Source organism: Phocoena phocoena, chromosome 7, assembly GCF_963924675.1.
Source record: "Phocoena phocoena chromosome 7, mPhoPho1.1, whole genome shotgun sequence".
In the NCBI taxonomy this organism is placed as follows: domain Eukaryota; kingdom Metazoa; phylum Chordata; class Mammalia; order Artiodactyla; family Phocoenidae; genus Phocoena; species Phocoena phocoena.
Genome location: NC_089225.1, coordinates 64930899 through 65002987, shown reverse-complemented (window position 1 = coordinate 65002987; position 72089 = coordinate 64930899). Strand labels below are relative to the sequence as shown.

The window sequence follows — 72089 nt, the reverse complement described above, 5'->3', positions numbered from 1 at the left end:
CCACCATCACCCTGATACCAAAACCAGACAAGGATGTCACAAGGAAAGAAAACTACAGGCCAATATCACTGATGAACATAGATGCAAAAATCCTCAACAAAATACTAGCAAACAGAATCCAACAGCACATAAAAAGGATCATACACCATGATCAAGTGGGGTTTACTCCAGGAATGGAAGGATTCTTCAATATACGCAAATCAATCAACGTGATACACCAGATTAACAAATTGAAGGAGAAAAACCATATGATCATCTCAATAGATACAGAGAAAGCTTTCAACAAAATTCAACACCCATTTATGATAAAAACCCTACAGAAAGTAGGCATAGAGGGAACTTACCTCAACATAATAAAGGCCATATATGACAAACCCACAGCCAACATCATCCTCAATGGTGAATAACTGAAAGCATTTCCACTCAGATCAGGAACAAGACAAGGTTGCCCACTCTCACCACTCTTATTCAACATAGTTTGGGAAGTTTTAGCCACAGCAATCAGAGAAGAAAAGGAAATAAAAGGAATCCAAATCGGAAAAGAAGAAGTAAAACTGTCACTGTTTGCAGATGACATGATACTATACATAGAGAATCCTAAAGATGCTACCAGAAAACTACTAGAGCTAATCAATGAATCTGGTAAAGTAGCAGGATACAAAATTAATGCATAGAAATCTCTGGCATTCCTATACACTAATGATGAAAAATCTGAAAGAGAAATTAAGGAAACACTCCCATTTACCAATGTAACAAAAAGAATAAAATATCTAGGAATAAACCTACCTAAGGAGACAAAAGACCTGTATGCAGAAAATTATAAGACACTGATGAAAGAAATTAAAGATGATACAAATAGATGGAGAGATATACCATGTTCTTGGATGGGAAGAATCAATATTGTGAAAATGACTCTACTACCCAAAGCAATCTACAGATTCAATGCAATCCCTATCACACTACCGCTGGCATTTTTCACAGAACTAGAACAAAAATTTTCACAATTTGTATGGAAACACAAAAGACCCCGGATAGCCAAAGCAATCTTGAGAACGAAAAATGGAGCTGGAGGAATCAGGCTCCCTGACTTCAGACTATACTACAAAGCTACAGTAATCAAGGCAGCATGGTACTGGAACAAAAACATAAAGATAGATCAATGGAACAGGATAGAAAGCCCAGAGATAAACCCATGCACATATGGTCACCTTATCTTTGATAAAGGAGGCAGGAATGTACCGTGGAGAAAGGACAGCCTCTTCAATAAGTGGTGCTGGGAAAACTGGACAGGTACATATAAAAGTATGAGATTAGATCACTCCCTAACACCATACACAAAAATAAGCTCAAAATGGATTAAAGGCCTAAATGTAAGGCCAGAAACTGTCAAATTCTTAGAGGAAAACATAGGCAGAACACTCTATGACATAAATCACAGCAAGATCCTTTCTGACACAACTCCTAGAAAAATGAAAACAAAAATAAACAAATGGGACCTAATGAAACTTCAAACCTTTTGCACAACAAAGGAAACCATAAATAAGACCAAAAGACGACCCCCAGAATGGGAGAAAATATTTGCGAACGAAGCAACTGACAAAGGATTAATCTCCAAAATTTATAAGCAGCTCATGCAGCTCAATAACAAAAAAACAAACAACCCAATCCAAAAACGGGCAGAAGACCTAAATAGACATTTCTCCAAAGAAGATATACAGACTGCCAACAAACACATGAAAGAATGCTCAACATCATTAATCATTAGAGAAATGCAAATCAAAACTACAATGAGATATCATCTCACACCATTCAGAATGGCCATCATCAAAAAATCTAGAAACAATAAATGCTGGAGAGGGTGTGGAGAAAAGGGAACCCTCTTGCACTGTTGGTGGGAATGTAAATTGATACAGCCACTGTGGAGAACAGTATGGAGGTTCCTTAAAAAACTACAAATAGAACTACCATATGACCCAGCAATCCCACTACTGGGCATATACCCTGAGAAAACCATAATTCAAAAAGAGTCATGTACCACAATGTTCATTGCAGCTCTATTTACAATAGCCCAGAGATGGAAACAACCTAAGTGTCCATCATTGGACGAATGGATAAAGAAGATGTGGCACATATATACAATGGAATATTACTCAGCCTTAAAAAGAAACAGAATTGAGCTATTTGTAATGAGGTGGATAGACCTAGAGTCTGTCATACAGAGTGAAGTAAGTCAGAAAGAGAAAGACAAATACTGTATGCTGACACATATATATGGAATTTAAGGGAAAAAAATGTCATGAAGAACCTAGGGATAAGACAGGAATAAAGACACAGACCTACTAGAGAATGGATCTGAGGATATGGGGAGGGGGAAGGGTAAGCTGTGACAAAGTGAGAGAGTGGCATGTATATATATACACTACCAAACGTAAAATAGATAGCTAGTGGGAAGCAGCCGCTTAGCACAGGGAGATCAGCTCGGTGCTCTGTGACTGCCTGGAGGGGTGGGATAGGGAGGGTGGGAGGGAGGGAGACGCAAGAGGGAAGAGATATGGGAACATATGTATAACTGATTGACTTTGTTATAAAGCAGAAACTAACACACCATTGTAAAGCAATTATACTCCAGTACAGATGTAAAAAAAAAAAATCAACCACAAAGAGGAAATATTTGTAGCCCTAAGAATGGGTCATTTCTTCAAGGAGAAAAGGGAAAATGGAGAAAAGCAGAGGCTCAAAGGAAAAGAAAAATCAGATAAGGAGACCTACCAGCCAATTAAAGACTGTAAGTAAAACATATTGTTCAAATTGATTGGTTTTATATATAATCTCTCTAAAACCTAGAGAAGAATATTAAATAATTTCAGAGAAATAAGTTTGTGATGTGCTGAGATACTAGAAGGCAGATACTTCCCTGATGAAGTATAAATAACACCCATTCATTCATTCATTCATCCATTCAAAACCTGCTCTATGCTATGTACTCTGTGAGGGAATGAGGATACAGAGTTAAATAAAACAGTCCCTTACCCAATGAAGCTAATTTGAATGCTGTTAATAAAGTCTATCTATAAAGAAAACTATGTTACTTCGTAATAAAGTCTGTCTATAAAGAAAACTATGTTACCTCATTTGAATTATGCTTGAATGTTTCCTAATGGCTATTATAAGAGACAAGAGCAGCGCATATTTCTCATTCTGAGATATACCTGCTTTGGAAAAGAAAAGCATAACTACCATTATATTTGGCTTGCCTGTTCAGTTTGGAATTGGTGCTGAATCCCAACAAACAGGGAAAGTCCAATTAAAGTAAACTATACTCGGCGACTAAAGACAGTTGTGGGTATGGATGCAGCTGTTTGACTTTAAGGTTAAGGTGGAATCAGTGAGTATATGACTTAAAGAGACACGAAATTATTATCTTACAATTCCAGAGGTCAGAAGTCCAAAATGGGTCTTACTGGGCTAAAATCAAGGTGTCAGCAGGACTGCATTTATTCTGGAATTTCCAAGGGAGAATTAGCTTCCTTGCCTGTTCCAGCTGTTAGAGGGTACCTTGCATTACTTGGTTTATGGCCCCTCCTTCAAGTCTTCAAAGCCAGCAGAGCAACATCTTCAAATCTCCCTCTGACTCTGATCCTTTATATTCTGGCCTCACCCTTTCACTTATTACCATCTTTGTGATCACATTGGGACCAATCAGATAATCTAGAATAATCGAAATCCCTATTTCTATCATACCTGCAAAGTCCCTTTTGCCAAGTAAGTAGCATATTCATAGGTTCTGGGGATTAGAACATGGACATTTTAGGGGGCCATTATTCTGCCTACCACACTGAGGTTTTATTTTATGATTAGTTATCTATGAAACCTTTTCACAAACACTTCCAGGAGACGGGGTTTTATCAGAAGTTTTCAGAAACTGGCTGCATTTGGAGGATGCAATATCTAAAGACCTAAAGATAGTCAGTTCCTAGTATATGAAAAAGTCAAAAAGAGAAAATTAGCCCTGTTAAAACCATCAAGAGGAGCCTATTGTTTGTGGGAGTCATACACATACAAGCAATTGATATATTCATACTTTTCCTACCAACAATGTTTTCAACAAAGACAGGACTGCTTTTTTAGTAATTACTGGGTAGTTGGTGAGTATGTTAGTTAGTTTGTTAGTTAATTAGTAGTTAGTGGGTGGTTAGTGGGAATGTTTTTGGTTGTCAAAATGATTGGAAGGGACACAAGTGACATTTAATGGGTGGGAGTCAGACATGCCAGATACACCACAATATGAGGACAAGGACGACACAAATTAAGTAAGAAATGACAACCCACATGATTTGTGTAGGTAAAAACCTGTTTATAATTACTTAGGCCTAGAAACTATTTCCATTTTACATGTAAATACAAAGTATTTTTTCTCCTTTTTTAATACAAAATATTTTTTCGCATTCTTTTATGCAATGGTCATATACATGGTACTACATAATCAAGCAAAACATGTGTATTTTTTATTCAGAACTTAACCAAGAACTGCTCATCATTTTGGAAAATTATACCTTCATCAATCATGCTTCCTCAATGTATCAGTACAATACAACCTGCATTGTTAGCTATTGCATTCAGTGTGCCCCTCGGTATACATGCAAGTCCTTCATGACATCATCATGTCTTCCAGTGTAATTGTGCTTATGGATTTACATACTGGAATACATGTTTATTACATATTATCTTGTTTCTATTCCTTTTGCTATTACAATTAGGGCATTATATTTATTTTCCTAAATTTGTGTGTGTAAATTTTTTAATTATCTATGAATTCCATGTTAAGTAAGGAAGGGAGGCATATTAAAATATTTGTTATAGAAAGGGAGCCATAGGACTGTGCTGCATTTTCAGGGCTACGACTAGCATTGATCTTCACTTTAGCATTGATTTTAGGTAGCCTTTGAAAATTACAGATGCTCCTTACTGCAATCACCGAATAATGATGAAGATTTTGCTTGCACTTTCATACTTCAACTAATTTAGTTGGCTGCTTAGAACTTTCTTATATACAGTGGCTAACAGTCTACAACATGTCCCTCTACTAGACCTCAGGGACTTTTTCTCCAACACTACTCAATCTACAGTTGTGGACTGGGGGGATATGAGAACATTAAATGAAAGTATTTCATTACACTAGTAATATAGGGTGATGAAATAGATCCCAATTTTTTTAAATAGAGAGGGGTTATGATACCAGTTATCTAGAAAACTACAAGAAGAATTTGGTTTGTATAAAGTGTGTTTTATTTCATTGATACAAACAGCATGCCCATAAAAAGGAGTTAGATGTAGAGTGTTAGGCAGTAGGTGTCTGTAGAAGAGATAATGATTTATTCTTTTTTTAAAAAAATGAATTTTGTATTCCTACTCCTAAATTTTGAGAAATAATTTTTTATCTCCTAGAGAATTCTTGGTGTACATGTCAAGTTTTTAGAGGGAAGAACAATTTCTTTAAAAGGAAATATACTAGATAACCGTAGGTAAGAGGAGATATACTCATAATCTAAGTATAATGGAGCTTCCATGAAGCCATGCTTATCAACCAAAACACAAAAAATAAGTATTGCACGAGCCTTTAAAAATAATATATTTACCAGAGTTTTCCTGAAAGGGGCAGTACAGGGTAAGTTTTACCTAGCACATCACACAGAATGTTGCCTAAAATTCTTCTTAACATTTCTCTCTCCTCCTAAAGTGCCACATACGTGGCCATTATTAAACTTTCTTCACAGTGTCCGTATGTTTTCAAATTATGACCCTTCTTACCAGCCTCACAGGATAAGGGGTTCATTCCCCAGGATAACTCCTTTTTTTAAAAGACAAGTCCCCAAGAATTCTGCCGAACAAAATTCTTCTCAAATTTCCAAATTAATGTTTATTACTCATACATCCCAATTGGTTTATAAGGCTTCTGCTCTCCCTCTTAGGCTCTGTCTTAGGGACCATCTCAGATGTTCTGGGCCCTTCTGTACCTCATCAGATTATAATATTTCTTGCATCCTCCCAAATCTGGAGCCAGACCAGAAGTTCCTAAATCTGAGATACTCTATGGTATCTGCACCATTAAAACTGTCACTAGAGTCTACCTCATATGTTTTCCTGTGTTTGTTTTCTCCATCTTCAAGTGCTTTCTGTCTATGAACTTCAAAATCCTTCCAAGATGGACTTTCACTTCTTCAGGAACTAACCACATTAAACAGATTAGGAAGCTAGCATTCCAACATTCTCCTTTCCTATGAATTTGTCACTTGCTTTTGATTTCTTAACTGTGAGACCATTTAAATATTCATTTTTAAATTCTCTAAAGTATTATTTACCATGAAACCATTTATACAGTCTACTGAAAGATAAAAATTAAAACCTTTTAGTGACTCAACTCTAATTAAATAAATACCCTTTTTTGCCTGTTTCTCAGCATATGAGATTAATTATAGTTTCTATCCAGCATTGCCCAAAGGAGACTTTGTATTTGGAAAACATGACTGAGTGTTGTAACTAGAAATATGTGCCCTGTAGAGAAGAGTTCTATACAATCTACATTAAAGCGACTCCAGGATTCCCCAACCCTTTTGCTCCAATGAAATTTCATCCCAAAGAGTAGTCAGTGGATTGGAGTTAACTGCATATTAGATAGATAGATTAGATAGATATTAATATAATATAATTTATTATATCTATTGAGGACTTTTTGGTCCTGAAAATTCTGCTTTGCTTAGGTAGTTCAACCTCCAGATGGGTCAGCCATTTCTCAGAACTAATATAGTCTCCTCATTATTAATTTGTTGATATCAGCTTTCCTATAACATCTGATTTTGTAATCTACACAAAAAATTCTGAAACAGAAAAACAAGGAAAAAGGGAGGGAAGAGATGAAAGGAAGAAACAATTTCCTATTTATGTTCTTCAGTTGATGTTCCTTTTAAATAATTTTTATCCTGTAATATTTTGTGTGTGTGTGTGTATATATACATATATATATATATATATATATATATATATATATATATGTATATACACACACACAAATATATTCAAATGCTGTTTTGGAAAGGACCAAAGTACAAATGTAAACATATATACTTACATAACACAGTTATATTTTCTTCTGACCCTTCACATTCTAATCACTATAAAAATATTTTTCCCCACTCTGGAATAATCTCTTTTACACAGACTGTGTGTTTTTTTTTTAAAAAAAACAAACGTTAAAGCCGCATCTATTAAGCTTAATATAAATGTAAATAACTATTTTAGGAGCCTCAAATATCACTATTCTTAGCAGGATGCAAAGGGCCTTATAGTTAAATGGTAATATAATTAGCATTATGCCCAGCAAAAAACCAAAGCGAAAACTTTAAGGGTGTTTTTAAAGCTACAAGGGTTCGGTTTTTTTCGTACAGTCACAAAATTGCTGACCTCAAACTTCTATGGTTCTAAAATCACTCAGGGAAGGCTGCTTTAGAACATTTAACAGAATGCATACTTGTTCTGTGAACTGATCTGTAAGTGCTATTACTGTTCTACTGCCTGCTCCCCCACTCTCTACCAGCAAGTAAGTCTCAGTAGCATTTTGAGTGCTGTGACTGGAAATGGAATAAAGTATTTCAAGCACATTAAGATTTATCAAACTTACTAAAAAATAATTATTTCTTGAAGACTAACCTCTTTATGAAGTAATGTTTTAAGTGCATAAACTTTGTAATTTCCCACTAATAGGAAGTCTGCACTTTATAAAACTAAGAATAGCTTGCTTAACATTTACTTATATAATATAGTTGACCCTTGAACTACTCTAGGGTTAAGGGCACCAACCTGCCACGTAGTAGACCTGGGTGTAACTTTTCAGTGGGCCCTCAGTATCCGCAGTTCCACATCCACGAATTTGACCAACCTCAGATGGTGTCCTGCTGTAGTATGTGTTGTATTTAACGGAAGAAAGTCCATGTATAAGTGGACCCGTGAAGTACAAGCCCTTCTTGTTCAAGGGTCAACTGTAGTTACTACTTGCCATGCACTATTCTAAGCACTTTATATACATTAATTCATTTTTTTCAACAGCCCCATGTGGTAGACACTAGTACCATCCCCCAAGATCATATAGCTAGTGGGTGGAAGGATCTGTCTCCAGAGTGCACACTCTGAATCATTACACTAAACGGTCTTTCATTTGTCTCTGTTTGGGAAATAGGTATTATTTCTAAAAGCATAATTGAACAGGATATTTTTTTTATGGATGCAGGTAATCAAAGGTGGAATGAGGGAGAGATGTGCCTTTGGGAGGAATCGTGAACTTCTGTCACCACAAAATTTGTGATACTTTGTATTTCATTACCTGATTCCGTAACTCTTTTTTTTTTAACGTCTATATATGTGTTTCCATGTAAACATGCTGAGCAAATAAGTTTAGGCTTAGACCATGTATCAATTATCAGTTAGCACAATAATGCTGCACTTTAATAAACTATCCCCAAACATAGAATGTTAAATAACAACCATTTATTGTTTCTCCTCTTTGTCGGTAAGCTGGGCAGTCCTGGTTTCAGCTAGCCTCACTCATACCTCTGTCATCAGCTGTGGGTCAGGCAGGCAGTTCTGCTGATCTGGGCCAGGCTTGGGTTGATTCAAAATACCTGGGATGACCCAACTTTGTTCTACCTACTCTCTCGTCCTCCACTAGGCTAACCTAGGCTTGCTTTTACGGTGATGGCAGGGTTGTTGCAAGAGAAACAAGACTGCAAGAGTTCTTGATGCCTAGACTTGGGACTTTTACACCATCATTTCCATTGACTCCATTAACCAAAGCAACTGACTACACCATCCCAGACTCAAGGAGCAGAGAAATGGACCCCACTCTGCAATGCAAGAAACTGCAAAGTCACATTGTGGGGAGGTGGGGGGATAAGGTGAATAACTGGGCTCTTTTGTGATCTATCTACCATTGCATACGCCATTTCTTTTGTATTATTCTGAAACATTCTAATATATGGTCTATTCCCAATTATTTCCAAGTGTATACAGAACATACAACAATACAGATCACCTTCAAGGCCATAAAACAAATAGTATCAAATTTTAAAAGATAGAAATCATAAAATTACATTTTCAAACCATAACAGAACTAACTAGAAATCAATAACAGAAAGGAGTCTGAAAAATCCTCAAATATGTGGAAAATAAGCAATGCATTTATAAATAAATAAGTCAAAGAGGAAGTCTCAAGGGAAATTTTTAACTACATGATAATTAAAATCCAACATTTTAAACTGTGTAGAATACAGCTAAAGCAATACTTAAAGAAAAATGTATGGCATTAAATGCCTATATTAGAAAAGAAGAAAGATCTAAAAACAATAACTTAAGCTCTACTTTAAGAAGCCAGGAAAAAAAACCTAAAGCAAATGGAATAAAAAACTAAATATTATGGCAGAAGCCAGTACAATTAAAAATACAACTGAGAAAAACCTATGAAATCAAAGGCAGCTCACACTAAATAAAGGTGAAATGAGAACTTCCTTGAAATATTATAGTGCATTGGTTCTCACACTTAGTCCCAGGACCCCGTTACACTCTTAGAAATTATTGAGAATACCCCTGTCCCCAAATTTAAAACACAAGCATACACACTCACACATTCCATTAGCCTTCATAGAGATATTACCGCCACATATCATGTAGCCTCTGAAAAACTCCACTGCGTACTCATGTAAGAATGGAAAAGGCAAATAATGTCTTATTATTACGAAAAAGTTTTGAGTTCACGGATACTAAGCAAGACTCTCAGCAACCCCCAGGGGTCCCCAGACAACACTTTGGAGAACCTGAAGAGGAAGAATCTCCAAAGGCTTAGGTAGATTGGAATGTTAAGAGTGAATTTATCATATGAGACTTGCTCATCTACCCACTAAATATATATCCCCTGGAAGGGTCCAGAGGACACTCCTTTCATTAAGACTGTGCAATACACATTCACGAGGGGAATCCCACCATCCTCAAAGCTCTGTGGTGGCTGTTCTTTGCAAGCCAGGAAAGACAGAGGAAACTGCTGCCACTGAACCACGCTCCTTGAACTCAATAGGGGTAGTGGCAGAGTGACAGGGACCGAGTTGCAACACTGAATTGCCAAAAACAGGTTGATGTGGTTGCCATAAAGGGTTGTAAAGTCAAAGCATTAATCAGAATAATTTGGCATAAATATATATCTTTGGCATAGGTAATTGATCATGGTGTCCCTAGGACTGAGTTAGAAGGGCAACCTACTAAAGTCTTAATTTGTAGATTTAACTTAAATCTGACAATGTTACATTGGAGTTAGGGTTTCAGTAGGAATAGGAACTTGGTGCTATTAAGAAATTGTATTATGCAAAAGATTCAGTGTGACCAGGCTTTATGGACCCTTAGAGAACCAAGTGCCTTAATGTTTGGTGCAATTTACAATGCATAAGCAACTCCTAGGTAAAGCAACTTCACCTTTTTTAGTTTAGAAAGCTGTGGAGGGCTTCCCTGGTGGCATAGTGGTTAAGAATCTGCCTGCCAATGCAGGGGACACAGGTTCGAGCACTGGTCTGGGAAGACCCCACGTGCCGCGGAGCAACTAAGCCCATGAGCCAGAACTACTGAGCCTGCACTCTACAGCCTACGAGCCACAACTACCGAGCCCACATGCCACAACTACTGAAGCCCGTGCACCTAGAGCCCATGCTCCACCGCAATGAGAAGCCCGCTCACGGCAGCTAGAGAAAGCCCGCGTGCAACAACGAAGACCCAAAGCAGCCAAAAATAAAATAATTTTTTTTAAAAAAGAAAGCTGTGGAAGCAGCACATCTATTTTGCCCAGCACTCTACCACAAAAAAAAAAAGGATTAAATTCGCTCCTCTCCAGAGAGATGGGAGTTTCTCCCTAAGAGTGCTTATGCATTATAGTTCTATCACTTTAAAATATTTTTTTAAAGCTAGTGCTCTTCTCGTGCACAGAGTTGGTCAATTTATTTTGAAGCACAATAGAGGATTAGCTTCCGTCAATGTGTATACTATATTGAATACAGATGATTTTGAGGAAACCTCTTTTGAAGAACATTCTATTAGTTTCTGCTAAGTCCCATTTTAGGCCTTCCTGCACGTTGGTCTAGAGGTTTTCCTTTGTCATATTCTCTTAGTACTACAACTTCTTAAAAAAAACAAACTACAACTTCTTATCCATAGCCTATGGAGAAGCTCTGTGGTCCCAACCTGAAATGTGATGCCTCAAATGAAGTTAGGTTTTACTGAGCTATTATTCTATACAACTGTAGAAAACAAACAGTTACTTACTTAAGACTGACTCACAAAACTCATATGCTGCTTCTGCCTGAGACAGCCAAAATGGAATGCTGTGGAAAATGTACCCAAATTTTAAGAAACATTGAGACAGGAGCTTAAGGACAACCTTAATAGCTTTTTATTCTTCTCTTAATGTTTAGTAACTTTGGTTTTATCAAAAACTTAGTTTATGGGAAGAAAAAAATGTAAAAAACAGGGAAAAAAGGGAAGGAGAGGATTAAGATTGGCTTCAGAGACAATTCAAGCTTGGCTTTGCTATAGATAATAGGTATCATTTTTCCCTAAATGAATGAAGTAACTTTAAATTCATTTAATTGTTCCAGATCATGTTAATCTGGATTTCCTGGAAAAGAAATATATATTAATGATGAAATTCAGAAAATGTAAAAGGCTTTTCAAACCATCAAAGTAGTGTCTGAAATCAAGGGTATAAATTACTCAACTTTCAACTACCAAAGTCGAAAGGTGATTACCCTTAGAGAGAGATTAATTGTAAAAACCACTTGTGCTGTCAAGAGAACACAGAAATTTACATAATTAGTAAAAAGGACATAAGTTCTATCATGATACTCCTCTACTAAAAAGTATCCAATTGCTGTTTCACTCAGAGTGTATTAGTTTTCTATTACTGCCAAATCAAATTATCACAAATTTAGTGGCTTAAAACAGCGGAAATTTATTACCTTACAGTTCCGATAGGTCAGAAGTCCAGTGAGCTCAGATGATTCTCACAGTCTTACAAGGCCAAAAATCAAGGGATGTGCTCCTTTTGGAAGGTTCTAGGAGAGAATCTGTTTCCTTGCTCATTCAGGTTGTTGCCAGAAGTCAGTAGTTGTAGGACTGACGTCTCCATTCCTTTCTGGCTGTCAGCTGAGGGCTCCTCTCAGATTCCAGAGGCTCTATCTCGGACTTAGGAGAAGGAGGGGATCCTCTGAGCTTAAAGGTTAATTGATTAGATTGGGCCCACCTGAACCATCAGTGATACTCTTCCCATCTCAAGATCCACACCCTTTTGTTTGTTTGGTTGGTTTCTTTTCTTTTAAATTGAAGTATGATTGACATATAACATTATATTAGTTTCAGGTGTATGACATAATGTATTTATTGTGAAAGATTCACACTAATCAGCCTAGGTAACATCCATCACCACACAGAGTTAAACAAAATTATTTCTTGTGATAACTTTTAAGATCTACTCTTTCAGCAACTTTCAAATATGCAATACAGTATTATTAACTGTAGTCTCCATGTCGTACATTACATCCCCATGACTTATTTATTTTATAACTGGAAGTTTGTACCTTTTGACCCTCTTCACTCATTTTGCCCTCCCACACCCAACCTCTGGCAACCACCAATCTGTTCTCTGAATCTATGAGCTTGGTTTTGGGTTTTTGTTGTTTTCTTTTGTTTGTTTTTACATTCCATATATAAGTGAGATCATACAGTATTTGTCTTCCCTGTCTGACTTATTTCACTTAGCATAATGCCCTCAAGTTCCATCCATGTTACCACAAATGGCAAGATTTCATTCTTTTTACGGCTGAATAATATTCCATTTTATATATATATATATATATATATATATATTTCGTTACCCACTCATCTGTCAATGGACACTTAGGTTGTTTCCACATCATGGATATTGTAAATAATGCTGCAAGGTTGTTTCCACATTATGGATATTGTAAATAATGCTGCAATAAATATAGGAGTGCATATATCTCAACTTAGTTTTTGTTTTCTTCAGATAAATACCTGTAAGTGGAATTGCTGGATCATATGGTAGTTCTATTTTTAATTTTGGGGGGGCCTTCATACTGTTTTCCATAGTGGCTGCACCCATTTCCATTCCCATTCCCACCAATGATGCACACGGATTTTTTCTCCACATCCTCGCCAACACTTGTAATTTACTGTCTTTTTGATAACAGCCATTGTAACAGGTGTGAGGTGATATCTCACTGTGGTTTTGTAGGGATTTTTTTTGCGGTACGCGGGCCTCTCACTGTTGTGGCCTCTCCCGTTGCGGAGCACAGCCTCCGGACGCACAGTCTCAGCGGCCATGGCTCACGGGCCCAGCCGCTCCGCGGCATGTGGGATCTTCCCGGACCGGGGCACGAACCCGTGTCCCCTGCATCAGCAGGTGGACTCTCAACCACTGCGCCACCAGGGAAGCCCCTCACTGTGGTTTTGATTTGCATTTCCCTGGTGATTAGTGACGTTGAGCATCTTTTCATGTTTACCTGTTGTCAAGGTCCATACCCTTATCACATCTGCATAGTTCCCCTTGCCATGTAATGTAACATAGTCACAGGCTCTAGGGATTAGGACACTGACGTCTTTGGGGACCATTACTGTGTCTACTATAGAGAGGAAAAGGAAAAGTCCTAAAAGGTCTAGAAGATCCTGTGTGATCTGAGCCTCTGCTACTTCTGATCTCTTTTCCTCCTACACTTCCCTTGCTCACGCAGCCCTGGCTTCCTCCATGCTGTTCCCTGAACACACCAGGCAAATTCCTGCCTTTGTCCTTGTTGTTTCCTCTGCCAGAGGCTCTTCCCCAGATTCCACTCTAAAATTTCATCCCCATCAAGTCTTTGCTCAGATCTCATCTTCTTAATGAGGTCTACCATCACTGCCTTGTTTGATAGTCCAGTATTTGATTGTTTTTTCCCCATAGCACCTATTACCCTTTAACTTACACTACAACTTATTTACTATTTCTTGCTGTATCTTTCTGCTGGAATATTAGGTCCACAAGAGTGTCTTTATTCCTCTGATGTATCCCAAGGCTGTAGTACACATTAGGAGCTCAATAAATATTACTTGAATTAGTTGTTGAACAAAGTTTTCCAAATATTGACTGATGGATAAGGTTACACGTATACGTTCTGTTTTTTGTAGGTCATGTAAACTGCCATAGAGTACCTGAAACACTGAATTATCTCCTTGATCCTTACTAATTTCTCCTTTCTAGATCAATGACATTACTCAGTGTTTCCATATTTTAATTCATCAAGATCAATATTCCTTTGATTCTGGATCAAAAGAAAACTTTGAAAAAAAATGACTTATTTATACCTGTCCATTCCCTCTAAAAAATATTTTTGATCCTTTGTGATAAAAACAAAGATGTACAGTAAGACTAACACCAAACCTCAAAAAAAGGCAAGAAGAAACAAAGATGTAAAAAAGAAGTCTTTATTTCCAAAAGCTTAAATACAGCAATAGCATTTTATCTCAGATTTTCCAGGTTCTGTTTTTAAAGTCTACTCAAACCTTTTCATTTTGGACACTTCTGACAGTCACCACAAGATGGAGGTAGTTTAAATCAAATATGTTTCTTAAGTATTAGGAACACAAACGATGTTTTCAACAATAAAAAATCTAACTACTTAAATTCCACTTTGAAATTACGCTTCAAAAACTACCTCTGCAAGACTTATAGCAACTTATTAAGAAACAGCCAGGAAGAGACAGATGGCTTAAATTTATAAAATATCTCTACTGCTTAATCAAGAAATAACCTGATAATTTAAGATACAACCCACAGGCTCCAAAGACACCTGTTGCACTGACCCACCTCAGAAATAAGTTCTAAGTCCCTTCCCAGTGTCAATATCTCTATTTCAGCACACAATGCCCTAAGGTTTCTCACAGATTGCAGACTTGGAGCTAAAGCATGCATATGTCCTGGGCCAGAGATGCCTTTTTGTCCCAAGAATTTCCCTATGCCTAAACCTAGATTAAGTGCTGGCACAAACAAAATAACTATTTATATGAGGAATTCATCAAACTTTAATGATGTTTAAATATTCACAATGAACAAACATGTGCAGTGATTTATGTTGAGATGATCCTCTGTATATTGTAAATTTTTAAGAAACTTTATATGACCAAAAATAACTCATTTGCTTTATGTTGTTTTTAATATTTTCTTTTCAAATATTCTATTACACAGTAGATATTTCTAGAGCTGCAATTAGAACCCAGGAGATTCATTTAAAGCACTTCTCACGGGCTTCCCTGGTGGCGCAGTGGTTGAGAGTCCACCTGCTGATGCAGGGGACACAGGTTCGTGCCCCATCCGGGAAGATCCCACGTGCCGCGGAGCGGCTGGGCCCGTGAGCCATGGCCGTTGAGCCTGTGCATCCGGAGCCTGTGCTCCGCAACGGGAGAGGCCACAACAGTGAGAGGCCCACATACCGCAAAAAAAAAAAAAAAAAAAACCATTTCTCAACTCCAGTGCATCTTAATTAAATGATTTAAAAATCAAATAACCTAAGTTTTAAAGAAAATACACTATAATTCCACAACACTGCACTCTAAAGAATCTGGGTTTCTGTCCAGTTGCTATCAGTATATTTCTATGTGATTTTAGGCAAGACATGTGTTCTGTGTTCTTACCTTCTGTTCCAAACCTACCTCCCTAAAACTCAGTAGCTTGAAACAACCATCATTTATTTTTATATCTCACAATCCTGTGAATCAGGAATTCACACAAGTTTTGGCTGGGTAATTCTGTTCCACGTGTTATGAATGGACTCCCAGTGATACTGAGCTGGCAGCTGGGCTCTGTGGAAGGGTCTGTGACAGCCTCACTCACATACTTGGTGCCCTGGTCAACTAGAAGGCTTAGTTCAGCTAAGTCCTTTTCCCATTCCATGTAGTCTCAGGCCCTTTCCAAATTTCTCCCACAGGGTGATGGGTCTGCTTACCTGGCAGATCAGGACTTCAAGAGACCAAGGTGGAAGTTGCTGGTCCTCTTACAGGCTAGTTCTGGAACTGGCATAGCATCACTTCCCCTGTACTATATTGGTTAAACACACACACACACACACACACACACACACAAGGAGAAATAGATCCTGTGTCTCAATGGGGAGGAATGTCAAAAGTTTGCACCCATCTTTAATCCATGGCATACTCATTTTTTTAATAAGGGTAATTAGCAAACATTAACTACATAATGTTTAATGGATGCTTAGTGCATGCCAGACACTATTCTTAGTGATTTATATGTATTCATTCCTTTAATCCTAACAATCCTATAAAGAATATACTATCATTATCACCATTTTATAGATGATGAGGCTGAGGCACAAAAAGGTTAAGTAACTTGTCCAAGGTTATACAGTTATCAGACAGGACTTAAAAATAGTCTCAGTCCATAATCTAGGCTTTTAATCTTTATAAAAAGAAAATTCTAAGATTCCAGTAACTTTAACCACTACCTTTTTTTTAATATATATATTTTTTAATTTTATTTTTGGCTGTATTGGGTCTTCATTGCTGTGTGTGGGCTTTCTCTAGTTGCAGCGAGCGGGGGCTACTCTTCATTGCGGTGCACGGGCTTCTCATTGCGGTGGCTTCTCCTGTTGCAGAGCAGAGGCTCTAGCTGTGCAGGCTTCAGTAGTTGTGGCTCGTGGGCTCAGTAGTTGTGGCTCACGGGCTCTAGAGCGCATGCTCAGTAGTTGTGGCACACGGGCTTAGATGCACCGTGGCATGTGGGATCTTCCCGGACCAGGGCTCAAACCCGCGTCCCCTGCATTGACAGGCGGATTCTTAACCATTGAGCCATCAGGGAAACCCCTAACCACTATCCTTTAATCGACCAGTTAGTAGTACAGTAATGTGAACTGCATAGGATATCAAATGCTTACTGAAATTAATGTAAGGACACTGAGTCAAGAAAATGAGTATCAGATAGATATCCACTTTGGAAAGCTATTTAAAATTATGTCAGAGGGATTATTTTCACCTTGAGTCATTTCCTTTTAATGACCTAGTCAAAATTTTTTAAGTTAAAATAATTTTGATTCAACTTATTTACTAATGTGAGGTGAATTTCCAAAACTGGATCTGAGTCGCAATACCTATACTTTTGCTTCATTAACATCCAAAAGTCTTACAAGCTCATTAAGAACTTTAACTTCAATCAGCTTTCTACATCAAATAGAATTCTCAGCCCTTTTCAAGCCTGTCTGAACCTACAATGTCTGCACAACATATACTAGTGTATTTTACTTTTAGTCTATTCCTACTTATTATAGGGATAAAAAAATGTATTGGAAAGTACTTGAGGTTTAAAAGAGTATTCATATTTAAGGCTAAGTCTGTAATTCACAGGAGTGTCTTCATGCCCTAAATCACAGCGCTATTGCCAACCAATTCACAGGAAGTTGGAGAAACAGAGACTCACCTTTCTCCCTACTATCGTAACATGAGAGTATCCAGTGTTATGAACAGAAGGGAAGAAATACAGAGAGCATTTGCCATTCAAGTTACACTGGAAATCTGAGATACAGATGAGCTGGAAAACACAAAGCTTACAATCAGAACACAATGTCATCTAGCTCAAGATTTGTTTATGGCCATAAACTTTCCTTTACTTGCATGTTAGAAGATGAATAAAGCTGTGCATCAAAATTAAACTTTGTTTTAAAAATCAAAACGCAATGGAAGCTTTTTAGTTTTTTTTTTCTAGTATCTTTCTATTTTTCTCTTATTCTTTCTTCATAGTGTGGGAAAAGATAGGGGCTGGAAAATCAAGAAAGGCAGTGAGACTAAGGTAACTGGGTAAACAAGAGTAAAAAATGGCAGGGGAATGCGGGGAACACTAAGTAAATTAATCATCTTGAGTCCCAGAAAAAAGATCAAAGCCCCATGCCTTATTTCTGCTCAATCTCTAGCAACTAGCATAATGAATAAGACAAAATAAACGTTTGACAAATGAATGATAATAACTTTAAAAGAGTTAGGATCAGGTAGCAAGAGGAAGGAAGGAAAGGAAAAGTACTCTTTAGATTTACAACACTTTATATAACCTGATTAAGACATTTTGGAGAAAAGGCAAAACAACATTTCAGAAGGGAATGAGGGAATTTAACCACAAACCTTCAAGCTAGAAATTACTATCTTTTTAGCCAACAAGTTTCTTTGCAGAACTTCATCTCCTAAAAACATTTCTACATTTCTTCACTCTAATTGCCAAAAAATATAGTTGGTAACAAAACCATAGTTCTTCATCTACAAAATCATCCAACAACTCTGCACACATACACACAAAAGGAACCACTGTGAAGTTAGCAAGGCTTCCTAAAAGCTTACCCTTTCTTAAATTTCAGGAAAACTCATTTCATATAAAAATGAGTAAGACCAAAGTAGTGAGGTCAAATCCCATACAAAGTTATTATGAGAAAAAAAGAGAAGAATGACATCCCTAGAGACAATGGAAGCATGCCAGAAAGACATAAGCCTAAAAAGATCAAACCCATAAACTTGTTTCAAACTGAGCTAAAGGACATCAATAAAATGATACAAGCATGAAATAACAACATAAATCAGAATTAGAAACCTAAAAATGATGTACAGAATTCAGAAAAGAATCAAAAACCAAAGGCAAAATCATTTCAAACTGAAGACTAAACCAGAAGGCACACAAGACTGAATACAAGAAATAAAGACTTAAAGGAAAGACACTGAAAAGAAGGAAAACTCAATAAGATACAGAAAGTATTTTAGTTTCTCCCACCTCCAACTGAGGAAGTAATTTTCAATGCCACAGCAAGTCTTCCTCATTTTTCAGAGTGCACTGAAGAAGAGGAATACAGTGATATTTCCAAGGGCTGTTAAATTCAGGGTCTTAGTTGACATGATGAATCAAAATGTTCTCATGGTTCCTGTTAAAAGTGGGGTCATAAGGAAGCCAGGTGACAGAAACTTAGCCCATGTCTGTCTCACAGTAGGCCAGTCACAATATATAGTCAGAGAACTCTTGATCATTTGAACATTGTGCTGGTCCACTGCATTGATGGCATCATGTTCATTGAACCTGCAAGAAATAAGTGGGAAATACTCTGGACATTCTGGTAAGGTACATGTATGCCAGAGGGTAGAAGGTAAACCACAAAAATTCAGGTTTACCACATTGGTGACGTTATGAGTCCAGTGGTCTGGGGCACGCTAAGACACCTCTTCCTAAAGGATAAATTGTTGCACCTTGCTCCTCCTACCATTAAAAAAGAGACACAGCACTTGGTAAATCTCTTTTTGGTAAGCTTCTGGATTTTGGAGACAACCCAATATCAATGAGAAAGTGCTTCAAACCATTTCTCAGATTACTTAGAAGATTCTAGTGGAGCCCAGAGTGAGAGAGGGCACTGGGACAAGTGACTTAACACCTAATCATCAATTACATCAGAGCATATGAAATACATGACCAGAGCTGTCCCTCATAAGCTCGGTACTGTCAGATCCACAAAGCCCTGAGACCGGGCCAGCATAACAGTAACCTATGGCACATTCAGATTGGGGCACAATGAGGTCCACAGGCTCCAAGTTTCATGACAAGGTGACCCAGAAGCCCATGTCACTTACCTCCAAGACACTGAACACCTCTCCCTCAACTCACAATCTATGACTTGAGTTCACTACCATCAGCTGACAGGAGGAAAAAATCCAGGCTTGATTCAGACAGATCGGCTTGATATGTTGCTGTAAGCCAAAACCTGACTGCTGCCATATTAGATTCAGAGTGGACTTGAATGACAGTGATGAGGGGAAAATCCACCCAATGGGCTGAGCTTCAAGCAATAAACCTGGTCAGCACTTTGGTCTAGTGATGTGATGTCAAAATTAATGCTCACCGCAGACTTTATGTCAACATCTTCCTAGTTATTTAGCTTGTCTGAGCACATTCTCTAGTCCACTTCTCAGGAAGCGCTCAAAGGAAACTTCCTGAATTCTTGCATACTGATACTGTCTGAGCAATGACTTTTACTTAAAAATCAGTTTCATCAAAAACATACATGTAGGGCATCCCCGGTGGCGCAGTGGTTGAGAGTCCACATGCTGATGCAGGGGACACAGGTTCGTGCCCCGGTCCGGGAAGATCCCACATGCCGTGGAGCAGCTGGGCCCGTGAGCCATGGCCGCTGAGCCTGCGTGTCCAGAGCCTGTGCTCCGCAACGGGAGAGGCCACAACAGTGAGAGGCCCACGTACCGAAAAAAAAAAAAAAAACATGTAGATGCAGAGAACAGACTGGTGGTTACCACAGGGGAAAGGGGGGTGGGGGAAGGGGAAATGTGTAAATGGGGTCAATTGCATGGAAACTAGACTTTTGGTGGTGAGCATGCTGTAGTGTACACAGAAGTCAAGTTATAACGTTGTACACATAAAACAGATTATAAACCACTGCTACCTCAATTTTTTAAAAGATCAGTTTTCTTAGATATAAAATCTGCTCACATTTTTTTCCCGCAAATATCTTAAATGTATCATTTTCTCCTGGCACAGTACTGTATTTAAGTCTTGCTTTTCTAAGTCACTGTTTGTCTAGATAGCCAAACCCAGTTTATATCTGGGAAAATATTCTTAGTAGACAAGATGTTCTTCCAGTATATAGCTCCAAATATTCTCTTTCAGCAAAGTATTCTTCATACAGTTTTGTTCACTATATTTTTTTAATCTCTAAAATGTCACTTTTCTATAAATCCTTTCTATACCTTTTCTTTCTGATTTCTAAAGTCATCATCCTTTTTTGCACTGTATTTCCAAAAGGCATTATCTGTTGTTCATCTACTTTTGTGTGTATTCTCGTTTAGTCTTCATTTCTAAATTTTTTTCCTTTATTTCTAGTATTTTCCCAAGTTCTTCAAATTCTGATTTTTAGTATCCTTTCATATTTTGCAGCATTTCCAAAACATCTTAGAACCTATTTTTACATAACAGGTCATAATTTTGATCTATTTTATGTGCATGCCTTTCTGGTGTGCTTTCAATGTCTATGGGAAATTTTGTTCGTTATCCTCTTTTTTTTTTTAACAACTTTGCATGACTATACTTTTTTTTGTTTTTTTTTAGTTAGTTTTGGCTGCATTTGGTCTTTGTTGCTGCACGTGGGCTTTCTCTAGTTGTGGCGAGCGGGGGCTACTCTTGGTTGTGGTGCACGGGCTTCTCATTGCGGTGGCTTCTCTTGTTGCGGAGCACAGGCTCTAGGCACGTGGGCTTCAGTAGTTGTGACATGTGGTCTCAGTAGTTGTGGCTCACAGGCTCTAGAGTGCAGGCTCAGTAGTTGTGGCACATGGGCTTAGCTGCTCTGCGGCACGTGGGATCCTCCCAGACCAGGGCTCAAACCCGTGTCCCCTGCACTGGCAGGCAGATTCCTAACCACTGTGCCACCACAGGGAAGTCCCATGACTACAGTTTTATGTTACTTACTTATTTTTGTGTGAAATCAGCTTTTCTGAACTTTAAAATGAGGCTTGTTTCAAGGTAACTTTTCCAGCTTCACAGATTCTACTGTTTTTGTATAGTACTGGAAAATGTGGCAGTTTGTTTCCTCAGATTTTCCTGGCTTTTACTTTTGTTTTGTATTTTTGTTGGTTTTATTGTATTTTTTAAGTTGAGATACAACTGACATATAACATTGTATAAGTCTGAGGTATACAAAGTGTTAGTTTGATATATTTATGTATTTCCTGGCTCTTTTTAAATAAAGGATGTGATGGATACAAAGACAGGTAAGATACAATACTGGGTAAAAATAACGAATCCAAACATAGCAAACAAATATTTTTAGCCAGAAAGCAAACTTCATGCTCCACAGAGGTTTACGGAAATAAAATGCCCTCTCTAAAATAAAACCCACAGCCCTTTTACAAAAATGTGTATAACTCAAATACAAATCCAACAGTTTAATAGGAAAACTATCCAGATCTACCTTGAATAATTGAGTTCTGTATGTAAAGAAACAGGATAAAAAATATACTCCTATTTTAAGGTGGAAAAGACTTTAAAAGTTTCAGATGAAAAATACTCTACAAATGTAATGATAAATGGATTTTCATCCATGCCAGTATATTCCTTAGTTTCACTTCATCTCAGAGAACTAAACAAGTCTTCAATGGTAGTTTGCTGTGATTTAAAAAGGATATCAAAACCTTCTATACAATGTGTTACTTTATTCTTTATAGATATGTATTAAAGATAAAGAAAGATGCAGATTACCTAGATACATGTGTTATGGTGAAATATCATGTCAATTAAAACCTCCTTTTCATACAAGTGCCAGCTTGATGAGGAGGATAAGGAGGATAATTTGAATAAAAGAGTGATGACTGCGAGTGACTGCAACAGTGAATTTAAAAAAGAAAAAAAAAAAAGCCATTAAGTGCATAATGATACCAAAGGAAAAAAAATTTTAATTCAGGACAGCAGTGGAGGTCACCAGAGCACCAAAAATAACTCTGAAAACTGATAAAGGAAACGAATTAAATATTTATCCTGCTATCCTGGTATGAATGTATTCCATGATAACCAAATAGCCCTAATGGATGGATGCGACAAGTTTCTTCTATATGAAAGAATTCCAACTAATAAATGCAACAGGAATGATAGGTTTGGAAAGTCCTCATTTTGCAAATCTTAATGAAATAATTGATTCAGGCAAGTATCATTAATGCATGCTTTTAAATACATTATGTAAAAAGTTTATGGGGAACTTTCCAATGATGGTGTTTGGCTTTTGTCCACATGCCCAATGAACAACCTGAGGACCATTAAAAGTGGGACGACCAGAACTAAATGCCTCATCGTTTGACATAAAGTACACCATACTACTATCAAGTATTCTTGCTCAAAAAAAATGAGATTGCAGAATCTAATTAACCTTCTCTAGATATAACTTCTAGGATATGGGACAAATGACAGAACTAGTTAAACAAGAACGCTATTCTTGCAAGAACGCTATTCTTGTTTAGATCAAATTCAGTCCGTGGTGCACTCTGTAGGCAACTCACATGGTTCCTTCAACAAATCATGGTGTACCGAACAGTGGGGAAGAGCAGGGGAACTCTAATTTAAACTTCAAGACACTCCAAAGACAAAACCAAATACACCGTGTAGACCTAGTCTCAACAGAGACTCACACAAACCAAACATAAAATTTAACAAATTTTGGAAACAACTGGGAAATTTTTAAAAGGACTGGATATTAGAAATTAAGAAAATAGTGATGGTTATATGGTTATTAAAGCTGGATTACAGGTGGATGGAGGTTCATGACATATTTTCTCTATTTCTGCAAAGACTTCAAACTTCTTGTACTAATTAATAAATCACCCTTTCAAAAACTGCTCAATAATAATCGACAAGTTTATTATCAAGAAACTTCGGTAGGTTTTTTAAAAGGCTGTGTTGGTTTTACAAGACTGAAAGATGACAATTCATGACAGGGCAAATATAAACAAGGATAATTAAAATATTAAATACCATCTAAATTAAAAGACCATAATTCAAATTAATTATAATCTTTGTGTCTTGTTAGAATCAGCTGTACAGTTACCCGTCATGAAATTCACCTCACCAACTCATGAAGACTACAAAGCCTCACTACAAACTCAATTACATAATTTACAATAATCAGTGAGTGTTTTGCACTTAAGCATGCACTATCACAGAAAGCACAAAATCTTATATACAGGGATTTTTTGTTTCTTTAAAATGTATCTCAAGCATCATTTAAAGTGCGAGCTACAAATATGCTGTATCCTTTAAGAAAAAGGCTTCTAAAGGAAGTATGAGACAGCTATTCGATACTGTCAAGAGTGGTTATATAACTAACCGAAGGAAACCCAGCAGTGCCCTGCTAAGTCTGTTTTATTGTGGCAACCTTCTCCTTTGTAGTTGAGTTCTTAGCTCTTACTGTATTACCAGCCAAACATGTATTCCATTGCTTTGGATACAAGACTTTCATCTTTTTTTGGCGTTTGTCTGTCAGAAATAACCTATTAAAAAAAAACACACACAATTGTAAGGTTATGGTTTCTTTAGTATCATAGTCAATTCTTCAGTTAATGGCTAATTTAAAAGTGCCAAACACTAAAGTGGATTTGCAACAATAAATTGTGTATTTAAAAATTAAAATATAGGCTTGCTTGGAACATCCTTATGCTTTTAAGAATAACAAAATTGTATTCCTTTGGCAAGGCAAATTACATCTGCTCCTTAAATTAGTAAACTGAACAAACAACACAAAAGCTAAAAGAGATAAGAACTTTAAAATACTAGTTTAAGAAAAACTAAAGGGAAAAATTAAACCAGTTCTAGAATGATCCCCAAATTTCAAGGGAAGTCAAACTGCCCTACTAAAGTGTTTTATTTGCTATCTCAGGACCTGTGTCTGCAGCTAGGCAAGTTCACAACTACTGGCTAATTAAGCAGGCAACAATAGCATACGGAAAGACAATCATAATACTTCTAGCATTCTTCAATGAATATAATGAACTTTCCCTTTAAACTTTTTTGAAATAAGAAGTTTTGAAACGGGGACTGGTCAATGTTTTCTTTTGATAACCAAAGCTACTTCCAATCTGAGGTTCTTCATTTGCAACACCATCAAATTTAGTTATCAGTTTAACAGGGATTTAACATTCCCTCATGCCAGAGACGTCCACAAGAGAAACTTTTTACGTATGCAACATACCTTAGAGAAAACTAAACTAATTAACTCTCAAAATGTTTTTTTAAATGGCAAAGAATTTTTTTAAAAACTCAAGATAAATTTCCAACTGGCTAAAATTCTAATTTTTAAAATAGGAAATTTAAAAATGCAAAGTTTATAGGTTTCATCAAGCCAATCAACTTCAGTAGGAAATATTTAATGGCATACAAATCAATCCAATGAAAAAGTTAAACATGCTAAGCACTGCAGCCCTTAAAGTATATTCTTTTATCCAATCTTTAAAATACCTGATAGTCACTAGTAGAAGCTTTGTATGCTGTAGCAAGAGGTCTCATGGTAGAAATCCTAGGAGTACTTCCAGGTTGGGTTGGTGTACCTAAGGTTTTGATTGGTGGTGTAAAGGCAACAGATGGAGATGATAAAGCACACCTGTCACTGTTTTCCATCACGCTCTAGAGAAATAAAGACAAAGAACTTCTCTGTTTATTAACATAATACATATCATCCATATTATGTCCTACTTACAAAGAAAACTTCATTAAAAGTAGCGTACTTTATTTAATCTAATTAAACATTCAAATAACTTTAGGGTTGAGAAAACAATATGTGCTTCTCAGCTAGCATATGAGATCTAATGCTCAACCAGAAATCTCACTTGAACGACCTCAAATATCCTCAAGAAAACTATAGACTCTCAAGAGTAAGAATCTCCTAACAAACACTACGGAAAATTAGTAAGAAAAAAAAAAAAGAATTCTTAGGGAAACTGAGGGGTGTGGGGCATCAAAGTCCAGTGCTTTTTAGTAACCCCAAATTTTCCTCTAGCCTCTGCAAACACCTGCTACAGCACAACGTAATAATTACACAACTACTCAGTGATCCTAGATTATGATAACAGGAGCCATGTCTGCTTCATGCACTAGTGTGTATACATAAGTCCCAAGCACAGTGCCTGGTAGGTAGCAGAAGTTCACATACATTTACTTAAAGAATGATCATGATTTTACAAGCCACGAAGTTTAAATTGTGCCCAGGATTATTTTATCAGTATACAAATATATAATAATATTTAAATATTTTAAAGTAGAAATGACTAATAAAAAGCTTCAGCTTTTAGAAGTTAACCCTCAGTTACCATTCTTATGAAATATTTCATTCTGAAATAGCACCACTCCTTTGAGGTAAAGAATTTGAAGTTGCTTTGCACAAAAAAGGGAATGGGTTAAAAGTTAAAAGTTAAAAGACCTAGAATGCAGGCTTCACCTTAACAACTCTGGGTAAGTTACCTAAGTCTCCTTGGCCTCTTTATTTGTAGAGTGAAGGGGTTGGCATGTATTACCTCTAAAGTTTTGTGACTAAATATCTTTGACTTACCAAAAAAGAGTGCTGTAACATCATCCATCACATTTTATAAAATAAGAGGCACAGTGAAGCAAAGTGACATAACCACCAATGTTAGTACTTAGACTTGTGCACTACATATAAATTAAACTGCTTTCCTTACACCAGCAATAACTTACTTTATCTATACATGGTTTTACACCAATCATGATGGACTCTCCAAAAATTCTCCCATCTTTGCTTAAAGCTTTCCGGGCCTGCAGTTTAGATTGATAACGAATATGCATCCAATTTCCTGTGTTAGACATCTGCAAAAAATGAAGTTTTCTCTTAAATTAAAATACAAAGTATACAAAATTTAAACTTAATGAGTTCTATTAGAAAACAAAAACATATGAAATAAATCTGCTTCCACTTTTTATTTGATGCCCTGTAAAAAGCTGTATACTAGGATTCAACAAAAATCCTATTAAACTATTTCAATACATTTCAATAGTTCTCAAATCTCTTATATAAAGAATATGTGACAAATATTCTCTGAAAGCAAAGTAATTCTCAAAAGATAATGTTTCTTATAAAAAGGTCTTATCAACACTTGCTATGAAATTTTTTAAAAACTGTATTCATCAATCTGATTTTGCATAGGAGTTAAGTCAATTTCTAGTAATAGAAAAAAGATTTGTTATTTATAACTGGCAAGCTAAAAAAGCTCTAAGAACTCTAAGAAACATCTCCCTTTTCCTTTATCCCCAATAAAACAAGCTCAAATTGGAAAACTTGGCATGATCTTTTTTAAGAGACTGTGAACTATTTTTAAAAGGGGGAAACCTGAAACTCTCACTCTCTTGCTTATCTTCTCTCTTTATCCCTTTTTATCAAACACTATGCAACTACCAGCCTTCCAAACTCCAAGAGATAGATACATCCTATGAAAACTTTAAAAAAAAAGAAAAATTTTTAAGTTTGGAAAAAAAACACAACATTCAGCAGCAGTTTTCCCTCAATTCACAGGTTATCTTTCCTCAGCTTAAATCTTGAAATGAAAAGAATTAAGACTTACCACATGTTTTAAGATATTTCCATACTGTGCAAATTGTAATAATATATAGGAAGCAGATGCTTGAGGAAACCTGGGGTTGGCGGGGGGACAAAAAGTTGTCTGAACAGTCAACTTCGATAATACAAATGCAAATTACCTTACAAGTGTTTCACAATAAACTCCCCCTAACTGTCTAGTACATTAATAAGAGACCCTGAACATCCTATTTTCCCCTATATTAGCTAAATCTATTCATTTGCCCATCACCCAAAAGCAAATTATGTTAAAATTAATTTTGACTCAGCCACTTTTCTCCAGCCCCAAATTCCACCTTCTACTCTCACTGTCATTATCATAATCCTTAGAAAAGTACTATGAAGTTACAGTTCTGTAAATAACTTATTTTACATGGGTGTGTGTGTGTGTGTGTGCACATCCATGAGAGAGAGAGAGAGAGAGAGAGAGAAAGGGAAATGTTGCGATATACTACTATGGTTATTAAAGAGGAAAGAACTTTAAATTATATAGAATCATATCAATATATATTGAGCACTACCTGAAAATTCAGAAATGTATTCCTGAAACAAAAATACAGTCAGAACCAATATCAATGGTTAACAATCAATTAAAAGGACTGTTACCAAAATTTTAATAGCCATATCTCTGTATGGGAAAATTTTAAGTGATTTTTACTTTCTTCTTTATAAAGTTCTGTATGCTTTGAATATTACAATGAGATATAACTTTTATAGTCCAAATAATAAAGCTATTTTCAGCTTGAAAATCTGGAGTTTCCTTAACCAGTAACTTCAGTTATCTGGAGCTTGGATTAGAACCCTAAAGGAAAAAATGTAAGTCACAAAAATAAATGAGAAACTCCACACGTTAAAATCTATGTGACTAAAATACTCACTGCATTCAGGACTGGAAATTTATTTTATGTTACGTAAATTTGGATATAAGGTTACTAATCCCAAAGAAAACAACAAATGAGTCAGGGTGCCTACAAAGCAGAACTAAAAAAAAATTAAAACGAAAGGGAGAAATAATGGTTGCAAGTGATGCAGGCACTTGAGAAATAAAACATAATTCCAAGAGTCTAGGACCACTCTGAGTAGAAGCAGTCCAATATCCTGTCACAGAATCACCCTACAACAATAAATGATATTTCATGATGACCCTGAGTCAGCAGGAAAAAGTTAAATTATCAAAGGAAGAAGATATATAATGTATTTTAGATGTACTTCCCTATAAATAATCAAAATAAAATATTTTATCCCTTAGAAGAAAATGTTTCTGTGCTTGCAATTAAACTTATATGCAGGGTTACTGAAACATAAAACCAACAGAAAATAAATAGCTGGGAAAGTGTACATCTTAAAAATGAAGGGTTAACAGAAGTACTTCAAGTAATTTATCTAATTACTGAGGAATCTTAAAAATGACACCATTACTACTGAACCTGAAAAACACTTGAGAGTGGACAGACACATTCAAAAACATACAGCCACTTACTTCACAAGAGAATACAAAAATTTAAACACATAAAAGGGAAGAAAAAAAAAGCAGCAGCAGCAGTCAGCCCAACTGCTATGGACATATGGCTGAGCATGCCCTTTCTGGAGAACAAGGGAAAGCAATGACCCTGCTTATTACCTAAACAGAATCAGTAACAAAGAATCTCTCTGAAAGGTTACACAAAAAACAGGTGGCAATTACTGCCTTACAAGGGAGAAAAACTAACTGGGGGAAAAAGTGGGAAGGAAAACTTTTCACCATATTCTTACACATTCTTCTGAATTTTAAATAAATTGAATATATAAAGTCCACTAATATTTATTTACTGGGCATTGTTCTTCCTTCAAGGAGCTCATATGTTTTTATATTTTTTTAAACCCCAAAACTAAATATAGTAAGGTCCAGTAACAGTATGACATCACACTGTCAGAAACCAACCTTATGTAGTACAGTATAAACAATCACAGCCTGAAAATAAAAGACCTGGGTTTTCGATGAAGCTTTACTAATAACTAGATGTAAGCCTCTGAGTAAATCACTTAATCTGTCTATATCTCAGGTTTTTCATATGTAAATGACGCAATATGATCTCTAAGACGCTTTAAAGTACTTTATTAGATCTAAAACTCCATTCAACTAGGACTGTCATGCACAATTTCTATTAATATTCAATATTCTGTAGCTAGAAAGTATCAACCCTGTGACATAGTATGCGTATATATACAAATGAAATTCAATCTGTTAGTTCAAAACTGGTTAAGTCCAATATAAGCATAGACACAGTCACAACAAAGAGAGAAAGGAGCTTCCTAAGTCTAAAGGGACAACCAACCCTCTTCCAATATCCAGCAAATGTGCTCAAGAGAAGATAATCTGAGAAGAGGCATACAGATAAATGATGGAAAAACTATTAAAAATAAAACATTACTTAAACATTACTTAAAATACAAAAATCAAACACTACTTAAATACATGCTAAAATGTCAAGGTGGTATGTACTGATGTCTGCAACTTACTCTGAAATATACCAACAACAAAAAAGATGAATTAATAGTAGATAAAACAAATATAGCTGTTAACAACTGCAGAATCTAGGTGGTCGGTACATATGGGTGTTTGCTGTGCCACTGTTTTAGTTTTTTTATGTTTGATAATACTCATTAGAAAATGTTAGGGCTTTTTTTTTTTAAGTAAATAATCTAGAAACCTTACCCGAACACAGTCACCCAAGTGTCATCAAAGTGATCTTCAGATGTCAAAGAATCTCCTTGAGTATAAAAAGGATCCAACTGGGCAGGAGATAATGTTGTCTTTCGTGGTTGACCAATGTTTGCTGGACTAAACACACTTTGCCCTATATTAGTATATTTAGTAAGTTAGTTACCAATATAAACATCTTGATTTAAAATATCAAAGCTTTAGTTTTAAATGGGAAAGTATATTAAAAGTTGGCAATTCCATAAATAATTCAAAATACACACTATAATCAAATGATAATTATATACTACCACACAATTTGAGAGGAAGTCATTAAAATTTGAGCATAATTTATCGTTTTGCAAATGTTTTATTATTTATTATAAATTTGCTAAATGTTTTATTAATTTCCAGTTAAGCTTACAGCAGAAGGATCTCCAGTCAACCTCAAGGACTTCATATTCCAAACCTACCACTTTCATTATGACACCTCTGCCTTAAAAAGATTCAGTAACTCCTCATTACACACAAAACAAAATCCAACAAAATCCAAATGTCTTGGTTGTTCTCCACAATATAGTTCCAACCTTATTTTTTCAATATACCCCTAAACAGTATCTACCCTAGTCCCTAAGATGTGAACGCAGTTTTCTTTTATTGAGGTCATTTCTATCTGAAATGTCTGATTCTGTTCTTTCTTTTCTTATTCTTCAACAATAATTACCAATTAATGAGTACTTCACGTCCAACATGCCAAGCTAAACACTTTACGTGTTCATTTTATCTCAGAGGCTCTGTCCTACTGAGACCACACATTTCTGAGAAGCAGAGACTATTTCATCTTTGGAGTAGTAATAATGATTCACATACGAGAAATATTTTTTCAGCACTTAAATGTACACCAAGCATTATTCTAGGTATTAAAAATACAGTAATGAACAAGTTAGACCAAAGGGGGGAAAAATCTCTAATAGAGCTTAAATTCTAGTGGAAGAAAGACAAGTAAATACCTAGTATGTTAGAAAACAGAAAATCTTACAGGAAAAAAATAATAAAGAGAAAGGTGAAAAGGAACATGTATATACATAAGGGTTAATATTCAAAATATATAAGAAACTCATACAATTCAATAGCAAAAAACAAACAAAAAATCAATCCAATTAAAAATTGGGCAGAGGTACTAAATACACATTTTCCAAAGACATACAAATGGCCAACAGGTACCCAAAAAAGGTGCTCAATATCACTAATCATCAGGAAAATGCAAATCAAAACCAAAATGAGATATAACCTCATCAACAGCTATCATCAAAAAAAAAGAAAGAGATAAGTGTTGGTGAGGATTTGGAGAAAAAGGAATCCTTGTGCACTGTTGGTGGGACAATAAAGTTGTTGCACACACTATGGAAAATAGTATAGAGGTTCCTCAAAAACATTAAAAATAGAGCTACCATATGATCCAGCAATCCAACTTCTGAGCATATATCCAAAGAAAATGAAAACAGGATCTCAGACATCTGCACTCCCATATTCAATATAGCACTATTCACAAGAGCCAAGATATGGATACAATCTAAAGGTCCATTAATAGATGAATGGATAAGAAGATGTGGCACGTATATACAATGGAATGTTATTCAGCCATGAAAAAGAAGGAGGTCCTGCCATTTCCTACAGTATGGATGGATGTTGAGGGCATGATGTTCATGATGATAAGTGAAAGAAGTCAGACAGAGAAAGACAAATACTCTATCACCTCACTTATATGTGGAATGTAAAAATGGCAGAACTCACAGAAGGAGTAGACTTGTGGCTACCAGGGGCCGGAGGCTGGGGGATATGGGGAGTTGTTGTTCAAAGGGTACAAACGTCCAGTCATAAGATGAATAAGTTCTGGGGATCTAAAGTACAGCATGGTGATTACCTCTAATAATACTGTATTATATACTTAAAAGCTGCTAAGAGAGTAGATCTAAAGGTTCTCACCACAAAAAAAGAAATGGTAATTAAGTGACATGATGAAAAATGTCAGCTAAGACACTGGTCATTTTGTAATATCAAAATGACCACAGTGTGTATCAAATCAACACACTGTATACTTTAAACTTACACAATGTCAATTATATCTCATTAACTCTACTAAATGTTAGTTTCCCTTTACTATATCCATAAATTAACCTGTGACAGAAGACTTACATGTTACTCCAAGAATCAAATGAAACTTTAGGTAGACAAGAACTCACAAAAGTTAACTGTTTTTTTTTTTAACTGTTTTAACAATATATAACTTCAATACTATAAATGATGCACTTAGTACAATTATTCTTTTGCATCAACAGCACAAATATATTCAGTCAAACCTAAAATAAAAGACTTCCAGGAATGATGTCCATTCTCTTGCCTCCGAACAGTAGTAAACCGAAACTATACCCTCAACAGAATTAAAAGCCAAAGGCATCAATCAAAAACTACAATGCAACAATGTGATTCTAACTAAAGAGGAAAAATATGGTCATCTAAAGATTTCAAAATTCTTAATGCTTTATGCCATACAACTTGAATCCCTTTACTTCATCTGGAGTCAAATTTAGAGACCAGAATTAATCTAATTTAACCCATTAATGTAGTCTTTCCTTAAGGGAAAATAAAAATACATTTCAGATCACCTCAGATCTACTAGGCTTATTAAAGAATCTATTTAATTCAGAACACTATCCTAGACCCTACTAGAAAATAAAGATGCTCAAAACTGACTGCTTATATTCAGCTGTTGAGTAACCAGGCAAAAAAGAATTTAGCAATAAGAAACAAATATTCAAATATTTTTACAATAGTAATCAAGCAAAAGAAAGTATGTAACAGTTATTAACTCTAGAGAAAACAGAAAGATATACAAGAAGGACATGGAATCCTAGTACATTACATGGCTCAGTCTTACAGATTTATCTAATTTTAAAATTGAGTTCATGCTTAAAAGAGACAATACGAAGTAAATAACTGAAAAGAATGTCAAACTGCATACATGCTATAATACATCTAGCAATTTTTCTTTTTCCTAGCAATTCTTCTTTTCCTCATCACCACGGATGCATTTAATAGGTACAAAACATTTCTAAAATGAGGCTGATTTAAAATGAACCACCCCACTTTGACAAATGTCTGCTAATCAACCAACTTATCAACTACCCCATTTTAGGAAATAAAGAGAAGCACGCAAAAGATAAGCTTAAATAAGTTTAGTTCTTACTACAAAGACATGCCTTTAACACAAAAAAGATGGTAAAAGGCATTCTAGTATAAAACCTAAAGCCAATTCAAAATTTTTATGTTCTGCATTACCATTAAGAAGGTACAATTTAGTTCTGCTACATTATGTAATAACCTTCAAGCAAGAAATTAAATGGAAATCTCAAAATGAGACTACAATTATGACTTTTAAAAATAAAACAAATCAAAATTAAGTCTCAAACGAATAAGCAATCTAATTTTTGCCCTGTCAACTACTCTGAAAAACATAATTACTTATACATAATCTAAAACTATTTACATAACTTTAGCATAATTGCCCCCCACCTTGTTAACATTTCATTGCTCCACTGATTTTACTTCCTTTCAATCAGACTTCTGGTACTCACATGCAATGCTTTATAAGATGAAAATAAAGTGTGCCTAGCAAACCACATCAAATTGAACTGTAATGTGTCTCCCTTTGTAAATCACTACTCCGTCTTCTTAAGATCAGACTGAAATGGAGGGCAAAATAACTTATTACCCTTTATGAAAATGTCTTCAATTGAAGACCACATTCAATTATTTCAAAATAGACAACTAACCTAAATGAAAATAAAAGAGATTAAAAGAGTAGGAATTTTAAACAGACACATGGCATATGAAACTTGGGAGAAAAAGAGGTTCCTGGCAGTGTTGTTACCTTCTAACCATGAAACAACGTAGCACAATGTATAATAAAGAATTTGGCCTCAGCCCAGAGAGATGTCTGGCCTTTATCAGGTTCCTGGGAGACAACCTCTAAACCCTAGGAATTTCCCCAGCGACAGGAGTGTTTTCGTTACTTGTGGCAGGCCCCTCAACCTCAAGAGCACCTGATAGTTTATGATAACAAGGTGACTCCTAGTGAGGGTAGGTCACGCCATAAAGACCAACCATGAAGACCATCCATGTTGTAAAAAAGGTCACCTCTAGGCAGAAGGGATAGAGACTGAGTTTAGCCACTTGATCAGTGATTCAATCAGTCATTTGTATGTAATGAAACACCAATGAAAACTCAGGACATGGAGGCTCCAGTAAGCTCCCTACTAGCCAATACTCTGTGTAGTGCCATATATCAATGCCAGGAGGGTAACATGCCATGGAAGTTCTTGTTTTCAGCCTATGCATCTCTTTCTTTAGGTGGTTCTAATTTGTCTGCTTTCTCTATAATAAAACTGTAACCTTAAGTATAGCACTTTCAGTTGGTCCTGAGTCTTTCCAGTGAATTATCCAACCTTAGAGTGGGCTTGGGAAAGTTTGAATTTGCAGCCAGCAGGTCTGAAGTGAGGGTGGTCCTGGGGACCCCCAAACTTGCAGCTGGCACCTGAAGAGAGAGCCATCTTGTAGGTACTGTTTCCTTAGACTCTTCAGTTTGACAAAGTCTTTGTACCCAGAATAATATTGAACAATGAATACAACAATAACCAAAACAATATGGCGAACTGAACACTTTATTCATCTCTAATCCCTGTCAGACACCTAATGACAGTCAATCTAGAAAGTCCCAGGTTTTGGAGAACACAGAAACTGTGAAAGGTGTGAAAGAGGCTCCTCGTTGAAATTAAGGAAAACTAGTTTAAGAGTGTATAATACGGGATGAAATGGCAAGCCCTTCCTCATCTTACCCAGCCACTCCACCACCAAGAGACCAAGGTTTTAGTCCCTGAGGAAAAGGAATCTCAGTGGCTCAGGACTCAGTGGGTCCAGTCACAGTGGAGAAAAACTATGTAAAAGAATAAGTAAAAATCTGCATATTGAAAAGAAGACTTCTAGGGTATGGAAAAAAGGGAACCCTCCTACACTGTTGGTGGGAATGTAAACTGGTACAGCCACCATGGAGAAAAGTATGAAGGTTCCTTAAAAAACTAAAATTAGAGTTACCATATGACCCAGCAATTCCACCCTTAGGCATATATCCAGAGAAAAACAGAATTCAAAAGGATGCATGCACCCCAATGTTCCTTGCACCACTATTTACAATAGCCAAGACATGGAAGCAACCTAAATGCCCATTGACAGAGGAATGGATAAAAAAGATGTGGTACATATATACAATAGAATATTACACAGCCATAAAAAGGAATGAAATAGTGCCATTTACGGAGACGTGGATGGACCCAGAGATTGTCATACAGAGTGAAGTCAGAAAGAGAAAAACAAATATTGTATAATATCACTTACACTTACATTTACAATCTAGAAAAGTGGTACAGATGAACTTATTTGCAAAGCAGAAATAGAGTCACAGATATAGAGAACAAACTTATGGTTACCAAGGGGAGAATGGTATGAATTGGAAGATTGGGATTGACATATACACACTACTATGTATAAAATAGATAACTAATGAGAACCTACTGTATAACACAGGGAACTCTACTCAATGCTCTGTGGTGACCTAAATGGGAAGGAAATCTAAAAAAGAGGGGACATATGTATAAGTGATTCACTTTGCTGTACAGCAGAAACTAACACAATATTGTAAAGCAACTATACTGCAATAAAGATTAAACATTTTTAATTTAAAAAAATTTTTAAATTAAAAAAAAAGAAAAGAAGACTTCTCCCTTTCTATATTCAGAACACCAGCTTAGACATTAAGACTGAATATTACAGAATTCTTCTTTGGGAAACTTAAGAGAAAGATCTATATATACTAAAATCAGAGATTTTTCCAAACAAAAATCTACCTAACTGTCCAATCCTCCTACAGTGAAGCCCAAAAAGAGACAAAACAGCCTCTCTCCACCAATGTCCCCCTTCCTACCATTGTTAATACACATACACACATGGATTCCAAGTAGCTTTTTAGTGCCTCATTTCACCAAGAAAGGCAGAAGAGGTGAAAAAAACAAAAAGAGAGGAAAAAAAAAAAAGAACTAAAAGGAAACAGACAATATGAGCAGAAATAAAAGACCAACATGAACCTCACTGATAAGTTATTTTACCCATGAAACAAGAAAAGGATACTACATTTTAAGTACATTAAGAGAGCAACAACAAAAAAAAGGTTACTGGAAATTAAAATAAAATAAAAAATTATTAGATGTGTTGGAAATTGAGATTGTGGACATCTTTCAGAAAGTAGAATACAGATATAAAACACACTCTCGCAGAGAAAAAGTAGAAATTTAGAAATCTTTGCAGTGCTCACAAACAGAAGAAATTCCAGAAAGAGGGAACAGACAAAACAGAGGGAAAGCTATTATCAAATACAGGGAAGTTTCCCAGAACTCAGGGTAAGTGTCTTGATTTAAAGGATCCACAATTCCCCAGAAAAATAAATGGAAGTCCCAGACCAAGGCACAGTTGTAAAACTGAAAACACTAACCCTACAGAGATCTTAAATTTTTTGAAACCAATCCCCATACAACAACTCAGGAATCATCACTACAAATGACTTCTGCAGAACACTAGAAGCTAGAAGGCAAAGAAATAATGCCTCCAAAATTCCAACCTAGAATTCTATACTTGGTTAAACTAGCAATCCATTTTAAGGGAGATAAAAAGATTTTCAAACTTAAGGTCTTAAATTTAATTTCCCATGCAAGCTTTCTTAGAAAGCTACTCATATATTTCTTCACCAAAATTAGGAAATAAACTAAGAAGAAAACATGTTAACTAGGAAAAATAGCTCAACTCTAGAAACTTGCTAAGGCAAGTCCTAAGATGATAGCTGTACATCATGCTGATATAGGAAACAGCCAAAAAAGAAGCTGAGAATGAGAAGTTCTCAGTTTAAAACAAAACAAAGATGTGTTTGAAACTATGAGCATTTTTAAAAAGATATATATGTATCATAGCAGCAGAATATTTGCTTAAAATATGAGCAAATGGCACACAGAAAAATTAGACAAATGGAAAAAAGAAACAATTATTAACTAACAAAAAATTAACATTTTACAGGAAGAATAAATTATAATAATACTACTTGGTGCAAAACTAAACAGTGCTTACATAATCATAATAATACACTGACAAAGGAATAAAGTTTGATATATTTTAATTATATTCAGATAAGGTAATTAAAGATAATTATATCTTATCTCCCCTACATTAAGATAAATATAGCAACACTAAAAATGAAAATAAAGGGCTTCCCTGGTGACACAGTGGTTGAGAGTCCACCTGCCGATGCAGGGGACATGGGTTCGTGCCCTGGTCCGGGAAAGCATGCCGCGAAGCGGCTGGGCCTATGAGCCATGGCTGCTGAGCCTGTGCGTCCGGAGCCTGTGCTCCGCAACAGAAGAGGCCACAACAATGAGAGGCCCACGTACTGCAAGAAAAAAAAAAAAGAAAAGAAAGAATTAGCAATAGGACTTCCCTGGTGTCTCAGTGGTTAAGAATCCACCTGCCAATGCAAGGGACACAGGTTTGAGCCCTGGTCTGGGAAGATCCCACATGCCACAGAGCCACTAAGCCCATGTGCCACAACTACTGAGCCTGCGAGCCACAACTACTGAGCCCACGTGCCACAACTACTGTAGTTCACGTGCCTAGAGCCCGTGCTCTGCAACAAGAGAAGCCACAGCAATGAGAAGACTTCACACCACAATGAAGAGTTGCCCCCGATCACCACAACTAGAGAAAGCCCACGTGCAGCAACAAAGACCCAACGCAGCCAAAAATAAATAATTTTTTTAAAAAAACACCAAAAAAAAAAAGAATTAGCAGTATAATCATATACAGCTAAGTAATGGCCCTCCAAGATGACTACATCCTAATCCCTGGAACCTATGAATGTTACCTTATATAGCAAAAGAGATTTTGCATTTATGATTAAGGATCTTGAGATGGGAAGATTAACCAGGATTATTCAGGTGGACCCCCAAGATATCCACTACTGTCCTTACAAGAGAGGTGATATGATGATGGAAAAGAGACTGGAGTGATACAATATACTTTGAAGATGAAAGAAGGGGCCACAAACCAAAGAATATAGGTAGCCACTAGGAACTGGAAAAAAACAAAACAAAAAACAGCAGGGAAATGGATTCTCTCTAGGGCCTCCAGAAAACCAGTCTTACCAACACCTGACTTTAGCCCAGTGAAATTGATTTTGGACTTCTGACTTCTAGAACTATAAGAGAATAAATCTGAGTTGTTTTAAGCCACTAAATTCATGGTAATATGTCACAGTGCTAACAGAAAGCTAATACAGCATCTCATTTAGTTAAGTGGAGGTAAATTCCAAAAGGAAGAGCTCTAAGATCTGGACTGGCTAGTTGTGAGGAATAAAGCTAAAGACTGCTGCATTTCATTATAAGTATTTAAGTACTATTTGACTTTTTTAAACAATCTGCATTTATTCTTTTGACTAAAATATAAAATACTATCCCACCAAAATTAGAGACCAATAAATGGCACTATGGCTAGTCTGGCATGAAACTAAATAAATTTTGGTGACTAATTTTAAAAACTTTATCTGGTAGGCAGAAAATGGTCCCCCAAAGATGTCCATGTCCTAATACCCAGAAGCTGTGAATATGTTATATTACATGGTAAAGAAGAATTAAGGATGCTATGGAATTAAGATTGCTAATCATCTCATCTTAAACAAGAAGATTATGCTGGATTAACACAGTGAACCCAACACAATCACAAGGATCCATAAATGGGGAGGGAAAAGAATGATGTGAAATAAAGACTCAACTAGCCATCGCAGGCACTGAAGATGGTAGGGAGCCAGGAGCCAAGAAATAAGGGCAGCTTCTAGAAGCTGGGAAACAGGAAAAAACCCCAAGATTCTCCCCTAGAGCCTCCAGAAAAGAATGAAGCCCTAATAATAATTTTAGCCCACTGAAACCCATTCCAAACTTCTGGCTTCCAGAATTTCAAGATAATAAATTTGAGTTGTTTTAAGCCACTATAATCTGTGATAATTTGTTTCAGCAGTAATAAGAAACCAATATAATCTAGATTAAGGCTAGTGGTGACTCAATATTATCAAAGAAAAACTATGCCATGCCAAGATGGATACAAATATTCCAATCATCATTTGGTTTTGGGATGTCATTGCCTCAAAACACAATATACATACGTGAGTTTCCTCTGTCTGTTGTGACACACTACCACAAACTGGGTGGCTTAAAACAATAGAAATTTATTCTCCCACAGCTCTGGAGGCCAGAAGTACAAGAATAAGTTTTCAGCAGAGTCAAACACCTGTTGAAGGCACTAAGAAATAATTCATTGCTGGCCCCTGTAGCTTCTGGTGACACTGGTAAGTTTTAGTGTTCCTTGGCTTATGGCTACAACACCAAAGTATGCCTCACTTCATGTGACCTTCTCCTCTGTGTCTTTCCTGTTTGTGTCAAATTTCCCTGTGCCTCTAAGAACACTTGTGATTGGATTTAGGGCCCATCCAGGTAATTACCAGGATTGTCTTCCCCTCTTTTCCTCTCTCCTTAACTCACTAAACTGTCCTTGAGAGCTACCCCTCTCAAGATCCTTAACTTAATCATGTTTTGGCCACATAAGCAATATTCAAGGTTCCAGGAGTTAGAATGTGAACATATCATTTTGGGGGCCACCATTCAACTCACAACTTATATCCATCAATCTGTTCAGTCAACCAACATTTACTGAGGTCCCTTTATACCCAGCTCTGTCACAGGTAAACAATGAAGATATACAGAAGGAATCTCTACCCTTTGGCTCATAACCCAGTAATGGAGAAAGATAAGAACCTAGCAGAGAGAGCTTTATAGGAGCACATACAAGGAACAGCTAAGCCAGATCAGAAAAAGAAGTGTCAGGGAAAGATTCCTCACAGATAAATTAGTCCTTTATCCGCCTTCTGGGAACGCTAACAGAATTCTGAGTTCCTGGCATCAACAAAAGCAGCCAAAAACTGCTATAATCTAAATATCACACTTACCCCATTAATAATATGCTAACACAAATAAGGATTCTAGTTCAGTACATATAAGTGGTATACCACCTGAGAAGAGAGCTGATAGATAAAGAACTTCTCAAGAAAAAAAAAATTTTAATTAAAAATAAGATGAAAGGTGGACCTTCAAGATGACAGAGGAGTGAGACATGGAGATCACCTTCCTCCCCACAAATACATCAGAAATACACCTACATGTGGAACAACTCCTACAGAACACCTACTGAATGCTGGCAGAAGACCTTAGACCTCCCAAAAGGCAAGAAACTCCCCACGTACCTGGGTAGGGCAAAAGAAAAAAGAAAAAACAGAGACAAAAGAATAGGGATGGGACCTCAGCTTGGGGAGGGAGCTGTAAAGGAGGAAAAGTTTCCATACACTAGGAAGCCCCTTCACTGGTGGAGACTGCGGGGGAGGGGAGCTTCAGAACCACGGAGAAGAACGCAGCAACAGGGATGCAGAGGGCAAAGTGGAGAGGTTCTCACACAGAAGATCGGTGCGGAGACCAGCCCGAGAGGCTTGTCTGCTCACCAGCCAGGGTGGGTGGGGGCTAGGAGCTGAGCCTCGGGTTTGGGAGGTCAGATCCCAGGGAGAGGACTGCAGTTGACTGCATGAACACAGCCTGAAGGGGGCCAGTGAGCCACAGCTAGCCAGGAGGGAGGCACGGAAAAAGTCTGGAATTGCCTAAGGGGCAAAAGACCATTGTTATGGTGTGTGCAAGGAGATGGGATTCAGAGCACCGCCTAAACGAGCTCCAGAAACTGCATGAGCCGCAGCTATCAAAGCAGACACCAGAGACGGGCATGAAATGCTAACGCTGCTGCTGCAGCCACCAAGAAACCTGTGTGCAAGCACAGGTCACTACGCACACCCCCTCCGGAGCCTGTGCAGCCCGCCACTACCAGGGTCCCATGATCCAGGGACAACTTCCCTGGGAGAACACACAGCGCGCCTCAGGCTGTGGCAATGTCACGGCCTCTGTCACTAACTACCTTACCCAAACACACCCCTACCCCGGCCTGAATGAGCAAGAGCCCCCTAATCAGCCCCTGCTTTAACCCTGTCCTGTCTGAGCAGGAACAGAAGCCTGAGGGCAACCTACACGCAGCACTGTGGCGAAAATCAAAGCTGAAGCCCAGGAGCTGTGCATACAAGAAGAGAAAGGGAAATTTCTCCCAGCAGCCTCAGGAGCAGCAGATTAAATCCCCACAATCAACTTGAGGTACCCTGCGTCTGGGGAATACCTGAAGAGGCAACGAATCAACCCAAAATTGAGGTGGTGGACTTCAGGAGCAGCTGTACCCTTGGGGTTTGCTGCCTGCAACTGACTTGTTCCTAATTTTTATGTTTATCTTAGTATAGTTTTTACTTCTTGTTACCATTCATAGATTTGTTTATTGCTTTGGTTGCTCTCTTTTTTTTAATTACTTTTTTATTTTAATACTTTTAAAAAATGTTTTTACTTTAATTACTTTATTTTATTTATTTATGCATTTATTTTCTTTCTCTTTTTCTCCCTTTTCTTCTGAGCCATGTGGCTGACAAAGCCTTGGTGCTCCAGCCTGGTGTCAGGCCTGAGCCTCTGAGGTAGGAGAGCCAAGTTCAGGATACTGGACCACCAGAGACCTCTGGGGCCCAGTAATATCAATCAGTAAGAGCTCTCCCAGAGATCTCCATCTCAACACTAAGACCCAGCTCCACCCAATGACCAGCAAGCTCCAGTGCTGGACACCACATGCCAAACAACTAGCAAGACAGGAACACGACCCCCCACCCATTAGCAGAGAGGCTGCCTAAAATCATAATAAGGTCACAGACATCCCGAAACACACCACCGGACACAGTCCTGCCCACCAGAAAGACAATATACAGCCCCACCCACCAGAACACAGGCACCAGTCCCCTCCACCAGGAAGCCTACACAAGCCACTGAACCAACCTTACCCACTGGGGGCAGACACCTGAAATGACAGAAACTATGAACGTACAGCCTGCAAAAAGGAGACCACAAGCACAGTAAGTTAAGCAAAATGGGAAGACAGAGAAATGTTCAGCAGATGAAGGAGCAAGGTAAAAACCCACCAGACCAAACAAATAAACAGGCAATTGGCAGTCTACCTAGAAAAGAATTCAGAGTAATGATAGAAAAGATGATCCAAAATCTTGGAAACAGAATGGAGAAATTACAAGAAACATTTAACAAGGACCTAGAAGAAATAAAGAGCAAACAAACAATGATGAACAACACAATAAATGAAATTTTAAATTCTCTAGAAGGAATCAATAGCAGAATAACTGAGGCAGAAGAACAGATAAGTGACCTGGAAGATAAAATAGTGGAAATAACTACAGCAGAGCAGAATAAAGAAAAAAGAATGAAAAGAATTGAGGACAATCTCAGAGACCTCTGGGACAACATGGAACGCACCAATATTTAAATTATAGGGGTCCCAGAAGAAGAGAAAAAGAAAGGGACTGAGAAAATATTTGAAGAGATTATATTTGAAAACTTCCCTAACATGGGAAAGGAAATAGTCAATCAACTCCAGGAAGTGCAGAGAGTTCCATACAGGATAAATCCAAGGAGAAACATGCCAAGACACATATTAATCAAACTATCAAAAATTAAATACAAAGAAAAAATACTAAAAGCAGCAAGGGAAAAGCAACAAATAACATACAAGGGAATCCCCATAAGGTTAACAGCTGATCTTTCAGCAGAAACTCTGCAAGCCAGAAGGGAGTGGCAGGACACATTTAAAGTGATGAAAGGGAAAAAACTACAACCAAGATTACTCAACCCAGCAAGGATCTCATTCAGATTTGATGGAGAAATTAAAACATTTACAGACAAGCAAAAGCTAAGAGAATTCAGCACCACCACACCAGCTTTACAAAAAATGTTAAAGAAACTTCTCTAGGCAGGAAACACAAGAGAAGGAAAAGACCTACAATAACAAACCCAAAACAATTAAGAAAATGGGAATAGGAACATACATATCAATAATTACCTTAAATGTAAATGGATTAAATGCTCCAACCAAAAGACATAGACTGGCTGAATGGATACAAAAACAAGACCCATATATATGTTGTCTACAAGAGACCCACTTCAGACCTAGGGGCACAGAAAGACTGAAAGTGAAGGAATGGAAAAAGATATTCCATGCAAATGGAGATCAAAACGAAGCTGGCATAGCAATTCTCATATCAGACAAAATAGACTTTAAAATAAAGACCACTACAAGAGACAAAGAAGGGCACTACAGAATGACCAAAGGATCAATCCAAGAAGAAGATATTATAATTGTAAATATTTATGCACCCAACAGAGGAGCACCACAATACATAAGGCAAATGCTAACAGCCATAAAAGGGGAAATCGACAGTAACACAATCATAGTAGGGGACTTTAAACACCCCACTTTCACCAATGGACAGATCATCCAAAATGAAAATAAATAAGGAAACACAAGCTTTAAATGACACATTAAACAAGATGGACTTAATTGATATTTATAGGACATTCCATCCAAAAACAATAGAATACACTTTCTTCTCAAGTGCTCATGGAACATTCTCCAAGATAGATCATATCTTGGGTCACAAATCAAGCCTAGGTAAATTCAAGAAAATTGAAATCGTATCAAGCATCTTTTCCGACCACAGTGCTATGAGACTAGATATCAATTACAGGAAAAAAACTGTAAAACATACAAACTCATGAAGACTAAACAATACACTACTAAATAACCAAGAGATCACTGAAGAAATCGAAGAGGAAATCAAAAAATACCTAGAAATAAATGACAATGAAAACACGATGACCCAAAACCTATGGGATGCAGCAAAAGCAGTTCTACAAAGGAAGTTTACAGCAATACAATCCTACCTCAAGAAACAAACATCTCAAATAAACAACCTAACCTTACACTTACAGCAATTAGAGAAAGAAGAACAAAAAAACCCCAAAGTCAGCAGGAGGAAAGAAATCATAAAGATCAGATCAGAAATAAATGAAAAAGAAATGAAGGAAACAACAGCAAAGATCAATAAAACTAAAAGCTGATTCTTTGAGAAAATACACTAAATTGCTAAACCATTAGCCAGACTCATCAAGAAAAAAAAAAAGACTCAAATAGATTCAACAGAATTAGAAATGAAAAAGTAGAAGTAACAACTGAAACTGCAGAAATACAAAGGATCTTAAGAGATTACAAGCAACTATATGCCAATAAAATGGACAACCTGGAAGAAATGGACAAATTCTTAGAAAAGCACAACCTTCCAAGACTGAACCTGGAAGAAATAGAAAATATAAACAGACCAATCACAAGCACTGAAATAGACAGTGATTAAAAATCTTCTAACAAACAAAAGCCCAGGACCAGATGGCTTCACAGGCAAATTCTATCACACATTTAGAGATGAGCTAACACTTATCCTTCTGAAACTCTTAAAAAATATAGCAGAAGGAGGAACACTCCCAAACACATTCTATGAGGCCACCATCACCCTGATACCAAAACCACTACAGGGTAATATCACTGATGAACACAGATGCAAAAATCCTCAACAAAATACTAACAAACAGAATCCAACAGCACATTAAAGAGATCATACACCTTGATCAAGTAGAGTTTATCCTAGGAATGCAAGCATTCTTCAATATATATAAATCAATCAATGTGATACACCATATTAACAAACTGAAAGATAAAAACCATATGATAATCTCAATAGATGCAGAAAAAGCTTTTGACAAAATTCAACACCCATTTATGATAAAAAAACTCTTCAGAAACTAGGCACATAGAGTACTTACCTCAACATAATAAAGGCCATATATGACAGACCCACAGCCAGCATGGTTCTCAATGGTGAAAAACTGAAACCATTTCCTCTAAAATCAGGAACAAGACAAGGATGTCCACTCTCACCCCTATTATTCAACATAGTTTTGGAAGTTTTAGCCACAGCAATCAGAGAAGAAAAAGACATAAAAGGAGTCCAAATCAGAAAAGAAGTAAAGCTGTCACTGTTTGCAGATGACATGATACTATACATAGAGAATCCTAAAGATGCTACTAGAAAACTACTAATCAATGAATTTGGTAAAGTTGCAGGATACAAAATCAATGCACAGAAATCTCTTACATTCCTATACACTAATGATGAAAAATCTGAAAGAGAAATTAAGGAAACACTCCCATTTACCATGGCAAGAAAAAGAATAAAATACCTAGGAATAACCCTACCTAAGGAGACAAAAGACCTGTATGCAGAAATCTGTAAGACACTGATGAAAGAAATTAAAGATGATACAAACAGATGGAGATATATACCATGTTCTTGGATTAGAAGAATCAACATTGTGAAAATGACTATACTACCCAAAGCAATCTACAGATTCAAGGCAATCCCTATCAAATTACCAATGGCATTTTTTACAGAACTAGAACAAAAAATTTGTATGGAAACACAAAAGACCCCGAACAGCCAAAGCAATCTTGCGAAAGAAAAATGGAGCTGGAGGAATCAGGTTCCCTGACTTCAGACTATACTACAAAGCTACGGTAATCAAGCAGTATGGTACTGGCACAAAAACAGAAATACAGATCAATGGAACAGGATAGAAAGCCCAGAGATAAACCCACACACACATGGTCACCTTATCTTTGATAAAGGAGGCAAGAATATACAATGGAGAAAAGACAGCCTCTTCAATAAGTGGTGCTGGGAAAACTGAACAGCTACATGTAAAAGAATGAAATTGGAACACTCTCTAACACCATACACAAAAATAAACTCAAAATGGATTAAAGACCTAAATGTAAGGCCAGACACATAAAACTCTTAGAGGAAAACATAGGAAGAACACTCTTTGACAAAAATCACAGCAAGATACTTTTTGACCCAGCTCCTATAGAAATGAAAATAAAAACAAAAATAAACAAATGGGATTTAATGAAACTTAAAAGCTTTTGCAGAGCAAAGGAAACCAAAAACAAGATGAAAAGACAACCCTCAGAATGGGAGAAAATATCAGCAAATGAAGCAACTGACAAAGGATTAACCTCCAAAATATACAAGCAGCTCATGAAGCTCAATATCAAAAAAACAAACAACCCAGTCCAAAGATGGGCAGAAAATCTAAATAGGCTTTTCTCCAAAGTAAATATACAGATTGTCAACAAACACATGAAAGGATGCTCAACATTACAAATCATTAGAGAAATACATATCAAAACTACAATGAGAAAAAAGAAAAAACCTGTAAATACGGGCTTCCCTGGTGGCGCAGCGGTTGAGAGCCTGCCTGCCGATGCAGGGGACACGGGTTCGTGCCCTGGTCCGGAAGATCCCACATGCCGCGGAGCAGCTAGGCCCGTGAGCCATGGCCGCTGAGCCTGCGCGTCTGGAGCCTGTGCTCCGCAACGGGAGAGGCCACAACAGTGAGAGACCCGCGTACCGCAAAAAAAAAAAAAAAAACTACAATGAGGTATTACCTCACACTGGTCAGAACGGCCATCATCAAAAAATCTGCAAACAATAAACGCCGGAGAGAGTGTGGAGAAAAGGGAACCCTCTTGCACTGTTGGTGGGAATGTAAATTGATACAGCCACTATGGAGAACAGTATGAAGGTTCCTTAAAAAACTAAAAATAGAACTACCATACGCCCAGGCAATCCCACTACTGGGCATATACCTTGAGAAAACCATAATTCAAAGAGAGACATGTACCACAATGCTCATTGAAGCACTATTTACAATAGCCAGGACATGGAAGCAACCTAAGTGTCCATCAACAGATGAGTGGATAAAGAAGATATGGCACATATATACGATGGAATATTGCTCAGCCATAAAAAGAAACGAAATTGAGTTATTTGTAGTGAGGTGGATGGACCTAGACTCTGTCATACAGAGTGAAGTAAGTCAGAAAGAGAAAAACAAATACCGTATGCTAACACATATATATGGAATCTAAAAAAAAAAAAGTTTTGATGAACCTAGGGGCAGGACTGGAATAGAGATGCAGACATAGAGAATGGATTTGAGGACACGGGGGTGGGGGAGGGTAAGCTGGGATGAAGTGAGAGAGTGGCATGGACATATATACACTACCAAATGTAAAATTGATAGCTAGTGGGAAGCAGCTGCATCGCACGGGGAGAACAGCTCGGTGGTTTGTGACCACCTAGAGGGGTAGGATAGGGAGGATGGAAGGGAGACACAAGAGGAAGGGATATATGTATACGTATAGCTGATTCACTTTGTTATACAGCAGAAATTAACACAACATTGTAAAGCAATTATACTCCAGTAAAGATGTTAAAAAAAAAAAAACTAAAGAAAAAATAAAAATAAATTTTTTAAAATAAAAATAGGATGAAAAGTAGCGTAATATTTAAATAGTAGCAGAAGAAAATTGAGGGGTGAGGATGGGGAAAGAGAGGACAAATATTCAGTATTGTTTATCAGAGGCGATAATGGTTGAAAAAAGTTTTTGAAATTCTTTAATCTAGATTTCCCACTTTGTTATATGACCAAGGTTCTTCTACACCAGAAATAAGATTCTAAAAGAGATTTTTAACCTCACTTTCAGAATTATAAACTAACCAAAGTCACCTTTGGATACAAAGACCTAAGCATAAAATAGCAATTCATGCCATTAAATCCTGTGATGTCTCTTTATAAAAGGTGTCAATCTCAGAAAGTTAAAATTTACAAATCATACAAGAAATTTTCATTTATTTAACACTAAATATAAGAGTTTAAAATAGCTCTAGGGCTTCTCTGATGGTGCAGTGGTTGAGAATCTGCCTGCCAATGCAGGGGACACGGGTTCGAGCCCTGGTCTAGGAAGATCCCACATGCCGTGGAGCAACTAGGCCCATGAGCCACAACTACGGAGCCTGCACGTCTGGAGCTTGTGCTCCGCAACGAGAGAGGCTGCGACAGTGAGTGGCCCCGCTCGCCACAACTAGAGAAAGCCCTCGCACAGAAACGAAGACCCAGCACAGCCGAAAATAAATTAATTAATTAATTTAATTTAATTAAAATTTTAAAAAAATTAGCTCTAAGTGAAAAGTCTTCATTTTCTACCTCAATTTTCTCAACTCCCTTTTTCCATGTCTTCTTTAGGTATTGACCACGCATGACAGTACTCATGTCTATCACATCTTTTCAAAAGTATTCTTAAAAAAAAGAAAGTATTCTTTTTCACTTATGCCCCATTAAGACTTTACATAAATTCCTTAAACTCAAATAAGAAGTAGCAGTGGCTCCCAGTGGCCAATTTATGACAGTTATCTTTTCCTATCATAGTTCTTATATTTTCACACATGATTTCTAAAATTACAAAAACCTCATAGAAGTTACAGAATTAGAAAAAATAAATTAACAAAAGGAGGTTTAATTAACTTTAATCCTGTACTCTTCCACTTGACATCAATCAGAATATTACAATGCATGCTTTTCAGGCGACTAAGAGATCTTTTAAAGCATAAAATACATTACTTAACATTATGTGTTTTTGCATCTTCAATGTCTCTGGGATCACTGACTGACTCAACCAAATAGTCAATATTATAACAAATAGTCACGTAGCAAAGCATTATCACGTAACAAAGCACTGTCATCTGCCTATTTGATCAAATTAGGATTGTTAAAACCTGAACTAATTCCCCTAGAACATTTCACCTCAAGTATGTAACTGAGACAGAGGTGACATCCTAGATTTTTCACCATTATATATATGTGGCAGACAGAAATCTAAAGACATCACCCCAAATCTTCTGTCCTCTGGTTTGATTGATTGGTAATTCAATCAAACTCTAATCCAGGTATTGCTGTGAAGGGACTTTACAGACAGAATTAGGTTATTTATCAGCTGATCTTAAAGAATTACCCTGGATTATTCCAGTGAGTCCAAAGTAATCAGATGAGCTCTTAACAGCAGATGGCAGAAAAGTCAAATCAGAGATACGACAGAAGAGAGAAATCAGAGAGATTCAAATCATAGAAAAGGACTTGATCTGCCATTGCTGTCTTCATAAGCCAAGGAATGAGGGCAGCCTCTAGAAGCTGAAAACAACCTACAGGTGACAGCCAGCAAAGAAACAGAGACCTCATTCCTACAACAACATGGAACTGAATTTGGCCAACGACCTGGATGCAGATTCATTCACAGAGCTTCCAGAAAAGAACAGAGCCCTGCTAACACCTGACCTCTAAAGCAAAGAACCAAGCTGTCCCCAGACATCTGACCTTTAGAAACTATGATGTAATAAATGTGTGTTGTTTTAAGCCACTAAGTTTTTGGCAATTTGTTATGGCAACAATTTAAAACTAATACAGATTTTGGTACCAAAAGGGATGCTGCTGTAACAAATATGTAAGTGTGGAAATGACTTTCGAATAGGGCAGTGGGTGGAGGCTGGAAGAAACTTGAGGAACATAATAGAAATCGCCTTGAACAAACCAGTAGTAGAAATCTAGACTTTAAGAACACTGCCATGATGACTCAGACTGCTTGAAGAAATCAAGATTTGGAGGATAAAAAGATCTAACTTGTCATTGGATATTATTTTTGCTACCATCTTGCCTTTAAACAGGAGTGTTTAGCACATTTCGTTTTATATAATTGTCCATTTGGTTCATTTAAACCTACTGTCTTGCTCTTGTTTCTTCTGTTCCATCTGTTTTTGCTGTTGTTCCTCCTTTCCTTCTTTCCTGCCTTCCTTTATGTCTAAACCACCACCATCTTTCACCTGGACTAATGCAGTAGCCAACTGTATGGTCTCCTTGCTTCCACCCTGTTCCTTATTTCAAAGTCTATTCACATCACAGGACCAATCTCATCCTATTTTTTTCCACCTTTTCTGGGTAAAGACCAACTGTTACGATGACCTACAAAGCCTTGTTGCATCAGCCCATATTACCTCTCTGACCTCAACTCCTATTACTCGCCCCCTCACTCACTCCATTTCACAGTATATACTTTATACTTGTTTGAACACCCCAGTCACAATCCCACCTCAGTGCCTTTGTACTTGCTATTTCCTCTGTTTAGAAAACTTGCCCTAAATGTTTTTAAGCAAATGTTACTTTTCCTATAACTATTTGTAGTAAGCAGAATAATGCTTCCTCTCACCCCCAGATGTCCATGTCCTTATCCCTGGAACCTGGGAGTGTTACATTACATGGCAAAGGAGAATTAACATTGCAGATGTTAAGACTGCTAATCAGCTGACCTTAAAATAGGGAGATTACCCTGGATTATCCAGAAGGGCTCCAAGTATTCACAAGAGTCCTTAAAAGAGAGAGAGGGAGACTTGACTGCAGAAGAATGGTCAGAGATACAATGTTGCTGGCTTTAAAGATGGAGGAAGGGGACCACAAACAAATGTGGGCAGCCTCTAGAAGATGGAAAAGGCAGAAAACAGATTCTTCCCTAGAGCCTCCATAAATGAAGACAGCCTACCAATGCCCTGATTTTAGCCCATTGAGACCATTTCAGATTTCTCACCTCCAGAACTGTAAAACAGTACACTGAACTGTTTAAACCACTTCTAAGTTTGTGGTAATATGTTATGGCAGCAAAAGAAAACTAATACACTACCTTAGTTAATATAAGCCCTCATTCCTTACTTCCCTTTGCTGCTTAATTTTCCTCCATAAAATATATTACCTTCTAACAAACTATTTTACTTATAAATGTGAATTCTATAAATAAATGTAAGCTCCATAAAGGCAAAGATTATCTATTTTGTTCAGTTTCCCAAGGCCTGATACTTGGTGTGCTCAAATATTTACTGAATGAACATTTGATAGATTATAAATATATAAATATTAGAAGAGATGTGCTTATGATGATGCTAACCGTGACTAAAAAGACCATTAATCTTAAAGAAAAATGAGATATAATCAGTGGCTGTTTGTAGTCAATGACATTTAGATTTATAGCTATGCACTAATATCTCTCAAAACATCTTTATTATTCAGTCTCTGTATTCTTCTTCTTCTCAATTGCAACTACTTTTTTTAAAATTAATTGTTAACAATTCAGGAGACACTATTAAATACATAATTTTTAAATTTTTAAATATTTTTCAGTAAAATATCTCATCTATAAGTTCAGAAAATAATAATATACAAATAAATATTTCCTTGCTGAAGGAAGTTATTGACATTTGAGAAAGTCTCCAAGTTTGAAATATAAAAGACAAAATTTTGGCAATGACCAACAAAGGTCTTATATTATCTTCATTCAAAGAGTAAAGAATAGTCATTGGTGTTAAAAGACATTGCTTACCTGTTCCAGGAGTAGTTGTCATAACTCCGACAAGAGGACTCTGCATTACTGAAATGTTTGCCTACGTGAAAACAGAAGTGTTAAAGTAAAAATGCAAAGTTCTAACCATAACACAAACACAATAAGTGTTGAAAAACTACATTCAACAGACAACTGAATGTCTACCAGGTATTGGAAATGCCTATTAGCTCACAATTGAAGAGTACTCTCTAAGTTTTTTTATTTTTTTTAACCTGAACAGTATTAATCTAAAATGCCAGACTTGTTAGCATATTATATGTTTAATATAAGAAAAGTTGCATTAGATAAAAAGACATTATTTTTAGTAGACAGTAACACTGCTATTTGTTTTTAGTTCCTAAGATACAATATTTGAAATAACAGAGATAATGGTGATTCCTCAAATCATCAAGTTCACGTTGAAAAATAGATGGCAAAACTATATTTCTAAATTGACATTTACAAACCATGAAATACTATAGATTCAAATCAGTCTATACAGTAAAAGACAGCATATCTCTGCCTTTACTAGTAGAAAGTAACAAAGACTAATTCCTTTAAATGTGAGAAAATTAGAGATTAAAGTAGTTAAAAGTCCTCCTATAAACAAAAACAGAAATATCTAATCCAGAATGAGAAACAGACTCTTTCTCTAGAAGTAAACATATAGAGAGAAAATTTTTTAACAGATTCTGACTGAACTAAGAAAATCTAAAATCTGGCTATTATCCAGCAACCAGACCAAATGCTGAGAGATTGTTAGGAGGGATACAAAATGCATTGTTCAATTCTTAATGATAACTTCTTTCCTGATTAGAGAGAGGTTAACCAAAGTGTCAGGTGGCAAAACTAATTTGGACTTTAATAACATTCTTACCAACTTTCAAATCAAAAACTTTCTCTACAAATTATGACCCACAAGATTTTTAAACATTTTGAACATAGCAATAACTATAAACTACCTTTCTTTTCATGTATTATGAGAGAGGTAATGAAAACTGGCATAAACTTATAAGCCAGAGATCTTCATATCAAACTAAACATCAGATTTATCTATCAACCTTTAGAAAAATACTCCAGACCAGAATATTCTGGACATAGTTAAGTTTGTTGTGTTTTTTTTGGCGGTATGCGGGCCTCTCACTGTTGTGGCCTCTCCCGTTGTGGAGCACAGGCTCCGACACGCAGGCCCAGCGGCCATGGCCCACGGGCCCAGCCGCTCCGCGGCACGTGAGATCCTCCCGGACCGGGGCACAAACCCACGTCCCCCGCATCAGCAGGCGGACTCCCAACCACTGCGCCACCAGGGAAGCCCCATGGACATAGTTAAGTTTATAACACTACTGTCCACATATGACACAAGCCACACAAGCAGCTGTTAATTTTATGGTATGCATGTATACCTCAATTCAGTATAGGACTAGCCACATTTCAAGTGTCAACAGCCACACTTGGCTAGTAGCTACTGCACTCGACAGGAGGGCACGTGTAGAAGTGATGGAAAAAGAAAGTAATCTGTTTAACTCAATGAATTAATTTTCCTTGCTTGACAAACAGGCCTAGTATGCCATGCATATCAAGCCTATAATCAAAATTTACTGGAAGAGTTTTCTACTTTTCTTAAACTTGGCAAAAAATATGCTATATTTGATTTAGGGAAAGGCCATAAAATATTTCTCCAAATCAAACAGCAGAAATGTCGTTATACAAAGAACTTACCAGTTTAGCTGATACACTTTGTTTACATATCCTTCTAGGCATTAATAGTAATAGGAGAGAAAACTTTTGACTATAAAAGCTACTAAACTTCCTACTTAAAAGAAAAATCCACACTACCTTTCAACTGACAATCAAGAGAAATCACAGTAGTGTGTATTAGCAGAACACTGCTCTTGTAAACACTGGCTCTAGATTCAAGATTGCTAGGTTTAAAATCTGGCTCTGCTAGACTAGCTGCCTTACCCTTGACAAATTACTTAGGCTTTTCGTGTCCTAGTTTCCTCAATGATAAAATAAAGCTCGTAAGAGCTACCTCACAGATTCACTGTGAGGATTAAATGAGACAATACATGAGAAGTTATAAGATCAGGCCATGTGCACTGTAGGTACTTCATAAATATTACATACTTTTTTGTTCTATCAGTACCATTAAAACAGAGAATCTCTACCTTGTATAATCTGACTGAAAATAACACCATCAGAACACCTACATCTACGCCAACCAAAACTTAACATCACCATCAGAACACCTACATCTACACCAACCAAAATTTAACATCACCATCAGAACACCAACACCAGGAACACACTAAACCATCAGCTCATAAACATGCAGAAGGAAGCGTTTTCAGTAAAATAAGTAAACAGTGAACACAGCTCTAAAAGGATATTGGTCTTATATTAATAAAACCATCCCTAAAATAAAGACCTCAAATCATTACAAGGTGCCTTAGATCTGGATAAACCCCGAACCTTCACTTGTTCTTTCACAAAATTATGTATAAATATTGAACTTTTTAAACAATTTAAATGATAATCATTTCTACATGTTTATTAAGGAGGTTGGGGGCATGGACAGGTGAATAGGCACACCTTTAAAAACCACAGAATTATCTATACGAGAAAATTATCTAAGTTCTATCACATTTTTAAGTACATTTCATGATAAACACAATTTAATTAGACTCTAGGATAACTATCCCTAATGCTTATTCTGTGCAATAGAATTACACTAAAACAGACCTCAGGCAAACACTTCAAATTACTGACCCTCCCTGTAAAACCACATGAAAACATGAAATAAGGACAGGTATGGTCCTGAATGAGGATATGTGTATCACCTGTCTTCTTGAAGTTAAAGGTGTTGATCCAAGTCCTGGGCTGGAAATGTCATCATATATACTTCTAACTGGTGGAGCTCCACTTTTATCTTTATGAGCTGGTACAACTGGCTGTGGTGGTGACCCACCTAACAATGCACAAAAAATATAGACAGGTGAGAAAATAAAGAAATCCTCCATCTTTCTGGTAAGATCTTTTAAATTAATATTTTTAAAATAATGACTTAAATTTCTGTCTCCCAGCAATTCTTCTCAGATCTTAATACACAGAAGAATCACCTGGGCATCTTGTTAAAATTCAGGTTATGGCTCAGATCATGTGAGATGGAGCCTGAGACTATGAATTTCTAACAAGCTCCCAGTGATGCCAATGTTGGTGATCCACAGACTGCACTTTGAATAAAAGGTTCCAGAATAAGTAAATAGAAATTTTAGTTTTTAGTAAACACATGCAACTTTTGTTTTCTCTAGATGTTAAGATGCTTAACATTTCAATATAAAATTTGATCCTATTTCTCACTTGAAAGTAGGTATTAAACAGCTCCAGTTTGTATACACTTGAATATAATCTCATAATGTGGAATTTGGCTGTCAAATTCCTATTCTTGTTTCTCACAGTAGAAATATATTTAAGTACATAATAAACATACAGGAAAAGGACCAACTTTGGGGGATACAAAGGGATCCTCGTTAAGTCAGAGAATCAACAATGCCAAGTAGCAAAGCAGTCCAGGCCCTCTGTAAGACTAATGTCTGAGCCTAGACAGTATGGCATAAGGTATTTAGATTAGAGCACAGGCTATAGAACAAGACTGACCTGGGCTTTAACCTCCTGCTGTCACTAACCAGTGAGCTTCAGCAAGTTCTATACTGCTTTTAGCCTCAGCTTCCTCTTTTGGAGGATACTACTAACTACCCTTTAAGACTGATAAAAGAATGAAAATAACATATAAAATGCTTAGCATACTGCCTGGCTCATAAACACTCAATATATGGTAGCTACGGTAATAAAATAATACACTTGAAATATGTAAAAAACAAAAATCTGTCCAGAATAACGTTCTTAAGTGAATCACTTCAAATATAACTTATAATTCTCCCTGATCAATCCTAAAAAAAAAAAAAAAATGATAATAAACCACTTTAACTGAAATAATACCTTAAGGACAATTAAAGTAAGAAGAATTTTCATTTAAACATCTATTAAAAGGATATTAGCTCACATTTGGAATTCAATCATTTTTGTAGCTCTCACTACTCACAGTCAAAACTTCCAAGTTATCTTTTCCAATATTTGTTTGCTAAAAGAGTCCTGTAAAAGATATGTTTCATTTACATAACATTTTGTGCTGGCAACTGCAAATCATAGTTTGTGGAGTAAGTCCTTTCACTAAACACACTATAAGTGAGACTCTTAATTCACTATGACTAGAAGTAGAATTAATATCTACAGATTTTCAAATTACACTTCTTTTGACTATTTGCTATTATTACATTTAAGATGTATTATTTAAATTGAATTCAGCTGAAGTTAAACGACCATATTCCCCTCCCCCCATCCACACACACTAACATCTCCGAAACAGGGATAATTTACAAAAACTGGCAAATGTTGTTCTATCATATTTAGTGTTTTTCTTTCTTAGTGGTACTTAAAATAATGGTGAGTTTGGGCTTCCCTGGTGGCCCAGTGGTTGACAGTCCGCCTGCCAATGCAGGGGACACGGGTTCGTGCCCCGGTCCGGGAAGATCCCACATGCCGCGGAGCGGCTAGGCCCATGAGCCATGGCCACTGAGCCTGCGTGTCAGAGCCTGTGCTCCACAACGGGAGAGGCCGCAACAGTGAGAGGCCCACGTACCACAAAAAAAAAATAATAATAATAATGGTGAGTTTTACAATCAATGGCATCTTAGATTGAATAAAATGTAGTATGCATATTTTTAGTGAGTGGTTCTTGGAATTATAGTAACTTATATTGCTTACACCTCTATTCCAATAATCTTAAAATAAAAAATAGAGACACTGCTTAATTTTTTTAAATAAATGTGGTTTGAGGGTGAACGCTGCATCACTACCCTTTTTAAAATTCTTGTACATGTATTGATAGTACTATACAACTATTTTAAGCAATTTACCTACCTGCAAGTAAAGGTGATCTCATTTCCATTACTCCTACTGAAGGGCCACTAATTGATCGAGGTTGTGGAGTCACTGGAGCTGGCAAATCCCCCATTAAAAATCCAGGTAGGAACTGGGCATTAACCCCTGGCTTTGGAGACGTGGGTGAACCCAGCATCATTGGTTCAGATCCTAAATGAATCAGAAAATAAAATAATACAAAGAAAGGACTTTAATGTAACAATATCTAACAAAAAGATGCAAGAATCCAGCATAAACAATTTTTTTAACATCTTTATTGGGGTATAATTGCTTTACAATGGTGTGTTAGTTTCTGCTTTATAACAAAGTGAATCAGTTATACATATACATATGTTCCGCATAAACAATTTTGAGAATTTAATCAAAACTGTTAAGTATTACAGAACCATAGTTAATTTTATTATTTTAAAAACCAATAAAAATTATTTCTAGAAAAATGTGAAACATTTTGTATTAACCAAATAATATTTGACAGCTGTTTTTGTTTATATTACTTCATAGATTTAAGAATCAACACTTACTTTTAAATTTTAAAATTTTAGCTTATTATCTAAAAAAAAAAATCCCTAATACATACAGAATAACTTCTTTCCATTTCTGGATCAGCTTCTACTATGTAACAACGGAAAACAAGAACAAGGTGCACTAGTTACACAAAGTCTAAGCAAATCAAACACAACAGGTTTAGCGTGCTGTATGTCCCGTTTTTCTTTCCCCATATACAACCGTCAGTCATTTTTGTAATAAAAGTGTAATCATGCACACATTAAAGCACATATGAAATAATGTGATGATTGGCATACCAATTAAGAATTATATTGAAAAGATTTGGAAAGGTTATGTTTTGGGTCATTTTTAAAACCATTCATTTTAAAGTTAAGAATAACCAATAAAAGTCTCCCCAACATAAAACCAACTTAAGAACTGATACTTCACAATCATCAATTCAAAATTATTTTTCACAATTTATAGGGTAGGTATTATTATTATTCCAACTACGAAAAAATAAGGAAGCTATAACTTCCTCTAATTTCAGAACAAAATAGCCCAGTAAGGAAAACATGGGCTCTGGAGTCAAGAGACCTCGGTTCCAGTCTCAGTAAAATGGACGTAACTGTAGTACCCACCCAAAGAGCTTTGATTAGACTTACGGCAAGTAAAGCACTTATCTCAAGTGCCTAACATACAGTAAGTATTCACCAAATATTAGTTATTATTATTCTAATAGTATCTTACAATAGCCAAAACTGAGGAACTGATGTGTACATGTAGAATTTGCAATTTCTGCTTATGAAAATTTAATTTTTCAACTATCTGACAAGCCTGAATGTGATTCATGGTACTCAGAAAGGTCAAACATTTGGTATGTTATTTATATTACCTTTATTAACTATTCCTTAACTTCTAAACAGCCTCAAAAATGTGTTTCTTGCTATCCAAATGCTGTCAATTATTTATTCTTCCTCTTATTTCTAATCATAGTAGACCTAGATATTAACAATGCAAACACATAAAAAAGGAAAAAGGAAAAGAAATTCAGGAAAAGAATAAAGCAAATACTGAAATAAGGTGTGAAGAGCTATACTACATTGTAATTACTTCAAAGTGCTAGTTACAATGTTACCACAGTACTATTACATATTTCCGAAGAACATACCACTAAAATCAAACCAAAAATCTAAACAAAAGCATATTATGAACATATATTTATAAACCCATAGTAATAAATGTATTACAAAGCTTTAGGTACCACCAACTACATTCACTCTCCCAGCCCCAAAAGAAAAAAAATACATATATGGCAAGTATAGAAATAATGAAGTCAAGAAAATTTCTGACACATCCGAATGTATATTGTGATACAGTAGAAAGCAGCAGAGTGAGGAGGGCACAAAGGGCTCTTAACTGAACTGTCACTTACCACCCAACCCTTTCACTTAGAGAGCTATACCAATGGATCTGGAAAGTCTTAAATTCCATTTCAGTCTTGTACTCCTAACATGTTAAGTACAGTGTCTTACTCAGCTAGCATTGTTTGTTGAAGTAACCATTAGTTTTACTGTACCATTAGGTGCTGGGAAAACGTTCATTCCTCGTCTGGAATATCTGCAATATGTGGACTTGAACAATTAATACAACTAATGTCAGATTTCTGACCAGAGGTTTATTCATATTTGTAACCCAAAAAAACATACACTCCAAAATGTTTTTGTTGAGTAGAAAACTTTGGAACTGGAAACGAAAAGTTTTTTGACCTCTAAAATAATACAAGACATAATACCTAGACCAACTTTAAATGTAGCTGAGTATCTCTGTTGATATTATGCATTTAGTTTTTTATAACTAATGCTAAAACACGTTACTCTATTCTCAAAAGAAACTTATTTTGCACAAAACATGGCAAGCATTATATATCCTTAAACTCTAATAAAACTCATTCTACAGATACATAACCTGCTTGCTTGCTCTCCTTTCAAACTCATAAAGTTGTAACCGAACTTTCAAATACATCTCTATGACAGTAGACGATTTATTTTCTGTTCTAAGATATTCAACGGTTCTCACAAAACTCAGCAGACACACACACACAAAATCGACATCCTGCTAACTTGGCAAGATTTTCTGAAGACAACACATCTCAACAATGCCCGCCCCCATTAAATAATGGTAATGAATTTTTTTTTAAAAATCATGACGTGACCGATTAGAGGAAAAGACCACCTACAATACTTAAGTCATTTTCCCAAGATAAAGCCGGGGGAAATCGAGCGAACTCCTGGCCTCCTATTAAGGCTAATATCTCAATGCCTGCATCACCTGGTTAATTAAATGTCGCACGATTCAAGCTTCCATTAAAAACAGATTTCTTCTGCAAAGCCCGGGAGAAGGAAGGAATCAAACAGGAACTAGAAGCCTAGGTGACCAAACAGCGGTGAAAGGTAACCACACTCCAGGGCACTGCCCACCCAGGTGTTCACAGGTGAGTTCCTTCCCACCAACTTCTCCCCGGATCCCGGAACCTAGCATCGCGTCTACCGCGCTGGCGGAGTCCCAGGTATGGATAGGTCTGGCTCCGGCGTAAGGGGGCACAAAACAGCTGAGTCACCACAAGACCGCCGTTTCTTCGCCCTCCTCGGGGCCCGCATTTTCCCGGAGCCGCCTTGGTAGCGGCTGGGTGTAGACTCCTCGAGTAGGGGGCGGACTAAGAAGTTGGGTGCGAGCCAGAGGCTGCCCCTCTGAGGCTGAAATTAGAGACGAGAGCCCTATGACTACTGCCTTTCAGGCTTGCCCACTTCCAAGATTACGGTGTGCATCGCAGTCCTAGGGAGGAAAAGCAGTTTTTTACTCACCTAACGTGGGCACCTGGGGTTCCACAGCAAACGCTGCCATCGCAGCAGCAGCGACACTTGGCCCCGCACCTCCCCGATTTTCAAAAATGGCGGAAATTCTCCCCACGGATAGCGGCGCGCTGCCTTATGGGGTTGCGTAACTTCCGGACATGCGCTATACCTAAGTTGTGACGCCGGAGCCGGCATTTTGGAATGGGGAAACAGTCTTTTCGGAGACGCGACATCTCCGAGAGGGTTTTTACTGGTAGGGTGATGAAACAATGTGGAAACTGCGGTTCTGGGAATTCTTCTGCTCACCTTGTGAGCCTCCTGATTTTTTGGTGCTTGAGTTTTATAGAAGCACAAGTTATTTTACTCACGATTTCATAATTAGCGTGAGTTTACCCAGTGCTCTGTCATCCGTCAGCTTTTCCAAGTACCACCTGGAAAAGTTGGCCTGAAGAAACAGATGTGCCGCTTTCCAATGTAGATTTCCGGCCTTAGTTGCATGAACCTCAATTCTCAAAACATATTTTCTACCATCTCTATGCCATTTTTAAAAATTTTGTGTTATATAGGCACAATTTTACATTAAAGCGTTAACTCATACTTGCTGTTTTATTATATATTAATACATGCAAAAGGTTTTAAATAATGAAGGCTAATAATAAACACCCGTGAAGTCACCACGCTGCAGAATCCTCTGTATTCCTCCCTATGCCATCCCTACTGTCCTCCTCCCCCTACTTTGCTGCTTTTCTTTAGAGCGTATTCAAATATCACACACATATTCTATATATGTGTGTGAAAATATGTTATTTCACTATTTGCAGCAACATGGATGGACCTGAAGATTATCATACTAAGCGAAGTAAGTCAGACAAAGACAAGTATCATATGATATCGCTTATATGCGGAATCAAAAAAAATGATTAAAATGAACTTATTTAAAAGACAAACAGGCTTAGAGAACAAATTTATGGTAACCGGGGGGAAAGGGTGGGGGGGGAGGGATAGACTGGGAATTTGGGATTGCTATATTTAAAATAGATGCTATATTTAAAATAGATAGGGAATTCCCGAGCAGTCCAGTGGTTAGGACTCTGTATTTTCACCACAGAGGGCACAGGTTCAATCCCTGGTCGGGCAATTAAGATCCCACAAGCTGTGTGGGGCGGCCAAAAATAAAATAAAATAAAACAAAATAGATAACCAACAAGGACCTACTGTATAGCACAGAGAACTCTGCTCAGTACTCTGTAATAACCTAAATGGGAAAAGAATTTGAAAAAGAATTTATACATGTATATGTATAACTGAATCACTTTGCTGTACACCTGAAACTAACACAACATTGTTAATAAACTATACTCCAATATAGAATAAAAATTTAAAAACGAACAAGAATAAATGAAAGGAAAAAAGATGTTGTTTTGTTTTGCTCACTAATTTTATAAAAGTGATGTGCTACATGTATATATTCTGAGACACTCTCTGATCCATACCAGACTCATTATCCTCAAAATACCCACCCATCCTCCCTATTCCCTCCGGGATTTCGTGAAATCCCAAATCCAGCCAAGAATTGTGTAATTTCTGTGAGGCAATAATAATTCCAGCATTAAATGACAAGTTCCCAGAAATCAAAATGTAAAACCCTTACAGATGAATTGACTTTTTTTTTAACAGGTGTATGGGTTGAACTGTGTCCCCCCAAACATATGTTAAAGTCCTAACCTCCAATACATATGAATATGACCTTATTTGGAAATAGGGTCTTTGCAGATGTAATCAAGTTCAGATGAGGTCATACTGAATTACTACAAAATTGGTGGCTTAAACCAACACAAATTTATCTTTTATAGCTCTGGTGGCCAGAAACCTGAAATGAGTATTATAGGACTAAAATCAAGGTTTCAGCAAGGCTGGTTTCTTCGGGAGGCTCCAGGGAGAATCTGTTTCCTTGCCTTTTCTAACTTCCGACGGCTAACTATATTACTTGGCTTTTGGCCCTTTCCTCCTGCTTCAAAGCCAGTGGCATAGTATCTTCTATCTCTCTGACACTGCTTCTCTCTGCTTCTGTCATTACATGGCCTTTTTCTTCTATAGTAAAATCTCCCTCTGCCTCCCTCTTATAAGGACATTTGTAATTACATTTAGGGCCTACACAAATAATCCAGGATAATCTCCCCATTGCAATATCCAGTTGCAGTGATTAAGTTAATAATCATATCTGCAAAGTAACATTCATAGATTCCTGGGATTAGAGTGTGGATATCTTTGGAGGCTCCATTCAGCCCACCACACCCAGCAACCCGCTTTCTAGAAATAATGTACCAAATAATGTTCATCAATGAAGGGATTTTGATATAAATTATGGTCTGGCCAAACAAAAGAATATTATGCACCTGTTAAAAGGAATAAAATGGATTTGGTATGTGACTGTGTGTATTGACCTAGAAAAATCTCCATGATTGATATGAAAGAAGCAATTTGAAAACATTATACAGCATCATTTTATTTTAATTTAACAAAAAGTGTGCTTTTGGGAACAGATGCAAAGAGAAAGGCAGATGCTTGTTTAAATAAAGGAAAAACCTAGAATATATTTCTGCCAAACCATTAACAGGGAAGGTAAAATGGGAGAGGGGTTTGTAAATTAGAGGACTTAAGAAGGGCCTTCAATTTACCTTATATAATTTTTAGTGGTTGATTATAGGCGTTACTTACTATTTTTAGTATTCTTCAAAGAAAACTTTTTTTTCCTTTAAGAAAGTCATTTTCCTCTCTTCACCTGCCTTTCAAACTTCTACTCTTTCAATTGTCTCTTTCTTTACCGAGTTATAAAGATGCCCAGTTTTCCCTATCAAAAAACCTTCCCTAGACACTGCTCTTTTTTCTAGTGACCATACACTAATTCCTCTCACATTTTCTCTTTTTCTCAGTATCTCAAAATAAGAGACTACAGACTTTAGTAGATGATCTATTTCCCTAACTTCACCATCTTATTGTTTAATTCATTACACACTGGCTCCTGTGTGAATCCTCTTCTGAAACTACTGACCCCAACTATTTTTGTCCTTATGGCTAGATTAAGCCTGTCTCCTTGACATCTGCAGTATTCAACAGCTTTGACAATCTTTTCCTCTATACAGTGTTTTCCTTGTTTTTGGTGGTACTACACTTTCTGTTTCACCTCATAACTTTCTATTCTTTTTCTGGCTTTTCTATACCTGATCCTACTTCATTCTAACCTGGACACTTAATTATTAGTAGTCAAGCCTTTGTCCTCTCTCTCTTCTTCAATTCTTTATAGTCTCTCCTGGAGTCCTCATCAATTGTCACATCTATGAAAAAAGTCCCAAATATTATATGCCCCAGCTCTCTCTAAGCCAAATGATACTTTTCCAGATGCTTGATGAACAATCTACCAGCACATCAAACCTCAAAAACAAGCTCATCTTATCCCTAAAATCATCCCCATTCCAGTTGTCCCTTTTTCTATTAGTCTCAGAAATCCAAAGTTAAAAGCACAGTATGTTAGAGCAGAATCTAAAGTAAGACGGACCTGAATTCGAAGCCTAACTTTCCCACTTAAATCCTGTATTACTTCAATTTGTATTACCTCTCTATAGATTTTATTTTGTGTAAAATAGAAACAATACCTACTTTGAAAGGTGGTTATGCTTAGTACAGTGCCTGGTCCACTTTGCTTTTCCTGGCTTCCACCTTCCCTTCCATCAAACATTCAAATACCAAATCCTATTCTTTCTCTCTCCTCAATGCCTAGACAATTGCAGTCAACTCTTAACATCTCCCTGCCTTCAGTCTCTCCCACCAAATCTAACACACCACTAGCCAATGCTCCCCTCCTTGTACACATTAGTCAGCTGTCCAAAACCCTCACTGACTTCCTCTTCCCTACAGCAGCCCAACGCCACAAACTTCACGTATGCAGCACATGCCAACCAATAGTGTCCTCCATTACACCATATACATTCTCACCCAGGCAGCAATGAAAGAGGAAAATCAGAATCTCTTGGGGGTGGGGATGGGATGACTTCCCCGGTGGTCCAGTGATAAAGAATCCGCCTTCCAACGCAGGGGATGCAGGTTCGATCCCTGGTCGGGGAACTAAGATCCCACATGCCGCGCATGGGGCAACTGAGCTGGCGCCACAACTACTGAGCTCGTGTGCCTCAACGAGAGAGCCTGAGTGCCACAAACTACAGAGCCCAGGCGCCCTGGAGCCCGCGCGCCACAAATAGAGAAAGAAAAACCCACACACCACAACCAGATAGAAGCCCGGGCGGTGCAACCAAGAGCCCACGTGCTGCAATGAAAGATCCTCCATGCCTCAATGAAGATCCCACGTGCCACAACTAAGACCGGCTGCAGCCAAAAAAAAATTTTTTTTTAAAATAAAGAATCTCTTGGGGTGGAAAGTGCTATAGACTGAATATTTGTGTCCCCCAAAGTTTATAGGTTGGAAATCCTAACCCCCAGTATGATGTTATTTGGGGGTGGGGACCTTTGGGAAGTGGTTAGGTCATGACGGTAGAGTCCACATGAATGATATTAGTGCCCTTATAAAAAAGTTCCCATGGGCTTCCCTGGTGGCACAGTGGTTAAGAATCCGCCTGCCAATGGAGGGAACTCGGGTTCAAGCCCGGATCCAGAAAGATCCCACGTGCCGCGGAACAACTAACGCCGTTCGCCACAACTACTGAGCTTGCGCTCTAGGCCCCGTGAGCCACACTACTGAGCCCGCATGCCACAACTACTGAAGCCCACGCGGCTAGAGCCCATGCTCCACAACAAGAGAAGCCACCGCAATGAGAAGCCCGTGCACCACAACGAAGAGTAGCCCCCGCTCGCCACAACTAGAGAAAGCCTGCGTGCAGCAACGAAGACCCAACGCAGCCATAAATAAATAAATTTATTTAAAAAAATAAAAGAGTTCCCAGAAGCTCCCCATCCCCTTTGGCCATGTGAGGATATAGCAACAAGATGCTGTCTGTAAGCCGGGAAGCAGGCTCTCACCAGACACCAAATCTGCTGGTGCCTTGATCTTGAACTCTCCAGCTTCCAGAACTGTGAAGAAATAAATTTCTGTTGTTTATAAGTCCCCCAGTCTATGGTATTCTGTTATAACAGCCCGAACAAACTGAAAGAGGAGGGTAGGAGCATCTTTTTTAGTGATTTCAATAGGTACCCTAAAAGGAATATACATTGTCACCCTGCCTTCACTAAGGGAGGTTGAGAACCATGGCTTTGAAAATAGTCTCTTCACCCTCTCACCCTAACCTTCTGCTCCAATCAATGCTCCCATCATTCCCCCCTGCAAGCCTTCAGCCTCTTGTGAAAGATCTTCACACTGTATTCCTTGCTCACAGCAATCTCCCTGCCTAGCATCCCTTTGCTTTCCACCACAATTTGCAAATCCCTGTCCTTCTCACAAGTAGCAGCTCTCTTCCACCATGAAACTTGCCCCAGCCCTGCCAGCCCTCAATCATCATTTCATTTCAAAATGTACAACACATTTCTGCAACTCATTTGTTCCAAGATATTTGTTTTGTAAGTTTTCTTTTCAGCCCCGTTAGATGAATTTTCTTGGAGACAGGATCATAACTTTTTCTATTCTGTATTTCTGTCACTTTACAATAAACCTATGTTGAAAAAGTAAATAAATGAACAAATTAATGATAAGCTCTAAATTAATAATAATAAACATTGAATAAAATGTAATTATATGATATAACATATTTGATGCAATGTTGCATGTTTTCAGATGTTTAAAATAATAATTTTGCACATTAATTCTATTAGAAGGGCTTATATATATTATACAATGAAGACCTATTTGTAGCTCTGTTTATCCTTTTTCTGGTAAAATGAGATTTTTATAACTTGGATTATCTTGACTGAGTAACATTGTATGGCACCATTTTACCTTTTTGTGTTTCTTGTTAAACTACACTCTACAGAAATATTGCACGTTCATCATAGTCTTCTGTACATGAATATTATTATCTTAACAGCAATACTTGTTTTCCTACTTTCTTTTCTGAACATAGTAAATAAAATGTCACATAAAGTGGAACACCTGTTCCCTATTTCTATTCTGGATTTGTGGTTCCCTGAATGCTGCCTTCCAGTGACATATGATTCCATCAAAGTGCTATTTTTGTAGACCACTGATTTTCAAGCTTAGATGGAGAACGCTTTCACTTAACAAGGTATTGCGCAGATAATACATACAACAGAGCCACTCTGGTTGGGGAAAAATAAAAAACAGGAAAAATGCAAGCCCCACTAACTCAGTATTCTTACCCCCAAACTGTCAACTGTCGCCTCCAAGTAACCCCTGAAACACTTGGGTAAAGTACCTAGGGCTATAGAGAGTCCAACCTGAAAATTAGCTCTGGGCTATATATATTTCAACTTTCTTCTAAACACAAAACAAATTTTTAAAAAGTGAGAAATATGTGAAATCTCAAAATTTATTTATTTTCAATATATTTGATATGTTTTCAGTCAAACTGCTGTGTATCTATCATACATACCGAATACTCATCAACCTATTTATAAATGTCTATTAATATGCAGTATTTGTATATAAACCTAAATTCTTAAATCCCACTCCTAGACTATTTTAAAAATAAAAACAAAGAATTATTTTAATTGAAGTGAAGAAAAACAGTATCCACCTTTGGTAAGAATTTAGAGAAAGAATAGAGTTTGTCACCTTTGTAAAGAGAGCGAGGAGAGGCGACATCTTCTCACTCTTTTTCTGATCATTTCAGCCTTTGGCAGCTGATGTAGCATGGGCTGTCCATCATGTAGACTGTGATGTCACATAAAGCACACAGAGGAATCATGATTTCCTAGGACCCATGGACAAGTGATCTCCAAAAGAGCTTCATGGTGTTTAAGATGTAGGGATTGTACCCAGAAAAATACAAATCCATTATTCATTATTAGCATTATCTCACTGCTCTAAGTAATGATGACCAAAGCTGTGCCTTTATAAGTTAAAATAAATAATACATTTGGAAACTTAAGAGTTTTTTCTGATCATTTCATTACAATAAACAGCTGGCAGAAAGGGTGTATGAAACATCAAAAGATACATCAGTTTAGCTGACTCACTTGTTGTCTATTAATCAATTAAATGGTTTTTGTCACCGGTTGGAAGTAAAAAGGTAACATCAAAACTTGCATAACTTTGGGAGGGAGGGATGAATAGGCAGAACATGGTGGATTTTTAGGGAAGTGAGACTATTCTGTATGATACTATAATGGTGGATACATGTCATTATAAATTTGTTCAAACCCATGGAATGTAGAACACCGAGAGTGAATACAAATTAATGTAAACTACGGATCTGGGGTGATAATGATATTTCAGTGTAGTTTCACCACTTGTAACAAGTGCACCATTGTTGATAAAGGAGGGAGATGTTGATAAAGGAGGAGGCTAACCATGTGTGGGAGCAGAGGTTTATGGGAAATCTCTGTACCTATTGTTCAATTTTGCTATTAATGTAAAACTGCTCTAAAAAACATAACTTTCAGGTGGTATATATTATATTTTATAAGTATAAATATGTTATAAATAAAATTTTATTTTCTGCTTTTATATTTGAACTATCAGATAGGCTTAACTGGTTATTTGAAAGCCCCTTGGAAGTTTCAGCAGGAAAAATGGGCAACACTGAAAAAAAATAGGATTGACTTTAGAAAAATCTTTGACTCGGATTTTCCTTGAAATAATCTACTGAGATAAGGGAGAGCAGAAGCAGGGGAGGAGCATGATAGCTGAGGGTATCCTTTAAACAAGAAAAGCCATGAACTGATAATTGTTGATGGCTAATTGATTATGGTATTCTTTATAATTTTGTGTATTTTTACATTTTCCATAATTAAATTCTTTTTTTCAATCAATAAGCCTAAATTCTAGGGTATTCAAAGGTCATACATTCTGTCCCAGCTTATTGGAAAACATAAGAGTGAAAAATCAATGAAAAAATTAATCTTTCCTTACTTGATAATGTCTTCATTTAGAGAAGTAGCATTTTGCTGAGGACAGGTGCAAATCTTGACTTTAAATACTTAATAGTTATATGACATTAACATCTCTAGGACTCAGTTTTTTAATCTGAATAGTGGAAATAATAGTAGCTACAATGCATTGACTTATTCACACAGTGATATATATTATATATAATATATATTCAATAACTGAAATTTATCCTAATGCTCCTATATGTCATTCAGCTTACTACATAGCTTTTAACAAACTAACTTGTCTTCTTCCCCAATTAGTTCACCAGACAGCTCTTGCCAAGGTCACCAAAGACCTCCATAAGGCTAAATCCAAGATTTTCAGCATTAGTTCACAGTGGCATTAGTTAACAGTAAACACTCTTTGAAATTCTCCCTAATTTCTTTGACTCTCTTGGTTTCCCTCCTACCTCTCTGACCATGTGGCTAAGTCTCTTTTCTTGGCTTATCCTCCCCCACCTAGCCTAGAAATGTTGTTCCCAAGGCTCAGTCTTATGATCTGGTCTTACTCTAAACTCTTTCTCTATATGATGGCATTCACATCCATTGCCCTATTGACTCCCAATTCATACCACCAACCCAAATCATTCTCTGATGTCCAAATTTATATATCCAATTGTCTATGGGACATCTCCACTTGGATATCTCAAAGGCACTTCAAAATCAAATAAAAAAAACCAAACTTGTGGTCTTTAATGTAAAACCTGAATATTTATCTCAGAGAATGGCACCACCAGCTATCATCTAGCTTTTAAAGAATGAAATCTTGAAATGGTTTTTAAAACCCCCTTACAACAGCAATCCAATCCTGTGAATTCTACCTCCTAAATACCTTTCAAGTGCATCCACTTCTTTCCACTTTTACTGCTTTAACCAAATCCCAGCTTTACCATCTGATACCTGGAATTAGCTTCCTGGTTAGTCTTACTCCCCCTCCCTAATCCACACCCCAAAGCACAGCTAGAGTTATCCTTTAAAAATAACATCTGAGCAAATTGCTCTCCTGCTTAAAGTCTTTCCATTTCTTCCACTGCTCTAAAAGACCAAAATCCTGAAACTGCCCACAAGCCTTTGCTTGATCTGGACTAACCACTCAGTCTCATCTGACACCATCTCACACCCTCTTGTTCACCACTCCAGCCTCTCAGCCTTCTTCTCATTACTCCAATGTGTCATGCTCTTTCCCACCCCTGCGTCTTTACATGTGTTCTTCCCTCAGTTCTGGAAGATCTTCAACAACCCACTCCCCCATGCTCAGTTAACTCCTACTTATCTTTCAGCACTGATCTCAAACATCACTCAAAAGTCAGGAAAGTTTTCCCTTATAACTAGACAAGGTTATGGTTTGAATTATATACTTCTGTAATTTAAAAATTATTATCTAACCCCCCCTGCTTGTAAGCTTCATGAAGTCAGGTACTTGGAGGTTTTTGTTAAGGTTTTTATTAAATTAAACTTTATTATCTTGAGATGTTTGTAGATTCACAAGAAGTAAAAAATAATGCAGAGAGATGCTATATACCCCTTACCTGGCTTTCCCCAAATGGTACCATCTTGCCAAACTATATAGTACAATGTCACAACCAGGATACTGAATATTGATACATCAAGATAAGGGATATTTCTATTTTCACAAGGATCTCTCCTGTTGCCTTTTTATAACCACGCCCATTTCCCCTCTGTTGCAACCACCTTCTTAACCCCTGACAACCACTAATCTATTCTCCATTTCTGTAATTTTGTAGATACATATGTAATACAACATATCAGAATGCTGTATTAATGGAATAACACAGTGTTAATATTTGGGGATTGGCTTTTTCACTCAGCATAATTTTCTGGAGTTCATCCAGGCTTTTGCAGTATCAGTAGTTCGTTCATTTTTATTGCTGAGTAATAAATATTCCATAGTATGGATGCACCACAGTTTGGTTAAACATACCTCCATGGAAGAACATCTGGGTTGTTTACAGTTTGGGATACTACAAATAAAATTCACAGGTTTTTGTATTAGTATACATCATCTGTTTCCTGGGGAAAATGCCCAGGATTGCAGTTACTTGGCCATATGGTTGTCGAATGGTTACTTTTTAAAGAAACTGCCAAGCTGTTTTCCAGAGTGGCTGTACCATTTTAAAATCCTACCAGCAACATATAAGTGATTCAGTTTCTCCACATCCCTACCAACACTTGGTGTGGTCACAATTTTTCATTTTAACCATTCCAAGGACTTCCCTGGTGGTGCAGTGGTTAAGAATCCGCCTATCAATGGGACACGGGTTTGATCCCTGGTCTGGGAAGATCCCACATGCCACAGAGTATGTGCGCCACAACTACTGAGCCTGTGCTCTAGAGCCCGTGCACCACAACTACTGAAGGCCACGTGTCCTAGAGCCCGTGCGCTGCGAATACTGAGCCCGTGTGCTGCGACTATGGAAGCCCCGCACTTAGAGCCCATGCTCCACAAGACAAGCCCCCAATTGCCACAACTAGAGAAAGGTCACACGCAGCAATGAACACCCAACACAGCCAAAAAGTAATAAAATATAAAATAAAATAAGGTATGGAAACAATTTTCTAAAAACAAAACAAGCAAAAAAATCCCATTCCGATAGGTATGTAGTGATAACTGGTTGTGATTTTAACTTGCACTTCTCTGATGGCTAATGATGTTGAACATCTTATCCTGTGCTTATTTGCCATATGTGTATCCTTTTCTGTAAAATATCTCTTCATGTCTTTTGTCCATTTTCTAATTAAATGGATTTTTAACTGTTGAGTGTTGAGAGGTTTTTAATATGTTCTATATACTAGTCTTTTCTTTTGGATATGTGGTTTGCAAATATTTTCTTCCACTCTGTAGCTCATCTTTTCATCCTCTTAACAAGGTCTTTCATAGAGCAGAATTTTTAATTTTGATTAAGTCCAATTTATAAATTTTTCCTTTTATGGATCACGAGTTTGGTGTCAAGTCTAAGAACTTTTTGCCTAGCCCTGGAGCGCAAATATGTCCTCCTATTTTTTTCTAGACGTTTTATACTTTTACATTTAAGTGTATACTCCATTTTGAGTTAATTTTTGTTGAAGGTATGAGATTACATCAAGGTTCTTTGCCTTTTTTTCTTTCCCTACAGAAATACAGATGTCCAATTGCTCCAGCAGCATTTGTTGAAAGGCTATTTTCCTCCATTAAATTGCTTTTGAACTTGTGTTAAAAATTAGAGTGTTTGCATGAGTATAATACTGGGTTCTCTATTCTGTTCCATTGATCAATGTGCCTATCTCTCTGCCAATATTACACAGTCTTGATCACTGTAGCTGTATAATGTCTTTTAGCTATGCCATAAATACTACTATAGCTAGTACTTTATATAAAGTATACTTTATTCTTCTTTTTCAAAATTGTTGTAGCTATTCTTGTTCTTTGCCTTTCCATATACATTTTAGAATAATCTTATCTATAAACATTCTTGCTGGAATTTTGATAGGAATTGCATTAAACTTGTATATTAACTTGGGGACAATTGACATCTTTACTATGGTGAGTTTTCAATTCACGAAGACAGTATATTTCTCCATTTATTTAGATCTTTGATTTCTTTCATCAGCATTCTATAGTTTTGGGCATATAAGTCCTATACATGTTTTGTTACATTTACAACTAAGTATTTCTCCTCTATCACCCTCCCTCTCTCTCTCTCTCCCCACCCTGGAGTGATTGTAACTAATATTGTATTTTTAATTTTGGTGACCAAGTGTTCATTGCTAGTATGTAGAAAAATAATTGACTTTACTATGTGTATCTGGTATCCTGCAACCTTCCTGAACTCACTTATTAATTATAGATTTGTGTAGATTCCTAGGAACTTTCTATGTAGACAATAGTGCTGTCTGCAAAAGGAACACTTTTATTTCTTCCTCTCTGATCTGTATACCTTTAATTTTCTCTTTTTGATTTATTGCTCTGGCTAGAAATTGCAGCAATATGTTGAAGAAATAGTGAGAATGCATATCCTTGCCTTGCTACCAATCTTAGCAGGAAGGCATGTAGTCCTTCACCATTAAGTATAATGTTAGCCATAGGTTTTTTTTTTATGGCTGCTCTTTATCAAGTTGAGAACGTTTTCTCTTTTTCTTATTTTTCTGGGAGTATACTAAATGGGTGTTAAATTTTGACATAAGTTACCATTTCAAATGAACTATAGAAACCTTTATGCCTTGGCTCAACATTTGAAAATCAATCAGTAAAGTCCACCATTTTATCAGGCAAAAGTAGCTATTACCCTC

At 36.9% G+C, this 72089-nt stretch overlaps 1 protein-coding gene across 1 annotated transcript; it reads right to left on the bottom strand.

Annotated features, from left to right (window-relative positions):
* Positions 1-23503: 23503 nt before the first annotated feature.
* On the bottom strand, positions 23504-59851 carry NUP35 (nucleoporin 35). Its single transcript, XM_065880435.1, has 9 exons — positions 59757-59851; positions 56386-56556; positions 54246-54373; positions 51406-51466; positions 29935-30076; positions 27226-27295; positions 26345-26473; positions 25112-25276; positions 23504-24147 (listed from the first exon to the last, which is right to left on the bottom strand). The coding sequence occupies exons 1-9, from the start codon at positions 59794-59796 to the stop codon at positions 24070-24072; spliced, it is 984 nt and encodes a 327-aa protein (XP_065736507.1). The 5' UTR covers positions 59797-59851; the 3' UTR covers positions 23504-24069.
* Positions 59852-72089: the final 12238 nt, after the last annotated feature.

What these genes read in the sequence shown, in the direction of transcription:
- NUP35 (XM_065880435.1), bottom strand. Translation starts at nt 59,796, where the DNA reads ATGGCAGCGTTTGCTGTGGAACCCCAGGTGCCCACGTTAG. An exon ending in GAGATCACCTTTACTTGCAG is followed by an intron (nt 54,374 to 56,385) that starts GTAGGTAAATTG and finishes GTGCATTGTTAG; the next exon opens with GTGGGTCACCACCACAGCCA. An exon ending in GACAACTACTCCTGGAACAG is followed by an intron (nt 30,077 to 51,405) that starts GTAAGCAATGTC and finishes ATACTAATATAG; the next exon opens with GGCAAAGTGTGTTTAGTCCA.